General features: G+C 28.5%; 7 protein-coding genes across 11 annotated transcripts; 3 read left to right on the top strand and 4 right to left on the bottom strand.

Annotated features, from left to right (window-relative positions):
- The first annotated feature begins 7,371 nt into the window (after positions 1-7,371).
- LOC137831408 (uncharacterized) lies at positions 7,372-8,922 on the top strand. Its single transcript, XM_068639077.1, has 2 exons — positions 7,372-8,256; positions 8,447-8,922. Exon 1 carries the CDS (start codon positions 7,501-7,503, stop codon positions 8,200-8,202), a length of 702 nt encoding a protein of 233 aa, XP_068495178.1. The 5' UTR covers positions 7,372-7,500; the 3' UTR covers positions 8,203-8,256; positions 8,447-8,922.
- A 408-nt stretch (positions 8,923-9,330) lies between these two features.
- Positions 9,331-15,025, bottom strand: LOC137831407 (THO complex subunit 3). The gene is made up of 11 exons (XM_068639076.1): positions 14,805-15,025; positions 14,549-14,644; positions 13,629-13,758; positions 13,192-13,283; positions 12,924-12,992; positions 11,567-11,624; positions 11,359-11,458; positions 11,070-11,156; positions 10,884-10,962; positions 9,696-9,828; positions 9,331-9,618 (listed from the first exon to the last, which is right to left on the bottom strand). The coding sequence occupies exons 1-11, from the start codon at positions 14,865-14,867 to the stop codon at positions 9,584-9,586; spliced, it is 942 nt and encodes a 313-aa protein (XP_068495177.1). The 5' UTR covers positions 14,868-15,025; the 3' UTR covers positions 9,331-9,583.
- Positions 15,026-18,869: 3,844 nt separating this feature from the next.
- Positions 18,870-21,081, top strand: LOC137833078 (uncharacterized). 4 transcript variants are annotated; one of them, XR_011084671.1, is made up of 4 exons: positions 18,870-19,144; positions 20,020-20,142; positions 20,546-20,665; positions 20,799-21,081. XR_011084671.1 is itself a non-coding variant. In XM_068641457.1 (2 exons), exons 1-2 carry the CDS (start codon positions 18,940-18,942, stop codon positions 20,915-20,917), a joined length of 324 nt encoding a protein of 107 aa, XP_068497558.1. In that variant the 5' UTR covers positions 18,870-18,939; the 3' UTR covers positions 20,918-21,081. The 4 variants fall into 4 exon arrangements, 1 of the variants encoding a protein (XP_068497558.1); XR_011084672.1 differs by lacking the exon at positions 20,546-20,665; XR_011084670.1 differs by lacking the exon at positions 20,020-20,142.
- A 1,447-nt stretch (positions 21,082-22,528) lies between these two features.
- On the bottom strand, positions 22,529-23,440 carry LOC137831409 (uncharacterized). The gene is made up of 2 exons (XM_068639078.1): positions 23,076-23,440; positions 22,529-22,885 (listed from the first exon to the last, which is right to left on the bottom strand). The coding sequence occupies exons 1-2, from the start codon at positions 23,359-23,361 to the stop codon at positions 22,725-22,727; spliced, it is 447 nt and encodes a 148-aa protein (XP_068495179.1). The 5' UTR covers positions 23,362-23,440; the 3' UTR covers positions 22,529-22,724.
- Positions 23,441-31,061: 7,621 nt separating this feature from the next.
- LOC137831411 (translocation protein sec62) lies at positions 31,062-35,888 on the top strand. Its single transcript, XM_068639079.1, has 5 exons — positions 31,062-31,235; positions 31,829-32,143; positions 33,447-33,651; positions 35,100-35,328; positions 35,537-35,888. Exons 1-5 carry the CDS (start codon positions 31,149-31,151, stop codon positions 35,772-35,774), a joined length of 1,074 nt encoding a protein of 357 aa, XP_068495180.1. The 5' UTR covers positions 31,062-31,148; the 3' UTR covers positions 35,775-35,888.
- A 1,208-nt stretch (positions 35,889-37,096) lies between these two features.
- Positions 37,097-41,374, bottom strand: LOC137831412 (nuclear transcription factor Y subunit A-1). 2 transcript variants are annotated; one of them, XM_068639080.1, is made up of 6 exons: positions 41,051-41,374; positions 39,967-40,255; positions 39,700-39,812; positions 39,444-39,515; positions 39,031-39,195; positions 37,097-37,914 (listed from the first exon to the last, which is right to left on the bottom strand). In XM_068639080.1, exons 2-6 carry the CDS (start codon positions 40,241-40,243, stop codon positions 37,525-37,527), a joined length of 1,017 nt encoding a protein of 338 aa, XP_068495181.1. In that variant the 5' UTR covers positions 40,244-40,255; positions 41,051-41,374; the 3' UTR covers positions 37,097-37,524. The 2 variants fall into 2 exon arrangements, with proteins under 2 accessions (XP_068495181.1, XP_068495182.1); XM_068639081.1 differs by having other exon boundaries at positions 41,047-41,193.
- Positions 41,375-48,529: 7,155 nt separating this feature from the next.
- Positions 48,530-51,995, bottom strand: LOC137831413 (uncharacterized protein ycf20). Its single transcript, XM_068639082.1, has 2 exons — positions 51,878-51,995; positions 48,530-49,443 (listed from the first exon to the last, which is right to left on the bottom strand). Exon 2 carries the CDS (start codon positions 49,383-49,385, stop codon positions 48,930-48,932), a length of 456 nt encoding a protein of 151 aa, XP_068495183.1. The 5' UTR covers positions 49,386-49,443; positions 51,878-51,995; the 3' UTR covers positions 48,530-48,929.
- Between the last annotated feature and the right edge of the window lie 20,094 nt (positions 51,996-72,089).

A 72,089-nucleotide genomic window follows, 5' to 3' on the forward strand; every position in this document is an offset into this window, starting at 1 on the left:
TTTAAGTTGTTTATTGTATTGATTGAATTTGATTAAAATGTGTAGGATGATATATTGCTACTAAAATTCATTGCCATCATTTGATGTATTAGTTGCATCTAGTTAAACTGTGTGATAAACTATGTTGTTGATAAAATTCTCCTCTATCATTTGATGTATTAGTTGTATTCTATTATAGTGTGAATGATTTTTTATGGGGTTGATATGATTTGATTTCATTATTGTTGTTATTCGTTATATTTTATTGAATAATGTTTAATGATACATATTAACAGGATTTACTTGTGTTTGATGTATTCCTTGTATTTGCATTGGTTGCATGTCATAAGATTATGAAATTGCAAGATTTGTATTAAAAGAAGTTGAATTCCTCATATTAATATCAGGATGAGTTGTGTCATGAATGTTTTTCCTTTTCTTTTGTTCTTGTGTTTTACTTCTACGCATAAAATATTTTTGTGCATGACTCGCCATTTGAGTTGCATCTCTTGTTTAATTGTACTTTAAAAAAAAATTGAGTTGCTTATTTTGTTTGAATGTCCTTTTACTTGTTTTTCTAATATTCTTTGGTATTTGTCAAGTCCTTCCAAAATAGTTAATATGGTATCTATATGACTAAAGTTACTCTTTCAAAATAATTACTACTAGTTTCAAATGTACATAATTTAAATATTGCAATGTTTGTAAATTTTAAAATATTCAATATGTTTATCATTCTTGCTAATTTTGGACAAAATTCAATTTAGAAGAGCTAGTTGCACTATAGAGAAACTTTAAGTAAAGAATATTAGATAAAACATATTGAATAAGACAATATTTTGGAAAGAATCCCTATAATAAAAAATAGAGGCTTCTCCTTGAGAAGGCTCTTGATGATGTTGATGGAGTTGCAACTATCATTAGTACTTTTTTGTCATCACTAAATTTCATTTACTTAATACACTCCAACTCATACAATAAATCAAGTGCAATAGTGTTGAATATTCATTGTCACCCCTACTTTTATAATCAAAACAAAATTTATCATAAATACCTTACTATGTAACATGTTGATATTTATCCTTGAACATCCAAAGTTTAGTCCTAAGAGATTCAAATGTAATTTTTATTAGAAGGATGGAGAAGATGTTGGAATGAGTTTAATGCTTTGACTTTGGATGTGTTCCCTATCTTCCAAACTCAGTGTACGATGTCGACAACATCAATGTTTCTTTAGTTATGTCGTAAAAACTTTTCTCTTTGGTCTTCCTCTTCAACATGTCGTGAACACTCCTCCAATGTTGTCATTGTCTCAAACACCCAAATGTAGCCACATCCAGGTCCAATCCAATAAACAAAAAATGATTACTTCGACCATGAAAGAGCACATGTACTTTTATAATATTTTGTATGCTTTCATTTTTACAATGACATTATTTTAATATTTTTTATACATTATTTATTGTGTTGGTTGCATTTGATTAAAATGTGTAGGATGCATTATATTGTTAATAGAATTTATCTCCATCTCATGTATTGGTTGCATCTAGTTAAACTATGTAGAATGAACTATGTTGTTGATGAAATTCCCTCCATCATTTGATGTATTGGTTGTATTTCATTAGTGCAGATGATTATTTATGGCGTTGATATGATTTGGCTACATCATTTGTATTTTGTTGAATAATATTTAATGAGACATATTATCCGAATTTAGTTGTGATGGATGTATCATCTTCAGTATTTTTCAAGTCCTTCTAAAGTTAAAAGATCCTAGTTACACTATAGAGAAGGTTTAAGTACATAATATTAGATAAAGCATATTGAATAGGACAATATTTTCACTCCCTATAATAAAAAAAAGGCTTTTCCATGAGAAGGTCTTAATGGTGTTGATGGACTTACAACTATCATTATTAGTTTTCTTTCATGACTAAATTTAATTTACTTAATACACATCAACCCATATAGTAAACCAATGTTACATATTGATTGCCACCTATGGTCTTATTGTCAAAACAAAATATGTCCAAAACATCCAAATTTATTCATTTGGTTAACTAAGGTCCAACAAAGGAGATAATCGTTGTTATACAAGAGATAAACAATTCTAACTCTTTACTCATACAATCAAGTACATACTTACACTAATATCTTCTAAACATAGTCTCAATATCTTTATAGTTATGGATTTTGAAATTACATAGTCTCAGTGCCTTTTTTGTATCTTGACATCTTTTATTATCAGTTTCATGTAGTATCACTATGTGTTGATTATAAAATGCACTATGCGTGAAGTATTAATAATCTGGAAGAAGATTAATGGTTCTTTTATTTCAAATCAGCTAGCACATTAATGGAGGATATGTAAAACATGTTAAAGAGCAACAAGATTTAAAGATATTAACAAACTAGGGTCTCTATTTCAACAAACTCTACAAAGTATATACAAAAATATCAACATTACCTCCATTATTCTTTGCTCCATCTCTTTCCTTTTTGTTGCAACCGACTCCACCTATATGTTCCCGAATACAATATACCTCTCATCAGAAAGGTGAGGAAATTATAAGGGGAAATTATAAGGCAAAACATATAACCTTATCTCCTGTAAGAACAATTTTCCCAAAAACAAAAATAAGCAAGACTATTTTAGGTTGTTTCATATGGTAGATTAGACATGAAAAAATATCATATGAAGCAACCTAAAATAGTCTTGCTTATTTTTGTTTCTGAAAAAATTGTTCTTAAAGGAGATAAGGTGATGTGTTTTGTCTTATAATTTCTCCTTATAATTTCCTCCCTTTTTTTTTGTACTCGATTTTAGCGGTTTTCATTACAATTTTTAGGTGAGACATGAAACTTATACTGCCTCTGAAAATATATATATTGTACTTACTGAGTTCAGGAAAAATCAACAATGATACGAATTTGTCTTCATATATTTAACTTTTTCAAAGTGAGACTCTTGTCTATTCTCAACAACTACCCTCTCTCTTTATAAGGTTCTTTTAGGTTAATTCCCTCTTCCAGCCCATTGATTTTCAACATTTCTTATTCATTTAATACAAAAGAATTTGTCCTTCATAATTCAACCCTCTTACATTTTTTACAAAATACTTTATTAATTGGTTACCTAACACATTTAAAGAAAACAAAATCACAAAGGAAGAAACTTTGAACAAAACAGAGATGAAAAATGTAGCCAAAGGTATAATAATTAAGTTAGCAAAAAATTTCCTTGCATAAACATGAATGTTTCTCCTTTTGTTTTGCATTTACACATAAATATTTTTGTACGGCTACTTCACTTTTGAAAAGTCTTTATGATCTCCTTTTCAATATTCTCAAATTCTTCCAGAAACCACCTATGGTGAAAAAATAAATATGATATTCTGAAACAAATTAAAAATTAATAAAGCATTAATATAATTTCATTTAAAAAATGAAAGTATAAACAAAAATATTAAATCTACAAAAACATGTGTTCTTCTATGGTCCAAACAATCCTTATTTATTTATTGGACTGAACCTGAATGCGACGACATTGGGATGTTTGAGACGGTAGCGACAACATTGGAGAAGCTTCCATGGCGACTTGAAGAGGATGACTAAAGAGGGAGGTTGTTTCTGACATTGTTGGAAAAACATTGACGTTGTTAGTGGTTGCAAACTTAGAAGATGTAAATTTGGGATTATGTTCTAGTACACTGCTAGAAAATGAGAAGATACAAAAAAAATGAAAACTTTACTACGATAGGATAAAAAAAAGAAAGAAATCACTGTTATGTAATGTTTGTAACACAAACTTTGAAATAGAAAATGAATAAGTGGATTTGTTTGATTTTAACAAATTTTAAAATAAGTATTAGCCATCAATAAATTTTATATAAATTGGATAACATAAGGCAAGTTTTCTCTCCAAAGTCAGTTTTAATCTTTTAAAAAAATTTAAATAATCATACATGAAGTATAATTTCACATCTTTAAATAACCTCAATTTTACCCTCGTATTTCATACTTTTCTTTCACCCGCAACACTTTCATTTTTTTTTCATATTGCAGTTCCATCATTTGAGTGTGTCAGAGGGTTAACAAGAAGAAGATTCATTGTATTGACGTTGCACAGTGCAAAGATAACTTTTTTTTTTAGTTTTATACTCCATCTTTGCATCCCGTTGGTATTATTTTTCTAGATTTTGTGACTTTTAAAAAAAATAAAGAAAAAAAACACAACCACCACCAATAAAAATACTACAAAATTTACATCAATTACCAACAATAAAAACATCACAAAATTTATCTTAATCAATAACATTCACCACTATTCACTACTTCGCTACTTAAAAAATGAAGAAGACACCAGATTATTCAATATACTTAAAAAAAAATTTGTTATAATAAGAAAATATGAAAGTAAAAGGAAAGGTAAGGTGTAGGAAAATCTGTCATAAGATAACTATTGAAATAACAAACTTTGAAAGAGAATTAAAATTTTAGAGACAAAAAGAGGAGCATGGACCCATGAAACTAGCAATCATTTGTTGGCATTAGCTACTTAACCACCTGGCTAGGGTTCTAGTCCCAATTCTGTGGTCCACATCATGAGCCACATTAAGATGGAGAACACAACAACAAAAATCAGTGTTGGTCCATTTTTTTCATCTTTAATATTTTATTGATATATGTTTTTTAAATATTAGTGCTTTTAAATATGGACAATATAAAAATAACAATTTAAATATAAATCTTTAAAAGGTATTGTCTCATCTTATTATGTTTACTACCTAAACAATTATATGAGAATTGTGGTTTGTTATATCATAAAACCTAATAAAATAACTTGCATAATAAAATCATTAAATAAAAATTAATTTTAATAATAATAAATTAATAATTATTATATTAATTAAATTTAAATATTTTTTGAGAGATTAATTTATAAAATTTATTAATATATAAATTTGACCCAGGTACAAAGTAAACACTACTCTATCATCAGAATATATGAAATGTGTTCTGTAAAACTCTTTTTGAAATACCTGAAATATGTTTTGAAAAATTCATTTCAAATAAACATATTCCAAAAAATATTATACACGTTTTTTAAAGTATATTTTTAAAAAAATTAAAAAAATTATTTTTCACAATGTATTTTATGAATTTCAAAAGTTTGTTCTTTAAAAATTTCTAAAATAGGTAATTTGTTAGTCACTTTAAAACAAAGGATAAAATAGTATTTTTGAAAGGTGTAGGGGTGCAGATTCAAATTGAAGGGGTTCAGGAAAGAATTTCCAAATTTGCTTAGTAAAACTCATAATCCATAACCAACAAAACCATTTTACCTTTCCCTTGAGTGAAATAGGCAATTGCTTTTTGTACCTCTATAATATTTTTTCGCACCTCCATTACAATGGAATAACAACAATGACATTTTAAAATCTTTATAGATTTTTGAAAAATATAATCTAAAATATACTAAACATCTTTTGGATGGTACATTTTTAAAAAATTATAAATAAATATATTTCAAAATAAAGATTATGAAATACATTTTAAAATGTATAATCTAAAATTAATTTATAACTATTTAGAATAATTATTTAAAAAAATATGTTTATAAAACTACCTTTCAAAACACTTCAAAATATATTCTAAAATGTTTATTTTAAAAGGTGTTACAATAAAAGTATGATAAGAGTCAATAATAAGTATTTTTCTGGATGGAGCTTTTCTGATAAATCCCATAACTCAGTGAAGAAATATTATTAAAAAGTTTTATAAATAAAGGGTACAGAGATATTTTAAATTGTTTTAAAAATTTATTCTATAATGTTAAATTTTATTATAAAATATTCTTAAAATATTAATCAAAATAGTTAAAAATCACTTTACATATTTATTTTGAAATAAATTTTCTTAAAATGCAATTGAAGTGAAATATTGACAATGAAGCCTCTTTTCTTAGGGTTGGACCAAAGCTGTTCCTTTTTCCTGTGTTAGTGTGGACATAGGGATGGGTAATAAAAACGAAGAAAAATGTGGCAAAAGTATAATTAAGTATATAATAAATAAGTAGAGGCTATAAAAAATAAATAACTAAATATGTTATAAATTAAAATTAGTTTATATTTAAGTTAACAAAATAGAAAAAATTGTATAATAGAATTTTTTCTAATTAAATTATAAAATACTAATTTTGATTTTTTTTTTTAAATTCTTATGAAAAATCTTGTTTGAATATACATATAATATATATCTATAAATAAAGGAATTCCGCACTACTGCTTTAAATTGTTTTTCTATTTTATCCTTGTTTAATATTTTATTTTATTAATTTATTTTGGTTATTTGGACATTTTATAATTTTAGAAGTTAATAAAACAGTGTTTTAATTTTATTTTTTTGTTCTCACTTAAATGACAGGAGAGTAGAAAGATTGGTACGTTAATTTTATTTTTATTTTTTAGTCTCAACAGAAGAGTGGAAAAATTTGTTACTTTTCTGTTAGATTGATATTTTTCTTTATTAAATAAGCAGTTTATTTTATTTTTGTCACTTGAGTAACAGGAGAACAGGAGAGTAAAGAGATTGATTCTCCTACATAAAAATGAAAACTAAAAAATGCAGATGCTAGGAGGTCTGTTCCTAGTAGTAATGATAAAATAAATAAATGTTTTATTGAAAAGTAGTTAAACTAAATTTTAATGGTTTTTTTCTTTTTTTTTTCTTCTTCTAAATTTTCTCCAATTCTCTGACTCTGATATTAATTCCTTTATAAGAGAATTGAGAATTTATTATATAAGTTTGAGTATATTTTGACTCTAATTTTCTACCTAAAAACCCTTCTTTAATTTCTTAACTTTCATTTATTATTACTAACTAGGGGAAAACATGGGCATGTGTACATTTTTTTATGACCATAACAAATAAAATAAAAAATTAGTTATTATAATAAAATTAATTAAAAACTGTTACTTTTTTATAATAAGGTTATAATTATATAATAGAAACATTTCTAAATTTCTATCAAAATAAAAAATAATAATAAAATATGTATACAAAAATAGTTATAAAACATTGTTTTCTTTTAAATCACGATCATATTTATAAAATAAAACACTTCATGTGCTGTTTTTCTAGATAACGAAAACTTGATTAATAAATATGAGAATAATATATATATATATATATATATATATATAAAATAGTTACAAAATTCTATTTCCATTATTAGTGGTTATAAATATAAAACTAAGTGAACAGAAGTATCCGTTGAGATCAACAGTACTAAACTAAAAAAAAAATCAGAGAAAGATCATAAAGAGAAATGTTACCGTTGAAACCTTAATTGTAACGGTTGGTAACCAAAATCATATATAACGTTACAGATATCTTCTCACAATCCACTTCACTTTCATCTCTCTCTCTTTCTCTATCTCTATCTCTCTCTCAAGCAACAATCCACCATCTTTGTTTTATCACATTCTTTTCTTAGTTCAATCTATTATCATAGCAACAATGGGTGAAGCAAAAGATGCCCACATAGTAGAAATCCCCGTTGAGCAAGAACACCATCTTCATCACAAGAATGTCTTGTGTTCCATGACAAGCAACATGATTGAGGCAATAGAGGATCACCCTTTGACTGAAATCTCCGAAAGCCCTGGTCACCTTTTGCTTCTGAAGCTATGGCAAAGAGAGGAAGAACTCTTTGCTAAACGCATTGCTCACAAGGAGACAAGAATGGACTCTATCAAAGCTGAACTCTTTCAACTATCTTCTTTCTTCTTCATCTTTCATGGCTTCTTCCTAACCCTCTTGTTCACTTCCTGGACCAAGTCTCACCAAGAGGACCAGCAGGACCAACACAGTGTTTGTTATAAGTGGTGGCTTCCCTCCATGTTGTCCCTTTGCACTTCCCTTGTGTTTGTGGTTCTTGTTCAGGTGAAGGTGCACAGGTATTGGAAGGTGTGGGCACAGTTGCAAAGGGAGAGGAGTGATGGTAGGGCTGTCACAAGGTGCATTCAGGAGTTGAGGATGAAAGGGGCTAGTTTTGATCTGTCTAAGGAGCCTAATTGTGGGAAGAGGATGAAGAGCTCCAGTGTTGAGATCAAGTGGGGACCACTCACTTGGTGTTCTAAGAACTTACTCACCATTTCCCTTGTTTGCTTTACAGGTTTGCTGTTTCCTGCTTCCAAGTTGGTCCTCTGTGGCTTGTGATCATGGATCTGCCTCTCCTTGGAGCATGAATTTTTTGCTGAGGGACTTGTTGTGGTACAAATTTCCCCCCTCTTTGTCTAATAAATTTACATACAAAATCAGATCTTTAAAAGAGTAAAGTCTAAATATAGCAACTGTAGTCTTCCAATCTTCTTTAATTGGTAAAATTTGTTCCTTAGCAGTAAATTAAATTTTGAGGAAAATACTGTTGTTTTTATATGGTTTGTCTCTTGCACTTGTTTAGCCTTTGATGGGGGAATGAAGCAGATTTGGTCCGATAGATTAGACAACCCTTTTGAAGATAAGAGAAGCCTCATTTGAATGCAAAGTTCAAATTTTGCAAGGAGAGGGGCTTGAGCATGTGATATGTCATGCATACATGCACAAACAGGACCAACTATAGGAGACAGGAGACACATTCAAGTCCCTACTGAGAAGGTTTCACTTGATGGTTGTGTTGCTGATTGCTGGATGCAACACCTCTTGTGTGCTCTTGAGATCTACAATGTTGGGAACTCTATCTACAATGCAGTGCTTGCTGCTCCAATTTTGACTCATTCTATACTACCAAGATGCGAATTCATTTTTTAGAACAATCTAGCCAAGTTGACATTTTTCATTTTTTAGAAAATTCTTTAACATTTCATTTCAATTTAACATTGTATTATTCTTATTTCCCATAAAATTATGAACAAATTCTTTCATTCTTTTTTTGGGCCATGTTCGCTTGTGAGTGTCCCTTGTTCCCAAATATAAAGCTTTTTGGAGGTTGGGAGATAAAAATTCACTGAATAACCTATAAAAGATAAAATAAAACTAGCAATCAAGTGCCACTAGAGACAAATTGACTCTGATCCATAATTACAAATACTTGGAAGCAGATTTACCAAATTGAAACCAATTTAGTGCTGTTTTTATTCACATTATTACAATCAACCAAGCAGATTTAGGGTTTTCTCCAATAAAAAAACATTTTTGTCTGCAATTGACAATTTGCAGCATTTTTACTATTGACAGTTTTGGTCCAACTTGGAAGCAGATTATTATTTGTGTTGCAGTCGTTTAATGCACGCTAATTTGTTAAGTAGTACCAGAGTGATGATATCTCCAATTCTAATAGTAGTAGAATTGTATCAACAATATCTTTAACTATAACATTAATAAGCCTTATCCTGTGGGAAAATTTGGTCACATCACGGGTTTTATAACATAAGTTAAAGCAATGTTAAAAAAATAATGAAAACAAAAAAATCCTTTATCCTATGTGAATGTCCCTTGTTCCAAAAATCCAATAATCCATTCATAATACAAATCAACCTCTATTAGGCACTCAAGTCTTCCATGCATACTCAAATGCTAGTAAAAAGATGCCTGACAGATACTAAGCATTTTCAAAACCAAAAATGCGAAAAACACCTGCAACCAAAATGCACAAAAGTTAGCAGTGTCATTGTGTTTCAATTAAAACTTAACTGGTACACCAAAAATGATACCTTCATCAGCCTGATACTTGTTTTTGTCATCACCAGCATAAGCAAGTAAATTGTATTTAGGATTCCACTCAACACTGTTCATAGCGGCTCTACAAGGAATTTGATGCACTGTTCTTCCAGTTTCAACGTTTGACTGTTGCATAAAGTAGCAATCAAAAAAGAAAGCAAGAAAGAAAAGCAAGCAAGGCAAGAAAGAAAGAAAACAACAAATAAAGCAACACATCAAGCAAGAAAACAACAAATAAAACAAGACATCAAGCAAGAAAGCAACAAATAAAGCAAGAAAGAAAGCAATAAATAAAGCAAGACATCAAGCAAGAAAGTAAGAAAGCAACCAAGAAAGATTAAAAAAGAAAGAAACCAAGGAAGCAACCGAAGGAATAAAGAAAGGAAGAAAGCTAGCAAGCAAGAAAGTAAGAAAGAAAATACTTAAGAAAAAAAAGAAAGCAAGAAGGTAAGAAAACAACAAAAAAACAGAAAAAAGAAGAAAGAAAGGAAGCAAGGAGAAAGAAAGCAAACAAAAGGTTTCACACACAAGTTGACAATCTCAACGTGAAGGAGTGTGTTGGAGATCCCACATCGGCTAGAGATAAGAATATTTTATGATATAAGTGAGTGCAAACCTCATCTTATAAGTCATTTTTATAGAGTTACCTTAGGTTTAAAGTCCACTTATTAATATGGTATCAAAGTCATTTAGAATCTATCCTAGTAAGAAGAGTTTGTTGGACTTATCAGACCACCCGTTATCGGAACACTCATAAATATATAGTCTCACGCACGAGTTGATAGGTCTTAGCGTGAGTGGGGTGTTGTAGATCACACATTGACTAGAGATAATGACATTTCATAATATATAACTAGGTGTAAACCTCACCTTATAAGCCGATTTTATAAAGTTAGTTAAATTTAAAATTCACTTCTTAATATGGAAATAAGAAAGGAAGCAAGCTAGCAAGCAAAAAAGGAAGCTAACAAGCAAGCGAGAAAGAAAGCAAAAAACAAGAAAGCAACGAAGCAATAAAGAAAGCAAGTAAGCACAATAAAGAAAGCAAGTAAGCACAATAAAGAAAGCAAGTAAGCACAATAAAGAAAGCAAGTAAGCGCAATAAAGAAAGAAAGGGAGAAAAACGAAGAAAGAAAGGAAGCAAGGAACAAGAAAGAAAGAAAGAAAGTCATGTAACTTACTATATCAATGAACAAGTCTTCACTTGCAGAAGCAATTAAATCCCCAGTATAATTGAAGCCAATCGTTCGGACGGGCCACCTAAGAAACAAAGCATTTCATATTTGTCACAGAAACAAGAAAAACAATCAACATAGCCCAAACAATGAAAGCTGAATACACAAACATGAAAACCAATGAAAACTCACTCTAGCTTTGTGAAGGTACGCACACAGAGCATCTCTGAGATGTTCCACAGGCTGACAAGGGAATCAGCACTTCCAACAGCAAAATATCTGCCAGAATAACATGGCATTATTTATTTGTTATGTCCTTTTATAGATACTTTTTCTATGGAAACTAAGGTTACTCAATTGAAGGAAATGAAGACAACAAATTAAAATTTTAGAACCAGATATATGGTTGTACATTTGTATCTAACTTTCTAACAGAAATGCTATCAGTGAGACCAGAAATAGCGAACTCTTGGAAACATACCTTCCTACTGGATCAATTGCAATGCAATAACAACCAGCTGTATGAGCCATGAGAGTGTCAAGAGGTCGAAGAGATGGGTAAGACAGTACTTCCACAGTCCCTAAGAGGGCAAGATGAAATGATAAAAATATAAGAAAGTCCTCTACTTTATAAAAGCCCAAGTTGAGATTTATATTTTAGAAAGTACCAAGTCAGTCAATGATCTTACCATTTCCTGTTGTTAGAAAGAACATCTCGCCGGTCATGTTCCAAGCAATCTCATTTACCTGGAAAAAAAAAGAGAATCATCGTGTTCAATGAATCAATTCTTCTTGATAGAGTTATGTTTTCCTTTGTGGATTTACACTTTTTAAGTATTGTAAGAGTGTAAATCATAGATGGACACGTATGAACTCCCAAAAGAGCAGGTATAAGTTGGGTGCAACTGAGCAAAACAACGATAATGAATGATATTGAAGGAGTTAGAACTTCAGGTGAGATGAATGCAAAAAGAGAAGAAAACAAAGCTAGGAACCAGAAAACACAGGTAGTTCAGAAAGTGAGGGTATGTGATGGGAAGCAGAAGCATACGGTACTCATTCAGATAGTAATCCACACTATTTTCCATATAGGGTGAATCCTTGAAACTTACACTGGTGTGGATATAGTGAAAAAACAACATTATGTATATTTTTAAAAGACTCAACAGGTTTCAAAGCAAGGAATTGAAAGTCTCTCGTGTTCAACCAATATAGAAGTCAAACAACAAAAATATGATAATTATTGGTTAATTTTGATGGTTTAATACTAGCCCGCTTAGTTCTGCCAATTGACTGTAAATTTATATCAACTTACAAAACAATATGTAATTTACCTCCGACTAACAAGCCCTTTATTGGACTGTAAATTTCAATTTCTATTCCTCAACATGGTTGGATGGTTTAAAATAGAAGGTAATCCAAACTAACATGTAAACACTGAATTCTATTCACTTATATGAAAAATAAGAGTACAAGGATATACTTATATACAAAATATACTAATGAGCTTATGGGCCCAATATCAGAGTGCACAACAACAAAGTATCATTCTTTTACCAAATTTCCCTATCCTCCTTCACATCTTCAAGCTTAGTGTAGAGGTGATTCTTCAATCCTTGTCCAATACACCACTTCTCAACAGCCTTGGACCACAAAACATGATTGGATAAGCCCCATACTTCCTCGGTTGCAATGGCTGGAGTGGAAGTGAAGGCAGAGAAAAGGCACTGACTTGGAAGATGATGAACTAGACATCTTTTTAATAATAAAAAAACCTCGCTCTAAAACCATCTAGAAACTTAACTATATTCACTTAAAATAAAGAAAAAGGGGATATATTTATATACAACATATTCTAATGGGAATAGTTCAAGAATATACAAACATAACATATGTATTTTACCAATTAAACTGATAAAGGCTAATGAAAGACAAGTCACTTATAATTTTCAAGTTTCAGCATCATTTCTCATTCTCAAAAATAGGCTTTAACAAATTGACAGAAACGGATGCAACAACAAGAATGAAGTATAAACTAGATTATACCTCATAATTGAACTTGCGCCTATGAATTGGTTTGAACTTCCGAACATCCAGTATTGTTAATTCGTCATCCTATGAAACACAAAACAAGGAATAACTTTACCACACTTAAAAACAGCAAGAGAACCATAGCCATAGTCTATTGAATAACTACAGACCTAATGATTCTAGAGCAAGAAACAATTCAAGCAAAACAGCCTACAGTTGGCACTGATATCCAATCACCACACCTGCACTTCAGAGCTTAAAGCAAATGGATTGTGTCACATACCCTGTTACCAACAGCTACATGAGTCCCATCAGGTTTGTAAGTGATGTTGATATTCTCCCCACTAAGTTCTGCCTGTTGTGAACATTTTCCACCTGCAGAAACCAAACATCATCAACTTTTTCCAAGCCCCCTCCCGTTCCTTAATCAAAATAATAATCTATTTATATCATTTTAGACTTCTGTTGAGCTAATTCAATTAGCATTTTTTCCAACTATTCATTAAAAAACACGTATCTTACCTATAGAAATATTTTCAAGTAAATAAACCAATTATTTGTGCATTCCAAATTGCATATATGGTATAGGTTTGTATTGGATGAAGAAAATATAACCATACAACGCATTACATGTCTCCCAAATTATAAAAAGCCATAATATATCTCCTGCCTTCTGATATGACATACTAAAATAAATTGTGTATCTAAATAATCACTTACTTCGAGCATCCCACAAGCGAACAGTCTTGTCACCCGATGCAGTTGCAATCAGATCAGCATGCTTAGGGTCCCAGCATAGCTGATCAACACTATCACTGTGCCCTTTCAATTCAATATCTTTGACCTTGCCCTACAATAAACGTAATCTTTCATTTATTGAATGAGACTGGAAAATTCATAGTTGACCTACAGCTTCAATAAGGATTTCCTTTCAGATTATGCAGAATTCACAATGTCATTATTGATTAGATCGAACAAGATCTAATTCTAATAGAAACATCCTCTCTGACATTACAGTCGATTTGGATCACTGAAGGTAATCCATAGGTAGTGAACCTTTGGTAACCCTCATCCATTGATCCCAACTGATCCTAGTACTTTCCCTGCTCTAGATGCATCTCAGCATTAAGTTTAACTCTTCCTTCTGCTAAAATATTTCAAGGATTAACCCTTGGTAAAATCACTTTAAAAAAACTAAAATCTTATGTGAAGAAAACATTTACCTAAACCCAAAATCCTTTAGAGGTCATTTATCTCATCCCCAGAAAGTAAAAAGGTTATTTCATAGTGAAAATTATTAACAAGATATCAACACTTGGGTATTCATTTTTTTAACAAACAGCGCACCAACTACATTTCTTTGTAAACACTAACTTATGTTTTCTCCAATCAAATGACACCATCTCTATGTGACTAATGACACTTTTATTCCATAACCCTCAAGCCATAATCAGGTACAACAACCTACAAGTCTGGCCCGGACCGAAGGCTAATACAATTTAATCAACGAAATTAAACAAGATAACATGTTGTCTCATTCTTCAGAGAGCGCTATTATGAGAAAAATATATCAAAACAAAATTAAAAAATTGGTGCCACAAACACAAAACAAAAGGGGGAGCAATTAGGAGTAATCTCACATGCCCATGTGGCTCAATATGCCATATTCGCGCAGTTTGGTCCACAGAGCCAGAAGCAAGTTTTGTGCCAATGCAATTCCACGCCACAGAGTGCACCTAGTGGAGAAAAAAAAAACACCCATTTCAGAATTGAAGCAGAAAAATTGAACAAGGGCTTGTTTTCCACATAAACCGAAGGTTTCAAGCATAAGAGGCACGAAAGTGAAGAGCTTTGAACGCGTTTACCATGAATGAGAAAGAGGGAGCAAAAGGGTACCTTCTTCTTGTGACCCGAATACTCTCGGCTATGGAGATTCTTAAACGGGATTTGTTCCTCCATGGTGGAAGCAACGAATCTGGGAAGCACTTTTCTCAGGCTTCAGTAGAAAGATTCGCAGTAACTGTGATTATTGTGAGAAGTGTGTGATGATTGTAGTGGAAACGCACGCACAGGAGGAAGAGGGAAAATGAAGTGTTCTTTTTTTACCTGAAAAATTCGTAGGAATATTGAGCTTAAATATATTTGTAGTGATTAATATATATTATTTGGTTTAATAGAAAATTAAAATAATTCTCAAAATATAATTGTTCTTTATTTCTAAATATGTGAAATAATTTACGTTTAGTTTTTTATATTTTTCTAAAGAGTTTAAAAATAAACACTAGAAATGAAATAAATGACTGAAATCAACAAAATAAACAAAATATTTGAGATTAAAAAATTCAAAGACTACAGATATTAACAATGACTGAAATAAATGAAAAGATAAAATAAAAATATAATATATTATATAAATGATAATAACATGTTAAATCCTTCTACAATTATTTATCGAAAATATAAACAGAAATCAATTTTGTTATTACCAACAGTGTAATTATGAGAGCTTTGTAACCAGCATAATTGTTTCTTTCATCCAATCAATTAATTTGATCCTCCACCCAATTAACTTTTTCAAGATTGTTTTTCATTTCATAATTAAAAGTCTGGATTAAAAAATACATTTCAGAAAAAGAAAATTAAAAAAAATGTATTCTGAAAATGAAATCTCATATAACTGGAAAACCCAAATTTCATTATCTAAAAATAATTCTAAAATAAATAAAAATACATTTTGAAAAAAAAAAACAGAAAACAAAATGTAAAAATATATTTTAAGAAAATATTTCATAATCTGTGTTCCGGAAATTCAAATATGTAAATATATTAAAAATAGTAAATATATAATACATTTTGAAGTGCATCTCACACATAACATTTTGATCATTTCAATTTCATGCCAATAATAAAGTGCAAATTCAAATTTATTGGATGGAGGAAGATTGCCCTAAAATGTATAAGGTAAAAAATAATAAGAAATGAAGGTTGATAAATGAGTTATGGATAGACATTAAAGAGCCCAAAGATTAGGTCAAATTGTTTTATCAAGTGATTTAATTATATTTTTTTCAGGTCGTGCTTTTAAATGACATGACATTAAATATTGTTTAGAATAGTGTAGTTTTGTTGAGGGAGATTATCTAAATAAAGGTTGCATTCATGAAAGAATATTAAGCGAATGAAAAAATGCTTGCTAAGCAATATTTGGCTAATTTATTTAGTCTTTATGATCATTTAGTGGGGATAATGGTTGCAAACCGATACATAATCCTACTTTTGTGTTATATGTTTATAAAAATAGTTTTGTTATATATATATATATATATATATATATATATATAATGTGGATTTAATGTTTTGTTATTTTGAATTTTGGATGTGAGTGAGAAACAAAAAGAAAATGAGCATAGCATACAAGGACTCATCTTTAATAAGTTAAAATAACTTTTTTTTCTCTTTTATAAATTCCAAATTAAATCACATTTTATTATTTTTATTTAAATATTTAAGCTTAGTATGTTGTACAATGGGATTAAGAAAGAGAAGCTTATTTTCTTAAAAAAATTTCTTTTAAACTTGAAGTAGAAATTGATTCAGAGGAAAATTGGGATCGAAGATGGAAAAGAATGGTTTGTCTTGTTTGTATGTCAACTCTGATAATTGTATTTCATTAATTTATCATTTATGTCTTGTTTCTATTGTCAACTCTAATGATTGTATTGTGTACACGAATAGATATAGGTATATGTGAAAAAACAACGTTAAAAAAAATAGATTTTTTTAGTTTTGACACTTTTTTTTAAAATAATTGTTTATACATGTGTGTTTTGTGTATATTTAATTTTATATTTTTTTTTAATTACTAAAAACTTTGTACAAACCCTTTGATTGGTTTATAGTATAGTAGGTAGTTAATTTTTACCTATGGGTGTTATAATAATTTATAGGTAACTTGAACTTTTGTTCGTGGATTATTTAGAATCGTTGATGTATGATATGATTTGGTAAAACTTAGGTAAACTTTAGAATACTTTATATTTTGCTTATAGATAATAATTAACAACTTGAAATTTTAGAGATGATGTATTGTATGATATAATTTTATTTACATTGGAGAGATAAATAAATATAGACTTAATACGTGGAAATAAATTATGGTATGAAATGTGTTTTTGGTGATTTTGTTACTTGGATTTATGGACTAAATTTTAAATTTTTATAAAAAAATATTATGCAATCCTTGCTTGCATCTTTAGTTGTAGATCTTCTTCTTTTGATTTAATTTTTTTTTACAGTTGATTAATGATAATGCAAAAGAACGAAGAATTGTAAAATTTTTGGAAGAGATTAAAATTATGACTGTGAATCTAAGTGAGGTTAGGTCAACACTTAGTTTCTAGAGTGAGGTTGAACCAACACTAGGAGTCTAAAAAGTTGTCTAGCAAGAATACAACTCTAGAGAACTTTGAACAAGTAAAAGTGTTTCAAATTGGACACCATTTCATTACTCAAATCAAAGTTAAAATCATATACAAGAGGCTCTTATTTATAATCAAATCAAAGTTAAATGAAGATGACACGTGGAGTTTCATGTCTTCATTGCCTACAATTCTATTTACATCCATTTTTTTACTATTTTACACCCTACTTTCTTTTCTATTTACATCATACTCTACTTTGACCCAGAATACAAGTCTCAATAAATCATAACTACTTTACACATTTTTTACAAGACTAAGAAAAAGAAAAAAAAAACTTTACAATCTATTTATAAATGTTTGATATTGGTTTATTTTATTGGCTGAAAGTTTTAAAGTCAGATGGTTTTCATCAAATAATTTTTAGATTGTTAAGAGTTTGGTTTAGATTGTGAATAAATATTTTGATTGTTGTGTATTATTATTGAATCATAGGTGAAATTATATTATTAACTTAATTCTTTCATTATGTTTAACTTTAACTTAAAGATGATAAATGAAAACTTCAAATTTTTTGTTTTCAACTAGTCACTATGTTTCAAAGTCGCCTAATGAATTGGGTAAGGTTTGAAGAAGCTTGTTAAGAAAAAGTACTGGAAAATCATTTTCTTAAGAATAGCTTAATGGATTGGATCTAAACAAAAATTCACTCCACATATTATAATCTTGCTAGTGAATTCTTAAAAAAACTCCAATATTTTATTTATTTTTTATATTATTTAAATGCCTTTTTAATATAGTTATAATTTGGTAAAATAAACATATAAGTATATCTTGACACTACAAGAAAATGATTGAATGGTAACTAATTTAGAAACCAAAAAAAATTAGTTTCTATAGTAACTAATTTAGATACCATTTTATAAACTAAAAATTATTGGTTACTAAAATGGTATCTATTATTAATACAAATTATAAAATAATTAGATACTATATTTTTGGTAGCTAATAATAAAAATAAAAAAAGTATTTTTATAGAAACCATTTTTTTAGTCTCTTGTTAAAATGTAATTGGAAACCATTTTTTTAGTCACTTTTAATCTATTTTAGAAACTAATTTTTGGTGTTTAAAAATAATAAAATTAGAAACTAATTTTATAGTTTCTAATCACCATATAATTAGATACTTACATTTTTAGTCACTATTATTTGAATTTAGATACTAATTTTGAGATAATTAAATTTTATAAAATTAATTATTAATCATTAATTTATAAAATATTTTAAATTAATATGAATGAATTTCCAAATTTATTAGTTTTAGTATAATATTAAAATAATTGATATCAATTTAAAAATTACATTTAAAATAATATTTTAACCTTTTAATTTTATTTAAACATAGAATTAAATTAATAACAAATTCAAAATATTGTTTAAATTAAAAAATTTATGAATTAATTTAAAATAGATATGTATACTTTTTTTTTAAACTAAATAGTGCAGTTTTCAATTTCTAACTTTAACTCTCTTTAATATTTTATCTTTTGTACTTATCTCTCACTAAGCACACACGCACTTGCACTCTGCAACACTCTGCAACGACGACGGAAATGGCTACTCACCCTGGAGCAAGGACGACGGAAACGACAACTCACCTGCAGCAACGACAACGGCAACGCACCTGCAGAAACGACGACGGCAACGGCAACGCACCCTGCAGCAACAGCGACGGCAACACACTCTGCAACGGCAACGGCCTCTGCAATGGCGACGACAACACATCCGAAGGAGGCCAACCTCTTCAACCTTATCATTGTAAGTTTCGATTCGTGATCCATTCTTGCCTTTGCTTATCTTTCCCATCTTAAAACATCTTAAAACCCTAGATCTGTTATTTGTATTCCCTCATTTAATTGCTAGTTGAGTGTTGTTTGGCTTCTCTTTTAATCAATCTGATATATTGAAATTTAATTAAAGAGCATCACACAAAGTATAATCCTCATATGTCATTATTTTTCTACCACTGGTCGTCACTTCAAAGTGAGTTCAAACAAACTGTGCTGAAATATGAGTTTCGGTGCTATAGTTGGTACTTAGAATTATGATAATATAGTCCAGAGTATTCAGTGACTGATTGTAGATGATAGACACACATGCAGACAGGGTCAGTCACAGATTCTATTGTTCAACACTTTGCATTTGCATAGCCATAGATATTAGGCAGAGAAAGAAAAGAGAAAGGAAGAGGGAAGCACATACACAGTGGAAAGATAAACTCACACTATGGATTTCTTTTTAGTCTACATACTAATATTTTTTACTTATTGATGATTAAATCTTTGTTAAAGAACATGGTTGGTCATTTTTAATGATTGTTTCATCTGTACAAAAGTTTGATTCCAAAAGTGTCTTCAAGGAACTTGTGTTCAAATTCAACTTAGCCACTGTCATATATAGTAAACTTTGTTTTAGCAATCAAAGAAATGTTTGAAACTATTGTAGTCAAGAAATATTTTCTAATATGAAATGTTTGTATGATTATGAAAATATATATTTTTTCAAATAGAAAAGTGGTAAGAAAGAGTATCAAGTTGGTTTTTATTTTTGTTTGAGGGGTTAGTGATACTTAGCACTGCTATGTGTTGCTGTTTTTGGGGTTTCACCCAAAGGACTGCCTTTTGCCTTTTCAGACCACCTACAAACAGATACTACCTAACAAAAGGGTGAGCATCAGCCTCTTTAAAGTGAAGCCAGATTCCAGTTGAATCACACTTGGGAGAGTCTACCTCTGAACCCAGTATAGCTGTTGAAGGGTAGGTATGAGTTGAGTCTTGAAGCTACCTTTGGGTTTAAAGAGATGTGAATGGATTCTGTGCCTCAATTATTTAATCTAAATTGTGGAGTATTAATTTTGTTGTACAAACAAGCCCAAGGGTGCTAGAAGAGTTTGTTTAATTCATTTTTTTACTCACATTTTCCCTTTTACTTGCTTTTCTAGATAGATAACTTAGAATCTAGTACTCACAATAGTTTATCGTGGGTTCCAATCAGCTTAAGCGATTTGGACAAGTATAACTTCCAAATTCAAAGAACGTGGATTATACTACCGTACTGATAAAATTTTATAAGAATGGTCACTTATATTTTCATTTTAAAGGTTTAATTTGAGTCTGACTGTCTACTAGCTGCTTCAAGACATGTAATTATTTTTTTCAGCTGTTAAGGCATCTCATGAAGACGGTTTCTCAGCTGGACACTGGAAATAAGCCTGTTGGTACTATAGCTTATATGGCTTGAATGGAACAACTGATGTAATACCACTATGATGTTAAAAAGGTTATAGTGAAATTGGAGATTATGCCTAGTCTAACCAAATCAGTTTCATGATATCCAAATCAAATATGGCTTTATTTAATATTTCTATTACTAATTATGAGTTGTAATATTATGCTTGTTTTATTCCCTGCAGCTGAGGATTGGTTGAAGCCTAATGTTGTGTTGGAAGCATTTGAAGCCAGGGCTGCTAGGATATGTGTTGCTTGTGCTCAAAATCTTAGCAAGTTCTCTAACCCAGAAGAGAGTAAATGATTTAATCATCTTTTAAGTCAGAAGCCTAGTGTTTGTATTATTATATTCTTAATATTATCTATAAACTAATTTATTGTATGTAATATAAGAATCATTTTTTGAGTAACAATGCATCCTTTGTATATGTTTCAAGGTATCATATATATTTGTTTATCATAGCTTAATTTATTTCTAATGATTTATCTATAAAAGAGGAGCTAAAACATATTGGAATCTGAATTCATCATCTTGCATGAGAGTAAATAAAGTGTTTGAGTTACTTTTAAGTAAAATCTATCACATTTGTTGTGACAGACAGCTTCGAAAACTTTTACTGGCTAATTTTTCTAGTTTTTATTTTTTTTCTTAAACCTAATAAGCAGTTCCAAAGTTAGTTGTCTGTTTATAAATTTGCATGAGAAACATAAAATTAATATTTATATTTACTAAAATAGAAAGATAAAGTACAAATATAGATCGGTGAAAATTCCTCTTGAAATAAAATGCATCTAACAAATGGCAAAAAGAATATGTGATGTTATTTATGGATTACTAATGTATATATTTCTTTATCTTATAATGTTTAAAAAAACTATGAAAATAAAATAATTTTAACTTGGGTTTATTTGATTATCTTTTGTTTCTATCACAATCTTAGTTCACATTCACAATTTATAAAAAAAAAATTGTAAAATTTGAAAAAAATTACTCACTTCTTACCATATCTCGATTATGAACATAATTGTTTTGAGTTGACAAACTCTATAAATTTATTTTAAAATTAGTAAACTTAAATTTACAAATAAATATAAAATAGGAAAGAGTAAGTAGGTAAATAAAATAATATTTTATAATAAATTATATTATTTAGAAACCAATATAGTGACCATTTTTTGGTATTTATATATTTGGTCACTAAATAAGTTTCTATATATTTTGGTCACTAAATTGATTTCAATGAAATTGGTTGTTAATTTGGTTTCTATATAATTGGTCACTAAATTAGTTTCTATATATTTGGTCACTAAATTAGTTTCTATATATTTGGTTACTAAATTGGTTTTTATTTAATGGTAACTAAATTGGTTTCTAAATTAGAATCTAAATTGGTATATAAAATTAGCGACCATGATTTTAGCCACTTAAGACTATTAGTTTCTAAATTGGTCTCTAATGAAGTTAGTGACTAATTTTATCATTTTAGAAACCAAAAAATTAGTTTCTAAAAACACTTTTTCTTGTAGTGTGAATCCACCTTACCTATAAAATTAAAACATTGATAAAATATGATTTCATCTTAAAAAAAAATTAAACTTAATTTAATCTTATCAAACTTTTTGTAAGATAAAATTTCTATCTATAAACTTTACTATATATATTCTAATTTAATTTACTTCTTAACTCAATCTACACGGATTCTTTTTATGTTCTAAAAATGCTAAAGAAAGAAACAACTAAAATTTATTCTTGAAGGGCAAAACTCCTAAAATTACATTGAATTACTTTCTGAAACATGTTTCTATTCCAACCTACTTGACAACTACAAATAAATGTGTAGATAAATATTTTTGAGGCTTTGAAACATGTTGAAAAATGCTGTAGAAAACTTGAAGGTGTGAGATGAAATAGTAATTTCTTCAAAAGTGGCATCAAAATTATGAATCTCTAGTCTTCAGAAGATTGATACAATCTAACTCTCAACTTCATTTCATATGCATATATAAAAAGAAATGAGGTTCTTCTTATGCTATTAAAAGTTTATGCTTTTCTCTTATTCTTTTTCTATGTATACACACACCAGCACCAGCACCAGCCATGCATGGACATGTTATGAACCATCAATGGCTGGCTTAATTACAGTATGAAATAGTACATTATAAAATATAGTGAAGAGAACCAGACCACCAGCTACACTTCCAAGAAATGAATCTGAAATTTCTAATTGGTCTTTGACATTGCCCTGCTCTGTCAGAAGCTTCACTTCAGGAACTGCAAAAGGTTAAGAACAATAGGAAAATTATAGGGTAAACTTTGTAAAATAACTTAAATTTCAAATCTTTCTCTAATGGGGGCACTGGAAATCATAATATATATATCATCAATCACTGAAAAATTCAAAGCAGAAAAAGAACTAGAAATTTTAGCTATGGATTGAGGATGAAAAAGAAAAGAATAGTACCCTTGAGTTTTGGAGCATTGGAGGGTCGTTTTCTGCTAGAGAGGGATTGCATTTGTTCATCAAGCCTTTTGAGTTCTTCTCTGGCTTTTTCTGGCTCTACCTCATATTGCTGTGACTGTGAATCTTCCTTCACTGATGCATGAACAATCCCAAAACAAGAAGAAGATGAAGAAGAAGAAGGGTTTGTGATGAACCTCTTGTCCTTGAAAATGCCTCCATTAGTGTGCACAACAAACAGTGATGGTGGCTGCTGGTAGAAGCAAAGAAGTTGCATGGATGAGAGCATTTGAAATTGAATATGGGAAATGGAAATTGGAACTGCTCCTTCACTCACCCCAAATATCTAACACACAACACAACAACCATTGGAATTGAAGATAATGTTGTGTCTTTTATCTTCATGTTCATGACAGTGACCTTTCACTTTTATGTTTTTTAATATCAGTATTGGTTGTAGCAAAGTGTTTTTTAGGTGTAATCTAATTAACTCACATTTTACAAATTTGATCACATATTAAATTATTTAATTATTTAAGTAATATAATTTCTGAAAAAAAAGTATAATTTATAATTCTTTAAGGTTATAAATTTTTTAAAAAAAAATAGAGAAATCCTACTCAATTAGATAACTTTTTGAATGGATAAGGAATTTATTCAAACCAAATCCAATCCAACCGTCCATATACCCTAAAAATATATAGATATATTGATCGCGCCTTTGATATATTGTCAGTATAATTTTTATATTATTAATTAATTAATTTAAATTTATTTACATGTAAATTGTAAATAATAAGTAAAATTAAAATATTATATTTAATAGATAGCGTCTCACCATAAAAAACACAATGAATGTATTGTGTGATAAATAAATGAGTTTTTTACACTAATTTTTGTTGAATTATCAAAATAATCTTCAGTTTTTATTTTAACGTTTTTTACAACCATAATTTGTATTACTCCATAAATATATTTAATTATTATAATACAAATTTTACATGTTTATATACAAACTTACATGTTTATATAAATACAAATCCAACATTTTTATGATTACACTATGAATCAACAATAAAAGAACAATAAAAAATTAAAAAGCTTAATGGATTGACATTGTTATGCTGAGATATGATATTATGAAATTTCATTTAACTTTATTGTTAAGGGGACAAACTAATGTGAGTGGTTGGTTAATTTTTCGAATATTTTAATTCAATTTAACATCTAAAAAATATAAGTCAATTATTCAAAATTATAAAAGAAATATCCATGGAATATAATAGAATAAATAATATAAAAAAAGCGTTGTAAAATTATTACTGACATCATTCATTCAAAATATAGCAATCATACAAAACGTATATCTAATTGAAATATTTTTAAGTAAATAGAAAAACAATTGGTGTTTAGGGATACAAAACGCATCTAATTTGAATTTTTCTTTATTTTGACACAATTAAGTATAATATAAATATGAATAATATTTTATTTTTGTAATTGATATAATTAAGAATAAGAATATGTATGATTTTGATAAAAATATTGTATTTATTACGAGTAGGAGGAGTATGAATAATCTTAATTTTTTAAAATTATATATATATATATATATATATATATATTTTTATTTTATTTTTCCGTCATGTCCCCATATTTATTCTACTATTTATTCTTATTTATATACTCGTTTCTGTTATAAATTGTTAAATTTTTTAATTTATTAATAATATAAAAATTATGTCAACTTTTATTTTATTCTTAATTTCATAACTCATTTTAGGTCATGGTTATTTTTTACTTTTTCTGTGATTATGTCATATTTATTTAATTTTTATTTAATATTTATATAATTATAATTTTTTATATGAGATATAAAAAATTAAAACATATATTCAGTACTTTATAATATCATAATTTATTGGATGTAATTTTTTTTTAAAAAATATTTAATTGATATTTGAAATAATAAAGAGATTCATACAGTTATACTCATTCACCGGATAAGAATGATAAAAAATACAAAAAATAATATTTATTAAATATAAAAATAAGACGAATATGAAATTTTTATTTAAAAATGTAGTTAAGAACTCTCAACTACTTCATCTCTTGGTGATATTTGATTAACAAATTTAGAGAAAATATTAATTTTTGTAAAACTCTCCCTGGTCAGGCATGTCCATTATTAAATTGGTATCTGAATATATATATATATATATATATATATATATATATATATATATATATAACACTTTTGATAGCTAATAATTTAGCAACTCTTTGTTTTTGTCGGTGCAATAATGGATCAGATCTTTTATGCTAATTTTGTATGTAGCGACATTTGTAAAATGCTAATTATAGAATAATATATTAAAAAGTTACAAGATAATGCATTATGGAAAATGTCTACTTTAATATTCTTAACATTTTCTAAAACGATACTAACATGTAAGACATAAATAGCATTCAGCATTCTCTTATGCATGTGATCATAATTTTTTTTTCCTTTTTATTAGTATCACCTTAGAGACATCTCATATTAGTACAAGCATATATCATTCTTATAGAAAAAACAACCACAAGACAATGTAATCATAATATATAAAAAACTGAATATTGTTAGGTATATCAAAACAAATGATTATGTACGGTAAGGGTCGTATTAAACTTACTTTGATTTTTTCTTTTGGATTCGTTGATAATCTTGAGATCATGTTAGTTTTTTTTGGGCTTACTTAATATGGGTCTTCAGAAAAATGTTAGTTATTATTATGTTTGTTAAATATCTTGAATGTGTAAATTCATGTGAGATTTATTTGATCGTTTTATGTTAGATTTTGAATAAGATTGAATAATTGAGAAATTAATTGTTTTTCTCTTTTGATTGAATTGTGTATATTATAAAAAAATTTCACTAGCTTACCTTTCACTATGTGTGGGTTGTAACCCCCCCCCCCTAAATAAAAAAGCGAACGCCCGTGTGTCCCATCATTTTCCTCTTTCCTTTTTTCATGCTTTCTCTCTTTATCAACTTCTCTCCTCTCCCTTCTCTATTCCAAAATCTAATCATGCCATATTGTAGATGAGGAGTCATACTACATTTATACCCGATCAGATTTTCAAACAGAATAGGTTCATTTTTACTCTAAATATCCTTTGTTCCCTGTTTTTCCTTGAGATTTAGTCATCAATATTGGTAGGGTAAGTTGAGAAGTTTAATCCTCTCAACTTATTCTAATATATACTGAATTTTTGTTCTGCTTGGATAACTTGCATTAGGCACGTAAATCTTAAAGTTTATCGAGGCTGTGGGAAATAAAATTTTAGAAGTTGCTTGGAAAGCAAACAATTAAGGTAAGGGAAACTAAATTTAATTTTTAATAACACCCTAGGATAGAATATCTGAATGCGGAAGGGACATGGTCCCAATATTCAATTTCTCTTGCAGGAATGTTATTTGTTTATATATTATTTAAATTTGTAAAAATATTAGATTTTGATGGTTTAATATTTAAGGTGTTGTTTTATTATGTTAATTACGCTTTTGAATGTTGTGGATCGTGTTTGGAATGACATTGTATGATGAAATGATGTGGAATTGAATTCATACATTTGGGATAATGTATGGGTTGATGTTTGTTGTGTATTACGTATTGATGTTGGGATAATGTATGAACTGATGTTTGCTGTGTATTAAGTATTAATGCCTATGTTGTAACAGAGATCTTCGAGCTTCACTGGTGATCTAAGTCACATAGACTAAGATATCAGGTGGTGAGAAGCTGATAGGGAGTTCATGCACACCGTAACATATGAGATGCACGGCTTGAGTTGTATTGAACTTACCCTGATCCTTTCTGTTGGATTCGCTGGTAATCTTTGGATCAGGTGTTAGTCTCTGGTAGGACTTACTTAATACGGGTCTTCCGGAAGACGTTGTTTGTTGAATATTTTGGATGTGTAGATCCATGTAAGATCTATGTGATTGTTTTATTGTTGAGATTTGAAGAAAATTGAATAATTTGAGAAATTGGTCATGTAATTTGGTTTTCTCTTTGGAGTTAAATGTGTATATTATAAAATTCTATTTTCACTAGCTTACCCTTGCTTTTCTTGCTGTGTTTGAACTGCCATGACTGTACTATGTACAGGAGCAGATGACTATACAGGTGCAGGAGAGCCTTAGAGGTTTCAGAGTTTTATTTTGAGCTATGGGTATGTAAATATTTGTATTTCTATAAATCCTAATCATGTATTAGGAATGTTTTGAAAAACTCCAAGTTTATATAGAAATTGGTAGAACTTTTATTGTAATAGTTATATGTAAATTATGGAGTGTTACACGGGTGATCATACAGTTGTCAGAGATTTTTAAAAGGCTTTAAAAAAAAATTTAACCTTATATTATAAATGTTTGTATTTTGTATTTATGTATGTGATGATATTGTAATAGAAATATTTTGAAAAGTTTGTATAAAAATCATAAAACTTAAATTGTAATAGTCAGATGTTTATTTTCTAAAGTGTTAGATATATAATCTATAATTTGTATATTATTTTTCCTAATATATATACATATATTTTTCTTATTATCAGGATAGAAAGTATGAATTTTATTTATCTACAACTCATTTATTTCTTTACATCACGGTTGATTCTTTCAAAATAATCCGGAATTCTATATTGAAAATAAATGTTAAAATTAATAATCTTATTTATCTACAAATAATTGAATTATTAATGACCTTTGTATTTTAGTTTATTTTTTAAAAAGTTGTTATGATCAGTTTCAAAATTTTGGTGTCTATATTTATTTAAATTGATATTTTCATTTTTATTATAGAAAAAAATAAGGAAGTGAAAATATATATTATGTAAAATAATATAATATTAAAAACAAAATAATACTGTCATTTACAATTTCATTAATAAATTTTATTTTATATTATATTAGAAAAAAATGTTTTAATTTTGTAATAATTAATTGGGATAATTTGTCATAATTAATAACACAAAATCATTTAATCTTGAATAATATGTATACTCGTTTCAATCTTAAAGGTCAAACATTACAGTTCCACCAAATCTTTATTTTATTAATATTATTATTATTTTGTATATGACATTACTATTTACTATTTGTACATGAGTAAAGTTAAACAAAAATTACAATCGAGGAAAATAAAAAATATTAACATTAAGAAATAGAAGATACATATTAAATAGTAACAAAGATGGAGTAAAAAAAAGGAAAAACTTAAATACTATATGTTGAAAAACTGTGAAATAAAAATAAAGTTAAACAACAAAATAAACATGGAATTGGAGTCTTCTACATCATCTTATATCAAATAAAATAACATATACAATTAAAAGGTTCACATATAAAATAACAATTACGTCACACGGTTAACAAAATAATAAACACTTAATTAAAAAATACTAATTTTTTAGTACTCAATAAACTAAAAAAATAGTGGACTCAATTGAAAATATTAATATTTATCAAATACTTAAAACTTAATTAAAATTTATAAAATAAATGGATAATTAAAATAATAAATGTTTTTTCCCTTCCCTTATTATCTTGACGATAGAAATTTGATGTATTAAAATTATAATATTAATTCATTCATCCATATATTAAAATTATAATATAATTATCTTACCTCTTTCTCTTTCTCTCTCTTCTCTCTTGCATCACTCTTATCTCACTATAAAATTCCTTTTAAGATCTCTTTATTTTATTTTGTATATATAAGTAATTTTTTTTAATGCATTAAATATCTGATCATATAATATTTTAAGAAATAATAAAATATTTAAATAATTTTAAAATAATATAATATATTATATTTGAAAATATTAAATTATAAATTTTATGACTTTAATCGAGAAGCAATAATAATTATATTATCACTGAATATCAAATTACTGCTGATATAATTTTTAAAATAATTAATAACAAATCAATGTACTTTTCTCACATATCTTGCAATTAAAGGAAGTTGTGAATATATATTCAATTTTTTCTAAACTTATATAAAAACACTTCATTTCACCCATTTTAAATACTATCAATTATTTTCTCTCTCTTTTATAGATATCCAAGAATTAAAAAAATTAATTTTAAAGAACAAATTTAATTATCACCCTCATCTCCCTGTTTTCAAACTTCAACTACCTTTTTTTTAAATAATAATTTTTTTATAATAATCAAATTCTCACGTATTTATATTTCCTGAAAACTACACTTGTAAACTACCTTTTTTCACTCATACCAATTATATTTAAATCTAAAATTAATTAATGTGGGAACTATTCTAAATAGAAGTTTATAAAAAAAAAATAAACATTCACTTTTAATTTAAAGTTTTTAAGTAGGAAATAAGAAATTATTATTTTTTAGAATCGTATTGAATTTTTATATCAAATAATCTACGTGTGAAAATTCATCAATCTGATTAAAATTAATCTAAAGAAGTTGTTAAACAAATATTGTTCTTTATATATTGATAAATAAAGAGTTATTTTAAAGTAATATATTGATAAAATTAATCTTACTAATTAAATCAACTAATTTTTCTGAAATTAAATTAATTATGATAATGTGATTAAATTAACTCACCTTGTTAAACAATAATGAATCAATATTAAAAATTTCAATAAACAGAGTCTTAATTAAATATATTTTTTATTTTTAAAATACAAATTCATATTTATTATTTTTCAATAAAAATAAGATTTATATTTTATTATGGTGGAGTTGAATTATATTTTTATGTTTTTTGTTGAACTCAATTCAACCAAACTCAATCCAGCACAACTTAATCTTAAACGGCTTGGATTATGTTATCTCAGTTGAATCAAAATTTTAAATTCTTTTATTATAATTTTGAAGTATCAATTTAATTAAAAAATAATATAATTTTTTGTTAAAATTTATTCAAGATTTTCAAGTAGATCAATAAACCAATTCATAACAAGTTTATTCAAACCAATTCAAGACATGAAATGAGAAATATAATACAATCCGGTGATACAAAAGTGAGTTTAGAGTATTTCTTAAGTGAGTCATGCTAAACTTATTACATATATAGCACATAGAAACACAAATACAAAAATACGTATAATTTATAAAATATAAGATACATGATACAAATCTATACATTTTATAATTGACAATAAATATTTATATGTATTAAGTATGTTTCAGTTTTTTTTAGCAGAAAAATGTTTTTTCATGACTGATTCAAAAAATTTGTTCTATTATTTTTATAATCACAATAAAATTTTATACTATAAGTTTGAGGTTTCAGAAAATTAATATATTTATCATTTTTAAAATTGTGTTAAATTCGTACTAAAATTATAAAAAATTTAACAAATATTTTTTAAATTAGACACTTCACCAATACATGTCTTACAAATGTAATACAAGTATCCGTATCTGAAACATGTATCTGACACAAACACATCGTTTAAGAGAAGTGTTTGAACTTCATAACTCATTACCAAAATCGTACTTCAGTAAATTAGTTTGAATTTGATCAACCATAAATAAGATTCAATTCAATTGAGTTGGATCAGATTATCAACCATAAATAAGATCCAATTCAATTGAGTTGGATCAGATTAAATAGGCATAAAATAACGAGTAAACACTCCTATTTTGTTTATTTGATCTAAATTATTGTTTTGATAAAAATTAAAATAAATAATATATAATGTTATAAAACATTTATAAAAAAAACATGCATTTTTTTCTTCAACATTAAACACACTAATGAAAATTCAAAATAATGTATCCCATCCCTAATTTAAAATGTTAGGTATTAGTTACATCAATATCCAACTAATTAAAATATGTTGTTATCAGCATCCATGTAAATAAATAAATAAATAAATAGAAGTTTATTTGTTAACAAATTTAATTAAATTAAACTTGAATTTTAAGATTTTCTTTTTGGACATATATAACTTGAATCTAAAGATTCACAAGAGTTGTGAATAAAATGTTAGAAAAATAGGAGAGAGAGAGAGAGAAGAGAGTAGGGTAACAGAGACAACGAAATGAAGAAGTCTTCGGGAGGCGCAGGTGACAAGAAGAGGCTCCGACGCTCCTCCGCACCAGATCCCACCTCCGACGTCCCTCCTAGGGTTAGGGTTTCCATTTCCCCTCTTCAATTTTCCGCTTCCAATTTCCTCTATCTGCTATATTTCTCTCATTGTTAATCTCACTCTACGCCTTTTCTTCTCATTTTCGTTGCTACCAAAACGCATCGGATCAAATTTTGGGTTTCAATTTTTTTGGGGTTTGGGTTTCGGTAATGTACTGATTGGAACCGCGGAACAACGATAAGCACTGGACTGTTTGTCGTGAGTGTATGTGATAGTGCCATGTTTTCAGCTCAATTTTTTGCGTTTCTCCAAATAGGGTTTTTGCTGTGATTGTAACATTTTTTTTTTCATTTTCAATTTCACTAGTGTGTTTAATGGAAAAAGAGAATTTGGGAAGCGAGGTGGAGTTTTTATTGACATTTGATCTGGTGTGTGTAGATTTTTTTGTTGATTTAAGCTTGATATATGCTGAAATGTATTTTTTTTTTCTGTTCCCTTTTGTAGTTTGTCATTATGCGGGTCATGTTCAATTGAACCTTGTTTTTTGGTTATGTTATTTCGCCTGTTTTATTTAGCATGAAAACAGCTGTTTCTGTTATTTCGTGACTGAACTGGGGTTTCTTTGTTTTCAGAAGCAAGCTGTCAAGAAAGATGTGTTCCAGGTGTTTGCTGAGAAGGTTAGAGACCACAAGGAATTGGTTTCGAGATGGGCTGTTCTACAGGAGACTCGTGTTGAGTATTTTAGAGGGAAGGATTTTGTGAGCTTCTTGAAAAACAATCCAGAGGTCAAGGATATTCTAGAATCAGATAGGAATTTAGAGACAGAGGAGATTGCCAACATTCTACTTGGGAAAAATCTTTTAGTGCGCTGTGATCGTGTTGTAAAAACTGTTCGTCCTGGGAAGAAAAAGTTGTCTACCTGGCCTGCACATTTGGAAATTTTCCCTGTAAGTGTTTTTTAACTCTTGGTTTGAGCCTTCTTTTTGCAATTATTGAGTTGCAATAATTATATCAGAAAGCTCAACATGTATGTGCTTGAATGTAGTCTGTCAATTTCTCAGAAATTTCTCGCTCGGCATTATTGTCCTGTTTGACGTTTCTTTTTTACCCCCGCAAGCTGTTAACCGAACCCTTTTTTTTATTGCTATCCGGGCAGGTGGGTGGGTTAAGTTTTTCAAGTCTTGATGTTAAAATTCTCAGATCACTTCTACAGGATGAGGGGTGGAACTGAGAACGGTTTATGGGAAGAGTCTAAGATAAATTGATTGAAAGCTTTTAAGAGAACTACATGTGGTAAGAATTCGAATGTAAAAAGGGAAAGTCAATGGGAAAACTTTCCAAGTTGGAAAGTGTTGGTCACTCTAAATGGACCTTTGGTTTGCCTATGTCTGATATGATTATTTCGGCTATTTTGAGAAATGGATAGCTTGATAAATTCATAGTTATCAATATTGGTGCTGTAGGGCTGTTGTGGAGTGGCTCATCCTTAGGCTTCTACTAAAAAAACAGAGTAGAATGTTTTGCCTCTTTCCAGTGCCATTTTTGGGTTTTTAGGTGGTCAAATAATATTTTACTCCTTTTTCCAACCTTAAATGAAAGATAGGTCTTTTATGGTTTCCCAATCTCAGTTTTGGAGCACGCACACTGAGCTTAGAAGGATGCCCACCCACTGTTATTAGGGGCCTCTTCTCTGACAGTTTTCGGTTGACTGTCATCCTTTCCCGGTGGCTGCAACATTTTCTTCTGTTGCTGGCTGAATTCCATTTGTTTTGTGCCACATTCCACTATGCGCTACACTGCTACAATATTTTTGTGGTCAGCTGCTATGTGCTTTGTCCTAGATTGATAACTATGTTGCTTATTGAATCATTCAATTTTTTGTGGTGTTGATATATTCATTTTGGTTTTATCTAATATAGGTATGTTTGCATTAGTGGGTGTTTGTTTTTTCAATTTCTATGTAATAAGTTGGTGGTGCATTCATAGATAAGTATATTCTATTGCTACCTATATGTGTATGAAGCAATTGTATTTTATCTTAAATATTGCAATTCAGTATATTTTTAATCTTGGAAACAAATAAAGAAAACAACTTCAGGGAAGAAATATATGACATTGTAAGGTATTCATGTAGTTTAAGTTAATTTCCTATGTTAAAATTATCATAATGTATGGTTTTTTCTCTGCCGCAGTTTATGTGATTAGGTTTATTTTTGTGCTTGAATTTAACAAAATTTTATTTGTCTTCAGCAAGAACAAGAATTTTCTGAAAATGATGCTTTCTTTGCATGGACGTTTGCAAAACGCCATCCACTTTGGCAGACACTCCTCTCATTTTTCTGGCCTGTGTTAACGTTGGCTATTTGCTTATTCCCCGTGTACCCTCATCGCTGCAAACTATTGATACTTTACTCATGCGCTGGGATCCTGTTCCTCATCCTCTCTCTACTTTTGAGTATGTTTTCCTTTCCTTTAATATTTGATTGTTTTTGGCTAGTTTCTTCATGAAGTAAGTTACTTTAGTGTCTGTGTTGAATGAACTAGCTATAGTACTATAACAGTGCTAAATAGCACAATTTAAAAAAAAAATAAAGATGTTCAAGATTCACAACTAGAGATGGGACCAAATTATAGTATATAAGTGTTAGCAACCTCATTTTATAAGCCAGTTTTGTGATGTTCAATTGGGTTTAAAGTCTACTTTCTAAGATTGTATAAGTCTATCCTAGTGATATTTGTTGTTGGGCCTATCGTATCACTCAGTATCGGGTTACCCATAAATATTTAGTCACACACTTGATATGTCTAATTGTCAGTGTGAGGGATATTCTGAAGATCTCACATCTATTATAGACATGACCAAATTATAGTATAAGACTGAGAACAAATCTCATATAATAAGTCGGTTTTATGAGCTTGAGATAAAGTTCATTTTCTAAGAGAAGATATGAACATGTTAATATAATTTTTTTAAATAATAGGAGTGAAAAAGCTTTCATTAGGAAATTAGAACATGTTAATAACTATATGATTATGATAAGCGAAAAGAAGCCTTTCACGCTAGGCGATTGGAAATTGATCTATCATGACTACAATTCTAGAGGTTTAGTCCTCGAATGAGGAAGAGGAATCTCAATACTTAGTTTGAAATTTGAATTGTCTAAAGAATACAATAATAAAAGACTCTATTATTCTTGAGTATCAATATTGTAATATCTCACAAGTCTCATGAAAAGGAGAGTTTGTGATACGTTAGTAAAATCTGGGAAATGTTTGTACAGAGTACATTTTTATAATAGGTTTCTGTTCCTTTGAACTTCGAGTGGGTTTTTATGAGTTTTGGGAGAGGTGGGATGTTTGTGAAAATAAGGGCAAATAAGGGAGGTTGATGTTTTTTAATGCTAAACTGATACAAGGGTCATTTTTCAATAATAATGGAGATATGTATGTAAAAAATACATCTGCTGCAGTGAATTTTTATTATTGAATAATTATTGCCCTACACAGAAAAATATATGCCCCCCCCTCTATGAATTAGATGGCTTGAAATCCTGATGCTTTTAGACGTGTGAAATTTGAGAATTCCATCATCGTTTATTTTGCTTGGCTTTGGGTTTTGACAAGCCTTTTCAAATTTACTTTTAAGTTGTTTTTTTCAACTATTTTTCGCCATTTGGTTGCTATGCACATCGTAACTTGTTGACTTCTGGAATGCATATATTGTAATAGTTGTTAGATTCTCAAGGAATACGATATATTTCCTTTAACTTCTTGTGCTCTCGGCAGCTGTAACTTTTTTATTAGAACTGGATTTTGATTATTGTCTGAAATATGCTTTATTAAGTGCGCCACATTCTGGTTCAGTGCTTCCACGGGCCTCATGAATTCTTTTTAATGTTATAGTAAGAGGTGCAATATTTGGCGTGTTATATATCACTCTTGGAAAGCGAATCTGGTTTTTCCCTAACATCCTTGCCGAGGAAGCAACACTTCGGGAGTTGTTTAGATTTTGGCCTCAGAAAGATGAAGAGGAGAAGCCCAAGTGGACAACGAGGCTTTTCTATGCTGGGGTAGCTGTGCTGTTCATATTATTGCTGAGGCATCATGCACCTGATGAAGCTGCCAGAGCAAGGTAAGCCCTAAACACAAACACAATGGATGAAATTATATATATATATATATATCCTTTCACATTCTGGCAGAAAAATAATCATAAACTCAAACTCAGCTTAAATTCCTTTTCAGTTGCATCTATAAACAAATCCATGAAATGGAAAGACAAACTATTTGTTGTTGGTCTTTTCTTAACTGCTACAACATGTTGCCTTGGTTTTATGCAGGTACCACAAGAGGGTATCTAACATCATTGACGATGTTCTTGAATGGTCTCCAACTTTAGCCTTGTCTGGGATGATGGATAAGCAGCAAAATGTGGCTAATGCCACAGGGTCTGCTGATGCTGGCAAAACTGGAGCAGAGCGTGCAGCTGATAGTGATGATGAAAATAGTTTCATGGAACAATATAATAATACCGAAGAAGTGATAGAGGATGTGGATGAAGATAAACAGCATGATTAAAGGTTAATCATATATACCTAAATGAAATATATTTAGTGACTAGTTCACAATTTTCCTTTTGAGTGTAAAAGTACCATGTATGAAATAATAACATAAAAGTGGTTCTCTTTCAAATCGATGCTCTTAAAGGATTATTTTTCTTCCTCGACGTGCTTCTCATGCGCACGCCCAAGTAAATGGCAGATGTTATTTTCTGTCTGATGGGTAAGAAATATTTTAAATGTACTAATTTAAAATCAAGATTAAATTTTATAGGGAGAGAGTATAATATTTATTTTATTTTATAGAGCAAACTATAATGAGGACTCAGTTATTATTCAACGGAAAACACCTGTTTATAAATAATGGAAAATGTGATTATTAATAAATTGTTTATAAATTAACACTTTAATGTTAATTTTGTCCTTGAATAGTCTGATTTGAATCCTAAAAGTACGTGTATGTACTTCAGTTTCTGAAACTGTTAATTTCCTTGTAAACTAGTCCTTTGGATTTAACTAGTTTTTGTTAACCAATTTGTCATGAAGATTAGAAATGAGGATGAAAATAGGTTTGATAATTTCAATATTAACCAATTAGATGATTTCCATATTTTAGCGAAAGGAATATATGACCGAACTTTTAAGAACTTGTCTTTTGAGAAGTTATTCATGCTATGAACATTCAGAACTTATCTGTTCATAAATAATTTTATTCGAATAACATTAATATTTATTGTATGGTAAAAATCATTATTTGTGTTATTGTAGTTTTAATAATTTCAAGTGTCGAGGAATGTGGATCCATTTTTTAGTTTTTTCTTCACTAATCTATTACATGCGTTTATACCAACCAAATTACCCCCAAAATGACTATGCAAAGCTGCAAGTGGAGAAATCACACGCACCACCACCAGAATGAGCACCACATTGACCTTTTCTTCATTGAAAAGCATTATTAAAGAGGACTACTTCACTTTAGTTGTAAAACAAGGGAATCATACTTTTCATGACTTTTAAACTCAATTAATGGATAACATTTTAACTCAAGGATCTTATTTTAATATTTAAATGGAAAAATAAATGAATAAATTTGTCCCACAGGCTGTGACCACAAGGAATCAAATGTAGTGCTTAAAGTTTAGATAAAATCATCTTTTTTCTCCCTTCGAACATACTCCCCACTTATATTATAATACAAGAATAATTAGATGAGTATCTCTTGCTCACTTCTACAAGACCAAACTTACGTTTGAATAGCCAGAAATATTACTTTTTCATTCATGAAAATTCAATTTTCAATAGAACAATGACAAGCGAAAAAATAAAACAAAGGCGAACAAATGGTGTAATAACTAACAGCATGTTCATTATCCTATGACGTCTTATCATGTTAACATTAACAACCAGTTGAACTACAGAATAAACCAGTCAAACAGAGTGTTGTACATCAAGAGTTTGTTTCTTCTAACCTGATCATCATCCATCCAAGTTGGTTGAAGTTGGAGTTGACTAACCACTATAAAACTGTACAAAATTAAAATGAGAAAAGAATGAAGGATTGATTGACCGACTTCAACAGAAATCACAAATATCAATAATCAATCATTCTTTTCGCTCCCCCATAATATCATTCACACCACAAACACAAGAACAAAGCCAAGAATGATTTGCCGCTTGGCACATATATTGCCAAGGATGTTTACAGATAACCAAGGTATTCCACCAATATGTCTCTAGGATACAAACCAACCTCGGCCTCTAACCCCCCATCAATTGTGGTTTAGTTGCTGACCTGAACAGTCCCCTTCCTCCACTCTTTCACCTGAGGATGAATGATACACTGAAGATTGCAAACCGTGATGATTATGGTAAGCGCCACTGCCATTTTGGTAACCAGGTGCTTCGAACCGGTTGTGTACTTTTGCTGCTCTTGCATCTTGTTGCATGTTAGGAGAATTCCAGGTTTCCGCAGAGTCAGAATGCAAAGGTTCAGAACCAGATGAACTAATTGACTGTGATGATAGGACAGAATCAGTACCATTATCCTTTTCCTTGCCTGAGTTGTTTGAGCCCTCAGCATCAGATTTCTTTGCAAATCGTCCTCCGGTACCCCTTGCCCTTCTCAGAGCATGCTGGTGCCGAGACTCATGAAGATATGGCTGTGATACATAGATGTTAGCACAGGCCCCCAATAGTGATCCAGAAAAGATCAAACAAGACAGTGGCACAAGTAGAACCAAATCCCATGTCTCATCCAAACCATTATTTTCAACAAGTAAAAAGAATAAGCTACTTCATTCCTGATTTGATTTTCAGTTTCAAACATATTACTGTTTATATCAAGTTAACTGCATATAATGTTTACCACTGATAACGTGTAAAAATAAATGTAACGGCAAAATTAGAGAGGAGTCCACAGAAGTTAATATTGCAAAATCATTATAGGAGATACTAGATTCTTACGAGAGAAATCAGATAGATTGGAATGAAAATCGTGAAGTGAGTTTATATAGAGTCATTCAATACATTCATTATGCATCAACAGAGAATATTTTATTTCCTCTACTAAAGATTACATACATGTCTATAATAAATACAGAATATTTCCAACATAAATTATAACAAGTTTGTTAACGTTTATGCACAATGTTTTCCGCTGCCTGCATTGGAATGCTTATTTTTTTTACCAGACTCCTGACTTCCTTAAGACTGCAACAATAACAGATCCTAGCAAACAATATATTGGAAGTTGTTCCTTATTTACATTTATTATGATTCAGACTATTAGGCAATAGACGTTCACAAATATTTTCACAGTTCCAACTTCCAATTTGGAATTTATCACAACATCATTAATTCAGCATAGTCATGGACATTACTGCAATTGATATTGATGCACAAGGATCCTGGCCTACACATAATGAAATATGGTCATGTGGTACAACATCACAACAGGAATCTCACATACCAAATTTTTTTCATCTAAACATGTTCAGTGTTCATGAGCATATTAACCCTTCGGCATACAGAATTACATTCATGAGGTACGCTTCTTTTTTACTTTCATTGCATCTTTGGTAGAAAACCTTCACATATAGATTAGTTAAAATTAATTCATATCCAAATGATTTTACTTTTTAGATCAGCAGGTAGTAATAAGGTTTAGTACACAAGTAATAAAAGGAAACATGGCTGAAAAAAATCTCACGTAAAATGTGGTTAGATATCACTTGTTCAAATGGTAGGTAAAATAACAAAGGCAAACTAGATCCTACCTTTCTAGATTTTATTAGCTTCCTTTCAAGTTCTGCTTTAGCACGGGCTTGTCTTCGCCTCAGAATTCCTTGGTACTGTTTGGCATTCACATATACAGGCTCTTGAGCCATCTCAAGGGGCAAAGGCATTCTGGCATGAGGCATTCCTATAAAAGGAGGATATCCCTAATGGTAAAAAATATCATTTTGTTAGTTATCTGTTATCCAAATATCACCAATGCTTTAAACAAGAGAATAGACCAAACAGAATGAAACAAATTTACCGTTATTACAAGAACATCTTCAAGATTATATACTAACCCTATTTCTTATTAGACCAATTTGAGGAAATTGCAAATCAGTAACTATTATACTATGACCTATATGTGTAATAATAACCTTAATAACGTATTAGCACAAGATTAATTACATACCAACTGCTGGTGACCATAAACTGCCATCATGCTCCCATAATACGGATCTTGATAAGGATTTGTAGCACATGCCTGTATCAAAGAATTTAAAGAGTCTAATCCATTCCAAAAAAACATGCAACTATAAATTCTACCACAGATTTTCTATAAAATGATATGCATGAGTCAGTAACAATTTATGCTATTGAACTAAGTCGTCAATATTTGAACCATGTCTAAATGTTAAAATGGTGATGAGACCAAGGAAAAGACTAACAATTGAATGACCAACAAGTTCCAGCTGCGGTGTCTGAGTAAGGCATTCTTCACGCATGGATGGAGCAGATGATGCAGTATGCTGGATCCCTTGCTGTTCTTGCCCATAATTTCCTGCAAGGAAGAAAAATAAAATACAACGTATTAATACTTAGAAGAATGGAAAAGTTAAAATATATAAAATCAAAAGTGCCAATTCATTTGATTATGCTCCCCAATTCCATTTCCATAATTTGTATTCAAATGGTTAAATGATACTCTAAAGCACCTGGTTCGTTAGGAGCAGCAGGCTGCGAATCTTTAGTGGCATCATCATCTTCCTCATTCATCCCGCTATTGGACAAAGACTGCCCTTCTTCGTTGGATTCAGAATCACCATTAGGGCATTCAAGAGATGACGAATTGGATGCATTTGCCCCAGCCATTGTTTGGGCCAAGGGATTATAACCAATACCGCGCCACCAAGGCTCGGAATAAACACTTCCAGGTTGAAAGGAATGAGGATCTGACCTCAGTCGATTTGCAGTTTCAGACTTGGACTGCATGATTACAGATCCCTACAAAAGCAACATACATAGTGATACACAAAATCATATTCCTTACACTAAAACAAAGCCAACTAATAATAAAACAAAACTGATAACCTTTAATAGAATAAATTCAATCTCAGAGGGGGAAATGATAAAAACCACAAAGCAACCCCCACCGAAATTGATCATGATTCATCATAAAAACAAACCAGCCTTCTTAACCAACTAACAGTTACAAAGATGGATCATTCATTTTGTGTACACTAGACAATTGTTTAGAGTTGCCAAATTCTTGAAAGACAACGTTTGTCAAATGATATAAAGCAGGGGAACAAAAACTCAAACACTATCCCAAATTTTTTTAAAGCCGTATTTAGTCAAACAGACAACCAAACAGAAGCACAGGAAAACCATAGCATACATCAACAACATATGCTATCCAACTGTCGATCAGTGCCAGACAGCCAATCACACACTACCTACGAAGCTCAGCTTCAGGAAATTTCAACAAATTTCCCACTTTACACCACCCCAAAACCCCCAATTCTCCCCACATTCACAAACAACCCTACCTCTGCTAAAATCCCCTTCCCGCCACGAAAAAATAAACCTTTCGTGACTCCATTCAAGAATTCCCACATCACAACTCAATCAGTCACCAAATTCTCCAACCCATCTTCAAAAAATTCACCCAGGAAGAACGAAGCCAAAAACCCTAATCCCCAAAAAGACTCAGCCCGAAACAAATCACGCAATCAAAGGAAACCCCCAAATCAATCGAGAGAAAAATCGAGTGACAAGAATACCAGAGTACTCACTTACCAAGAGAAAGAACAGAAAACCCTAGATTTTGGGTCCTCAGATTCTGATAGAAAATTCAAAAGGAGCTGTCTTGATTCCTCTCTCTCTCTCTCTCTCTATCTCTCTCTGTCTCTCACACACACAGTTCTCTCAAATTAGCACCAGAAATTAATTAATAGCAGCAACACCAATTATAACAGGGAAAGTTAAAATAAATAAATAAATAAAACTAAACAAACATTTAATAATAAAAAAAGAAAAATGGTAAAATAGCAAACACAACACTCTCAAAGTCTTCGGGTCTTGGTCTTTTAAGTCTTGAGTCCTCAAAGTTCATTTTCCTTTATTTAAATATTTTCCTTTTTGCTTCAAGAAAGGAGGGTAATGATGACGTCACCTACCTGTGGGGTCAGCAAGGACACGTGGAGGAGGGAAACTGGCAGCACCGGTGGCGGGAGAGGGTGCGTTGTGAGAAACGGAGGTGAGGGATGCGGGTGAGGTTATCAAGGCCCTTGAGAGGAACCCAACAAAAGAAAAATGTGGCCCACGTGACACGCACTTGAGCAGCACAAATCCACGAAACGCGTGGCCTCTGTGTGGGGACCACATCGTTCCAGCGCTGACAGCAACCTCGGACACGTGTCTCCAAATGCATCACGCTTTTCAACCTTTTTTTATCATTTAATTTTGAGAGTCCTATAAGATAAAAATACCTTTAATATTAATAGAGAAAGTTAATCTTCTTTTTACACAAAGCAAAAAGTTAATTATATTAAACCATGCTAACATTTTTTACTTCCCTTTATTAATCATCCATCATAATCATAAATACTATTTATTACTCACTTTTGTCATCCTAATCCATATATGTTCATGAATAATTTATCTATCTCTTTATGAATGTTGAGTACTAAAATCTAACTCATGAATTTTTCAGAAAAAAAAAATACAAATCCATGTAAAAGCTATTATATTTAGTTCTATCTGAACTTAAGTGGATATAGAACAAATAGTTTGAAATTCTTGGAGTTTCACTTGGATTTGTGTTGATTTTACTAAACTTAGAGAGTGTTCTTGTGAGCATAATTATTAAATGAATTTCTATAATATGGATGATGGTGAACTAATGTCTCACCAAGATATTAATTTTATAATTTAATTTATAATATTAATTATTTTATAATTTAATTTATAATTATTAATTATTTTATAATTTAATTTATAATTATTAATTATTTTATAATTGAAGTTTGAACACACGTAACTTTAAATCGGTTAAGATAATATTACTATGGTCAATCACAACATACGAGGTATTGATTAATTTTAGTAATATCATATAAATGGACTTGATGTTGTTTATGGAGATGGAAAAGTGGTTTTAAAGACAAAACATTGTTCTCTTAGTCCTCAACTAGGGATCTTGTTACTCTATGTGTAATAGTCTCATATAGTTTAGAAGTCGAAATCAACAACAATTTAAATACATCTTTCTCCCTTAATCCTTCAATGTGTAAAATCGAGTTATAACTATATCTCGAACGTAGAAATTGACTTTATTTCAATGGATTAAAAAATATTATTATTAAAATTCACTTAAAGTTGTTGTGGTCTTATTAGTATTGTGATATTTAATTTTTTTAATATTTTGAAAATTTATTTTATGATGACTACATAAAAAATATAACAAATAAAATCTTTAAATATATAATGAATAGTTTAAGAATTTTAAACCTTAACTCACAAAATAATTATTGAGTTTAAAGGAATGAGTAATCTCTATAAAATAAAGTTAATTCTTTTAGTAAATGAAATAGATGTAAATGGGTCGCACCCCACATGTGAATTGTATAATAAGCCAGATTATATTTTCATGAATTGGATTATTGGGTTATATTGATTTTTTAGTCAATTCGAAAATTAAGTTAATAACAAATTTATAAGTTTCAAAATAAATATTTGACTAAATTTAATTATATAATAAAATATTAATCGTGTAATAGTTTTATTGTAAAATTATATTTTATTACATAAATAATATATTTAAAAATGCATTATAAGTATTACTGTTATTTTATGAAAATTAAAAAAATGTTTAAAATATTTTATTTTAGGTATTTTTGTGTTAGTAAAAATATTTTTTAATTAATTACTCAATCTAATTATGATCGAATTAGGTTGTTAAATGGAAAAAATGTCCATCCAGCATAATTAAGTTTAATTGGATTGGATAAAAATATTTCACCCAACTTTAACTACTTACACCTTTATTTTTTATTTTTATAATAAAAATATTGTAACTTTTATATATATACACATATAAAGTTATCCAAAATATAATGAATTTTACAAAACCTGATAATTTTATTTATTTGTTTTTTCTCTAGACGAATTTTAGGATATTTAATATAAGTTTCCGATTTTCAATTTTTTTTTATAAGTATGTCAATGTGGATTGGCTCGTCTGGTATAGGTGTGCTCTGACTTGTAAAATGTGAATCGGGTTGGCCCGTCCCGCATAAAATATACACTGATTTTACTAATCTTATCTGCATAAGGGTTGACCCGCGAGATTACCTACATAAAAAAATACTTTTTTTTAAATTAATGAAAAATAAAATGTTTAATAGAAATTTTGAATAAAATTAATTTTTTTATTTAGATAAATTAGGTAAATAACCTCACAATATTATTCTCACAAAACATGTGTAACAAGATATGCGGTTCGAACCTAAACGAGCCATCGTCCATCCTGTGCCGTACTTGGCCCGCGCGAATTATGCGTTACAAACCTAAGCGGACTAGCGGATTGAAATAGACAGCCCACCCTACAGTTTTCTCAGCAGGCCACAGACCTACCCGCACGACCTATCCCACTTTATCATCCTATTTTCAAGTAATCCCTAAAATTTCCTCCACTTCTATAATCATCAACCAAACTATTTTTTTATTTATCACAGATTATAACCATATAGTTACACACTAATGATTCACTTATCATATAATTTTCATATACTCCATTCATTTCAATTAATTGCCATCTTGTATAATAGTGTTATTACCTCTTTTTAGTTGAATTAAAACATGTTTTTATCCTAAAAATATGTTTTTAGCTTCGCAATCAATATTGTATAGAAAACATCTCTTGTTAGCTATTTCCTCCAGAATAAAAGAAGAAAAATATTTAAAACATTCATAAGGTTGAATAAATTGATCAAAAACTAAATTCCAATTGGTTCAATGCTATTCTCACTCCACCAACTCCTTTTGGATCATGATCCGACAAAGATTTGACCTCATGATATCTTTAAAGTTAAAGATAATGTCGAGAAAATGAAGTTTTAGAAAATTGAAGATTTTAGAATAAATTAAAAAATATACATCTAACTTGTATTTATAAACTTTATTTTTTATTCAATTTAATATTCATAATTTCCTATTCACTTTAATATTTATCATTCAAATATTATAAATTTTATATTAAATATTATAGGTTTTATCAAGATAGGTTCTTTCATTAATGGATTATAATATTTTTATTTTGCACACTTAAATGTCATTTTTAAAAATAGAAAGGTGTTGTTTGAGTGATACATCCTCACTCGATTGACTTTCTTCTAAAGGAAAGAGAATTAACACTAAGTCTTTATTGATCTAGTTGTGAGATGATGTTTGGACGGTTGAATATATCCTTGAAGTAGAGACAATTAGCATTAACGCTTGAACTATCATACTCTCTAAGAACATGATTCATGATGACTTTTTATTGTTTGAGTATGTAATAAGCTTTTGAGCACCTAAAATCCTAGATAAAAGATAATCAATTTAACTTATTCCTTACTCAAACTATGGAACATGGTTTGAATGGATAACTCTATCATACAAGTGATCAAATGGACATTTAAATAATATCACTATGTCATAACAATAAATATCATCATGTGTGAATCATTTAAAGAACATTCCATAAGTTTAAAAGTTAAACATATTTTGATTGTTAATGAAATTAAAACAAGTTCTTTTTATTGTATAAAACATATATTTCTACTACCAATTAAAATATACATGCATATTTATTGAGAGATGTTTTTTTCATTATGAAAATAAAATATGAATACACATGTAAAGGAAATAAAAATTATAAAAATGTATAGTAGAAAAATCAAAGTGATGTCATTACATTCAAGTTATGCATTTTAGTTTATAGCATATAACATGAATATTTTGTATTTAATATTATTTGTTGATGAACATATTTTTACTTACACTTAGAACATTTAATCTTAACTTTCTTGGACTGTTATTGAGAACAAATTCACTATTCTAATTGGAATTTACCCAATTAGGTTTAATTAGACCTTAAATGAGATTATTGAGTAAGTTTATATTTTTAAACCATTAATCTACTTATTTTACTTTGATGATATTTTGAACTATATTGATTGAGTGATTCAAATGCTTTTTGAAAGCTAGGATTACGAGCTTTATAAAGATTGGTTATTTATGACTCGTTTGACTTGTTGGACTGTCTGCTTTGGATTAATCAAAGTGAGTTTGATTAATCAAAGTCCAATTCGCTTATCTAATATAGAATTGGAAACAAATTATCTAAATGATAAATGAAAAAAGTATGAGAAAAATAATTGGAGAATAAAATCTACAAAAATCTCATAAAAAAATCTATAAATATGAGAAAAAGAATATTGGAAACAAAAATCTGAAACAAAATCAGAATCCAAAATTTGAAGGAAAGAGAAAACCTATAATAATACACAACACACTTTGCACTAGGAGACGTTCTAACCTAGTTGTTGCGTCATTTTCATTAGTCTTCTATTTTATTTTTTTGTAATTCTTTCCGTTCTACCTCTGGATGGAATGATAAACCTTTTTGGATTGATTATCTGGATATTTAACATTTAGCTTTGAGGTTATGCGCAATTTAGTTCTCTTCTTCAATTTTTGTAACAAATTGCACTAGATGAGATGATCTTTCTTAATTTTGATTTCTACTTAGAAATTATTTTTGAACACTTATTAATAATTAATTATGTTCTTTAATTAAAATTATTTTTCTAGTTTTCTTAATTCTGTACCAGCTCTGGTTTGTTTAATTCAAGAGGTAAAAGACTAAAGTTCTCATACATATATGCTTGGATGCGGGTGAATAACTTAATGAATTGATTTATCCTTGTTTGATTAATTCGTTATTGTTTGAAAATTAGATGAATGATACATATAACAATTGTTAAAGGATTCAACGTTGAATAAACTTGAGAATTAATATGTTTTCTAATTCATTTTATTCTTATTTCTTTTTTATTATCGTTCCTAAACATGAACAAATCCCCCTTAATTTTTCAAACATTATACGAACTATTTTATTCCATTTGTAATTGAATTCGTGTAAGACAACTTGAGATTTACTAACCCTACCTCTGCTTTATTTTTGTTGACTTTTGATGCAGTGTGTTGAACACCATATGATCCAAGGTACTGCATTAAACGGTCATACTCTTTTATTTAATTGATTGAAAATGACAATGATCATAAAATTTCAATATTTATTTAATATTCTTAAGACTCATTATTTAATTATTTAACATTTATTTAAAATTAATGTTATTATTAATGGTTGAAAAATTGTTTCATACTATTCCAGAAGAATTATTAAATAGTTTTTACATTAATATCTAATTAAATACTAATGTTTTAACTATTAACTTTATAATCTACCTAATTAGTAGTTAAAACTTGTGTCTAAAATTGATTTCTATTTAATGATTTTATAGGTGTGTACACCATTAAAAAATAAAAATATGATTATGGTAAGAATGACGTATAATATTTATATCGATTATCAAATTTTGTTAAGAAAAAAATCTATGGTAAAAGAGAAAGAAAATAAGTAAAAGAGAAGGTATATAAGAAATATAAACATATAAAACATGTTCAGAACTAACTTGAATGAAGTTGAGTTAGTTTGACTTGGACATTGGTGGTGTTGGTATTTCTTAAAGTTTCATACTTGGGTAGGATTTAAGAATAGTTTAACAATGTTGTAGTTTGAATATTTTATATTTTATTGAACAAAGTTGGAGAAATAAGGTTAATATATAAGGATGACATCATTCTTGTTTCTGAAAAAAAAATATTCAGCTGGTTGGATAAGGACAATTTAACAATGTTGTAATTCACATCTTTAATATTTTATATTTTTTTTAAGAAAGTTGGAGAAATAAGGTTAATAAACAATGATGACATCATCCTTTAAAAAAATTCAACTGGGTTGGGTAAGAACAATTTTAACAATATTTTAATTCACATATGTAATACTTTATATTTTATTTAACAAAGTTGGAGAAATAAGGTTCTTAAATATGGAAGCCACCAATTATATGATGCCGGTATATACATATAAATGAAAAGAATCAACACCAGTACCTATAAAAATAATTATAATAAAAATAAATAATCGTTTATTTAAAGATGGTTACGAGATGAATATTTATCTATAACTTTTAAGAGGAATAAATGTAAATAAAGATACAATAGTACTTAAGTTGTCTCACACCTCTTTCTTTATAATTTAAATTTAAGAATAGTTACGTTAAAAAGTAATTACAATATTATTTAATTATAATATATGTTTGATTGAGTTAAAATTGTAATTTATGTTTAATATTGTGGTTAAACACTTTTGATGTTATGTTATAATATTTTTAATGTTATGTTTGAATGGTTTCATAATAAAATTTAAATTTGTTTACAATTCCCTCTAGATTAAGGTAAAAAAGTCAATGATTACAAATAATGATAACTTTATATTTACATACAACACAATATTTTATTTTATTTGTAATTACTTTAAAATTAATATCTTTTATTGATTTGCTAAATTTAAGTAGTAAAGTAAGGATAGCAAGTAGAAGTACATAAATATCCCCCAAATAGGACTAATACCCTACTAGTTTACCTTCCCTATATACATATTCTACTAAATTTTTTAGCTTCTTTTCCCAAAGCAATGAAGATAGTCAACTCAATTTGTTTTGGGACCCTGAGTTTAGAAGATTCATAGGAAGACATTGATAAGGACTAAAAATCCAGAGCTTTAATACCCTCACCTAACATTCATAAAGATGATATCAACAAACCAGAAACATCAGTGACTTTGATGGGTTTGATGACCAAACATCTCCACCATCTATGTTTATCGATTAGTATTGTCACAATTTTGTTTTTCTTTGAAATTGCTTTAAGTGCCTCAATAACTGCTAGTTTGCAACTATTTGAGCAACATAATAGAGCCAGGAATGTAATTTTTCCATAGAATGGTAGGGTGTTAAATTGTAAAGCAGAAAAAAAACTTCTAAGAAATAGTTTTTGACTATTGACTACATATAAAGAAACCCTAATAACTCCATATTTTATCCATCACATGGAGGGTTATCTTCCCTAGGAAGAAGGTCCACACTAAAATGTAATCAGAATGTGTCATAGGCTCAAAATCCAACATTGTGAGGCAAAAATATACAGAGGTACGAATATTTAGAACATTACAGGAACAGAATAGTGAAAAGACCAGAATAGCCACACATATTACAAAGGAATTGGAAGAAATATAAGGGAAGAATAATTGGTATCTGAGTTGATTTACAGGGGAATGTAAGGATGATTCAAGGGTCAATTCTAACATTTACAAGCGTTTGACATTTAACACAAGCAAACAAACTTTGGAGTGTGACCAGGTACAATGTATCATGACTTGTTGCATTTCATATGCTGACCAGTTCTGACACGTACAAGCTTGGTGGTTAAACAGAACCAACCCAATTTTGGAGAGTAACCTGCTAAGTATGCAGGTTTTAATCTGGATTAGTTGTATTGATGTTAAAGATCAACTGGCAAGTTTAAAGGCATCAATGAATAGTCCATAGGTGAAACCCATTTTAAAGTTGTTGAGAAGAGCAACTGGGAAAGTAACTTTTGGTCGGCTGTAATAGAATTTAGTCACATATTCTGTAAGAAGAACACATAAGACAGCAGCAATAACATCATTGACTCCTAGAGCTCCAAAAGACAATGAGATTGTTTGTGCAACATAGAATCCACCCAGCAAGGAGATTCCACCAAACAGAGCCCTGCGAGAAGGACTTCTGAAGTAATTTCTTGAGAACTCAGGCACAAGTCTGATGATGTCCACCAGTCTTCGTGGTCCACCATTTTCTTGCACCGCCCGAACGCGAAGTCCTGCTGAAGATCTGAGGACAAGCCTTCCAGAAACACTGACTTTGGTTTTAGGAAGTGGACCAAAACTGAGGCCCATAGAGATCAAGCTTGATGAATGTGCCATTAGTCTTTCTTATATCAATGACTAGTAAAGTCACACTCACAAAGAAAAAAACGCCTCCCTAGGAAAGTTGATAAATGTAAAATATTATTTTTCAGGCTATCACAAAATCATTATATCAAGAACTGAAAAGATACAGAAAATATATACAAGAATTATCAATTGAGTAGAATAATGTAACATCATGAATTTAATATGATTTACATTGTCATGTGATAATTATGAAACAAGAAAATGGGATTTAGTCTTTCATTACAGGTAATTTGCATTATATTAACACTTAGGTTACAGAAATAGACATCCAACCTGCTCAGTTTCATCATCCTGTCCTGTCTGCTGTTTTTGAAATAAATCATATAATAAAATAAACACAATCTAACTCAAATGCTACATTAGATAGAGATTGAGAAGGTTAAGTCACAGTGTCAGTCCAAACATTAAGTTCTCAATGAAGTAGAGCCATCTTTAACGTGTTTGGTTTTCAGTTGGTAAACTGCAGACCATGGTTTGGGCAAAGGTTAGAAGAGACAAGGGTTTGCAACTTTCCAAACTACAAACCAATCACTGTCGTTTTCTCAATCTAAAGCAAGATTGGACTGGACTTGACTGATTCTAATATCATATATGATTTGGAAATATTGTGCAATAGGAAATATCATGAACAGAATCAAGTAGTGAAACATAAACTAATTGTTGGTGGTGTAGCATCTTAATAATATAAATATGACAGAAAAAGTTGATGAAAATGAAAATAACTAATAAACTTCAATTAACATATGAAACTACTCAATAGATTCTCTGAAGAAAAATCTACCATCTGGAAAGCACACATCTAAAACAGATACAAAGCTTGCTAGTAATTTCTATCATGCTGGGAGCACTTTGAGTAAGGAAATTTTGTTCAAGCAGCAGTTCTATTTCTATGATCACATAATCAGATTAACGGTAATAATTTTTTTCCCAGAGCTAGAAATGCAGAAGACAGAGCAAAAGTTATTTTTTAATCAATCTAAGGTAAATTACTAAATTAGCTCCTAAATAGTATGTCTTAAATGGGTTCTCGCTAATAAAAAATCACTAGCTATCCTTGACATGTTTTCCTTCACAATCACAATCCTTTACATTTCCACCATTACACCGAAAGTCCAAGATGCAACATGGTCAGTTTTCTCTAGCTTCAACTTCAATGCCAGCAAAGAACAATAGAAAATTAAACAACTACGTTATAGTTATAGAACAGCAAATAAGTCATCAAACACTGATATTGAAGACATTCATTTGTTTGGTTAAATCAATAATCACTAGATATCCTTGACATAATCACTAGTACATTTCCACCATTGTACTGAAAGTCCAGGATTCAATATGGTCAGAATCATCTAGCTTCAATTTCAATACCAGCAAAGAACATTTAAAAATTAAACAACTAAGATATAGAAATAGAACAGCTAATAACTTTAAAGTCATTAAACACCAGCGCATGCAGACATTCATTTTATTCAAAACGTCAAAGCTGCAATTGAGCATGCAGAACTACATGGGAATGTGTCAGAAAGACTAAAATTTAAATTTGAAAAAAAATCACATTTTTAAGTGACTTTAAGGCCAGACCAAAATTATAGTATCTGGGCACTAACAGGTGGGTTTCAGATCCAAAACTAGAAGCATTATACAGAACAAAATATAAACTTAGTTTAGACTGAGAATCAGCTGTAGGAACTGCTGAAGACAATGCCCAGAAGATGAGAAACAAATCAGGCAGTACCAGGGATACTGCATGTTTTGCATACTTATTTTTATCAATTTTCTTTTTATTCTTTCCGAAACCTATCCCACAGATTAGAGCAGCTGCATGTGTTGGGCAGAGACCTGATACAATCCAGTACTCAAGCGCCCAGGTATCTTTCAGCAACAGTATACAACATTTTCAGAGGTATGGCCAAACAATTTGAAAGGCACCCCATGGGATCACTGTCTCACATCCATATTGTTCATAAAGAAAATATACACATATTTGGTGCAACTCTTTCAGACATTATGTCAAACAACTTGTTGGCCTCTTCAACCACGTGGCTCTTAAGACCGCCAACAAGGTCTCCTTGGACTGATTATATATGCCGTAATAATTCCTGAGCATCACTATCCTAAAAAAACCCTTCCATTTCATAAAAATGGAATTGTCTGTGACAAGTTGTGTGTGTGTGTGGATTATTACAGCGTCCTCTTCAACTTCTTTTTTCACTATGAATAAGATTTACATACATCTTATTCACAAACTCATGCACTATTAAGCTTCATCCATGAACAAAGCACAGAAAATCATTTCCAAAGGTGTATATATATGAATTTTAGAGATAAATAAAACATTATCCTATCTCCAGAAAACAAATTCAGTATGATATTATATGCAGAAAAAATAGCAATTAAAGGCTAAAAAAAATCCAAAGATAAAGCAATATATTTATTAAGAAAAGTTCATTCAAATGTGTTCTCACCTAATTGCCCAGAATCCAAGAGCCTCTTGTTAAGAGCGAAATAGGTGAACCACACTACAGAGAGGAAATGGAATCAAACCAATTCTTGGTTTGGGCTTTTTATTTTCCTCTTGCATTGGTATTTCATAAGTGTTTTCTTATTCTCACACCCGTTTTGCTAATTTCACCCCTAGCCTTTACAAAAAGTATTATTAGTTTTGACAAAAAAAAAAAAAAACTCTTCACGAAACATGTTTTTGTTGTATAACCAAGATCTCTGCAATTAGAGATTACAACTACAAATATTTACATGTGTTGTTTAATAAAAGATTATGTGACTGGTTTTATTGATGTTGCTTCTAATTCCATTAGCTCTTACTGCACTATGAAAATGATGGCTAGTAGGTTAAATCCTTTACATTGCTGCCCCATGAGAAATTTGTTCTTCGTTTGTTCCCGTTTTTCTATTTCTCACTTTATTACCTATATATATTGAAGAGTTGATTATATGACTTTTACTTTTAACATTACATAATTTCTTTCTATTTTGGGACATGTACTGGCATGGACCGACCGATTACTATCATGATTCGGTCTCCTTAACCAAGCTGACCGAGACCTCCATGGACGGTCAGGCCGAACGACACACTTAATTCATTAACGCTCAAACTAAGGTCATTGAAGCTAAACTACCATTAAGAATTAGGTAATACGACCGTAAGTGTGATCTTTTCCACTAATCAGATCCAATAAGATAAGTCCATTAAAATAATATAAATAGCACATTCCAAGAAGAAAGGTACGTTATTATCACGGTACACTCCCGAGTGCCGAATACCTTCTTTACTGACTTGAGCGTCGGAGTGCCTTCTGTAGGTACCTCCCCCATTTGGCATTCACCTGAGATTGAGAGATCGAGAGCCGAAGAAATAACACGAAGGCCAGAAGGATCGTAGTGAAGCTTTAGCAACATGTCCGAAGAAAGGAAGAAGATGAAACCTTCAATAGTTCTTTCGGTCTCATATCCCTAGCAGGAACACGAGACATGCAACATTTTTCTCACAACATATCACTTATATGTTGACAAATTCATAGGTTCATGTCAACGTCTCTCATTTGGGCCAATAATAGCTATATTGGTGGTAATAATAAAATTTTGTAGATTAATTCTCCCTACACCAGATCAAAATTTTGATCTGCACACATAATTTATTTTTAAACTCCAAATTGCCTTGGTCATCTTTTCTAAATTTTCACATTCGGAATGAAAAAAAAGCTTCCAGATTTTAGTATCTAGAAGACATTATTATGCTGCGGATTTTTATATCCGAAAGACACATTTCAGTTCTAAATTTGTATATCCAGATGTGTCTTATTTGTGTTATGAATATAAATATCCAGAAAAATAAAGGTAAAATAGACATTCGTTTTTTGCAGTGTTGGGTGCAGGTCATAATTGGTGTGCAGGGAGAATTAGCCAAATTTGGGCAATTGCTTCCTGCACCATATCACTGCATCCAATTAAAGAAAAAAGACAAAAATACCCTTAAAAAAATGGGGTTCATATAAAATTACATTCCAGATCTCTTTTTTCGGAACACAATAATCTCTTCCAGATAAATTTTTTCAAAATGAATTTTTTTCAATTTTGAATTTTTTTATCTGGAATGTGATTTTGATTTTTTGTTTTCGGATTTTTATATTCGGAACACAATAATCTCTTTTGGATCTATTTTTCTGGAATGCATTATTTTCAATTCTAGATTTTCATTTCCGGAATAAAGGATACTTTTAGAATTTTTACAATTGTGTTGGGTGCAAGTTCAAAAGTGTTGGGTGCAGGAAGCAATTGCCCCAAATTTGTAACAATGGTCCATAATAAACAAAGGAACCATACATGTAGGCTTTTTTTTCATGTATCCCATTAGGCAATTACTTTTTGCACCATGTCACCGCACCCAATTTCAATATAAAATGACGAAAATAACCTTAAATAAAATGGGTTACCTATAAAATTACATTTCAAATCTCCTTTTCTGGAATATGTTTCTGAATTTTTTTTTTCATAACGAATTTTTTTGTAAAGGAGTCTATAGAGTTTGACCAAAGGAAGAAAAATGTTAAAGAAAAAAGGGTTCTTTATCTTTATTTATTTATTTATTTATATATTTTTTTGTATCAAGTTGGTGTTTTAAGATTTTTAAAATGTTAAGTTTCAGTTATAGTTATCAATTTGCATTAATCTAACTAACAAATACAAGAATGTGGTATAGTTGGCTGATTTAGCTATGACAAAGCGTGTTTTTTTTTTATATAACTCAAATATAAAGTATTAATCGATTTTTGTGATAATTTATAGTCAAATTAATTCCATTTTTTCTATTCACAAGTTCCAGATCATATTTAAGAAAATCTAATTCAACACCAATCGAACCAACAATTTGTTAATGGTTAAATGTGTCTCAGGTTTTCATCCTTTTCATTTTTAGATAGTATGTTTTTACCTAGTTGGAAAATGATTATCTTGTTTTTTTTCCGAGGGATTTGCAAAGGAAAGAAAATTCAAGGTTTCGTTATTATAGCCATCTCATTTGATAATGATCTACATAAAAAAAACAAAGGAAAAATATTGTGATACTTTATAATATAAATGAAAATATGTTGACAAAAAATAAAGAAATAAAAATAAAGCAAAGTCCGATGCAGTCAAATTATCAACATCTTGATGACAACGTGGGGTGGTGCTTTATGTTTCGACAGAAATTATCAACATCTTTCCGCAGCAAATAATCATGTTTGAATTACATATAATCACAGTAATATTTTTTTTAATATTAATACAATTGCATATTTGTAATTTAATTTTTTTATATTGAAACATTTCTTCTCAAATAAGAGTGGTGATCCATTTAGTTTCCTATCCGTTTGATGAGATTTTGTAAAGAAAAATACATTAGAGATTTAACACCACAAATAATGAAAAAATCACACACCACATTTAATTCACAAGATAAATAGTATATATATTTTTTTATATATTATTTGTTTTGCTCATTTATATTCAACTTGAGAATAAATTCACATTTAAAATCCTAGAATAGTAGCTTATTTTATCATGATTCCTTGTGTTGGTTTACATTAGAAAAAAAGTGTGAATTGTTAAGATATTTTGTTAGGAAAATTGAATTTAATGGTTTAAAATTGTTGTTTTCATTTTACATTATTAATCGAAAGAAGATTTTTTTTTAAAAAAATTTAATAAAACCGAAAATTAAACTTTCTATATATGTATAAAAACTTGAGAAAATGTTTATGTGCAACTATATAATTTATATCATCGTATATGCAGCAAATTAAAAAACTTGGATTGAATGATTGTGTGCTTTTCACTTTGATCTTTGTGGTCTTAGCAGAAGAAAATGGCATTATGAAATAAATGCTCTAGAAATCGAAACAATGAAGAAGAATGAGAAAAGATGAAGGTCCTTGAATGGATGTAAAAGGTGAATTGATATGTGTGAGAGAATCTTGATACATTGGTTGAGTATGATGCCCTTGTCTAAAGTGTTAAAGCCTTCTTTTCTAAATGAGTAGGGAATGGGAATCTACTGACCAATTTTGCTTTGCTTTGCTTTAGAAATACACACAGACACACACCCATTTGGCTTAAACATGGTTTAATATTATACATTATTGAGAACACCAACATGGTGGCACTCATTTCTACAACCATTGATCTCTTTAGACACATGTGACTTCGTGCATGCATTTGCCTTTATTTGCCAATCATAAAAGCACAAAAGATAATTGTTGGCATTTACATGTAAACCTCTGTCCCTCATCATTGAACGATGCTTCCTACATCAAAAGGAGTCATTGCTCGATCAGTACTAAGTTACTACCTAATTTATGTCAAGTTCTTCATCACTCTGTTTTATCTTAACTTTTTCAATCAAGGACTAATAATATGCTTACAATTTCCATTGTTACAAGTTAGGTTGATTAGATATAATATTAGCATGGATTCATTTGGTATGAAAACTAAGAATTTTATAACTGAATTGCATTATTTGAGATTGAGAATAAGTTTATGAATTTGACATTCATCTCAACTTGTGTGATACTATATAATGAATTGTCTGATAGTGATTCGATAGCGGGTGACTTGATCAACTTAACAAAATTTTGTTATGATAGAATTTCAATCCAAATTAGAAAATGCAGAGTTAAAGAACAAAGTATAAGACAATAGAGTGAAACAAGACAGCTGCAACAACGAATATTTGTTGTAGCTACAACTGTTCGCCATTTAAGAACATCTTATGACAACAGTTGATGTATGTTATACAGTTCCAAAAAGGGATCTTAACCAAATTACATTTATGTTTGGTTTATATGTTTCTGAAATGGCATAAGAGAAGTGTACATCTACTCTTGTTAAGATTAACTATTTTTTTATCCTTGTGTCTTGGTGTCATTAAGAAGTTTCCTCTTTTATCTTTTGTAAGGATTTTTTAGATATAGGTGACTTGTTTTGGATGAACTATTTTGGTTGGACGTTGAGCTTGTTTTTAGACTTCTTGAGAGGTAGCTTGTGTAATAGGGTTGAAGTATCCTTTAGATACTCCAATTTATTATATATTTTTATTGTCAATAAAAAAACTCTAAATAATTTTAATATTATATTAAAAAATAACTTTACATCCAATTTAATCTTATAAAACTGATTTATAATATAAAATTGGTATGAATTATATATTATGATATGTGTTTATCACTAATATAACATTTCAATACTTTAAAAAACATGATGACATTAACTTAGGATTGATGAATGAAATAGTGAGATTGTTGTGAGAATTGAGGGTAGCTATTAGAGTCAACTAAAGTTGAGCTCTAAATTTAATGCTGCTCCAGTCTAAAGTCTCCATTGTTATCAGTACTTTGTTGATAGATAAGTGGTTTTCCTATGCACACACCTTTGCCTTTATGTAACATATTATACGTGAAGAAAAGTTTAGATAAAAGTTGGCACAATCTTTCGAGTCATCCTTTAGCTTGGTCTAAAATAAACCATATATGTACACGATGGATTCTTCTTGTCTTTTTTTTTTTCTTATAACTCCCTTTTATTTTCATTATTTTTTCTTTTTATTTAAATGCAAAGGGACATTTATCTAGATCCCATCTTTCCCACTATATATTAGGTCAAGGAACCCTAAGAATATGCATACAAATCCATGTCTCCATCCACGTGCAATGATCAACATGGTATATATTCTCTTCATCAAATATTATATACATCAATATTTGATTCGGGGAACATATAATTATCATGCATTCTTATTAGTTGCTTTGTTTAATTAAGGACCATAAAATGTAGAATATTTTGCATTTTCCATTTGGTTTTGTTATCACCAATATCTATGAACAAAATGTTGTATACTAATGATTTAACATCACGTTAACTTCTATATAACTTTCATCCAACAAAAAATTATGTTAACATTGTGTGATGAAAATGTTGGATCGAGATATGTCGTGAATGAGAGTAGTTTATGAAAAATAATGTAATTTTGATATTTTATTAATTAATTTCACTTAATTACCTCAATTATAGATATGATTAGAAAGCTTTTCCTTTATTTTTTCATTTACACCGAAGGCTAGGTCTTCTTTCTTAACCTTGCACCATATTAGCCCTTTAATTAAAACCAAGATTCGATATTGGCCTTTACACCTCATAAATATTCAACTTTTATCACCTTAATACTTTATGCGAGACATTGTTCAATTACAATTAAGATATACCTTTGAATTGTAATATATATATATATATATATATATATATATATATATATATATATATATATAACGAATTATTCTTAATATATATTTTTTATTTAATTTTAAATTATTAGGTTAGATTAATAATAATTAGGTGTATTATGTTTCTCTCTAGTCTAAGGAATAACAATTTAGTGGAAATGTATGTCGTATGAATCACATATATTGCAATTCAATTATTTCTCTTCTCCTCGTTAATAAATAATAAATATATATGATGCATGTTCGAAATAATAAAAATTGAAGACAATAAAACATAAAAAGAGTTAGAAATGTACAATTATCACTCATTCTCAGTAACACATATAACATTTTTAAAAACAAAAAGTAGAGGCAATAAAAGAGTAGAAGGCTGAAAAAACATATAAAACAATTTTCTCTCCTCTATTTTTTCACTTCTTGCCTTGTATTCATTCACATTTTACAATTTTTTATAATATATTTGTTACTATTTTTAATAAATAATTAAATTCAATTTAGTATTGAGTTTACAATTTTGTAATAAACCATTCCTAGAAATTGAATTTATTTGTGATATAAATTGAATTCAGAAATTCAAATTAAAATGAACAATTCAAATAAACCACATATATATATATATTTCATGAACTAAAAAAACAAATCTTAGGTAAAAATATAAGTATAATAATAAAATTATAAAAAAAGGAAACTAGATTATTCTCTTTCTTTCTATAAATCTACCATTTTTTTTTTATTTTTTTTGTCAGCAATCTACCAGTTTAATATATGTTAATTTCCAATCGAATGTGTTCTTCACTTCCAATATGAAATGTTGATACCTTTTATCAACAACATCAAAATTTGGTTGTATCTCCGTTGTGGACTAATGAGTTTTGGAAAATTGTAAGATAATAAATTTATATATTTCCTTTGATTTATCAACCAAATAAAATATACTAATATATTTGCTTATTATTATTCTAACATGCAATAATATATATATTAATGACAATAAGAGAGAAACAATTGAATGGGAAGCATACATTCCCACAAAATGGCATTCATTTTCACGAGAGAAAAATTAAGTACACCTAATTATTGTTAATTAACATAGACTAGTAATTTAAAATTAAATAAATAATTTAAAGAATAGTTTTTTATACTTACTCTTAAAGTACGTTGGGATAGATTAATGTTATCTAATACAATATTCCTATAGTGTCAAAAAATTTAAGAGTACTTATAAATATGAAAAAAAATTACTTAAATTTTCTGCATGTAATGTGTTCTAATTAAATTATAGTATAAAACTATTTTATATTATTAATTTATTGTTTTTATATATATAACTAATTAAAATTTCCAATTTCATTTGTTGGATAAATAACTCAATAACCATCAAATTTAGAGATAAAAAAATAATTACTCATTATATTAACTAAATTAGATATTATTTTAGATAAAAAAAAATTATTTATATTTAAAGTGATCGTGATTTCTATTATTAATAAAAATTTATAAAATAGTTTCTATTGATATATAAATTAGCTACCAAGATTTTAATTACTAATATTTTAAATTCTAAAATTTTGATAGCTAATGATTATATACTAATTTAGAAACTATTTTATAAATTTTTGTTAATAATAGAAACTACTTTAAATAATAATATTTTTTGTTTATAAAACAGTCTCTAATTTAGTTAATATAGTAACTAATATTTCTATTTAATAATTTTCTTATAGGGATTAAACAAAATTTTCTTTATATAAACTATATATATAGGATATATATTAATTAAAATTACATTTCACATTTATATACATCAAAATTCGCATAATATAATCTTCTAAAACACATATAAATCAATTATGAATCATTTGATTTTTTGTTTATTATATTTGACTGAAAAATCAAGATAATATACTACAGTAATAAGTTTTGGGTAAAATTATTTCAAATAAAAGTTATTCAATATTTTAGTTACACTCTATGTATGATTTTTTTTTATATATTTTCTCAATTCTCTCTTTGTAAAAAAAAGTTCCTCTTTATCTTGTCTGTAATATCTTTCCTCCAAATGTTTTAGAATCTTAACACATCTTGTAGTAGTTGGATAGTTAAGGATCATTTTCACCTGATTATATCTTCAAACAGATAATATTCTTGTTTACTTTGAAGATGATTTATTTTCTTTCTTTTCCTTTGGATTTATCACCAATCTTGGTGGGATTAGTTGAGAAAAGTAAATCATCTCAACTTGATTAAACTTACATTGAAATTTGGTCATATTTGAATACTTTGTTTTAGGTCGATATTTTGAGTGATTATCTTATTTGAGCTAAAATTTCCTTCAAAAAGTAAAGAATTATAGATAAAGGAAGCTATTTATATTTTTTATAGAACTTTAAGATAAATTATCTACTACTAGAAAATCTTTAAATAGAAACAAATTTTAAAGATAAAAAATAATTAGTTATTATATTGACTAAATTATATAGTATTTTAAAAACTAAAAAATATTAATTATTAATAAGTAGACTTTAAGCCTAACTCAACCCCATAAAACCAGCTCATAGGGTTGAGGTTTGCACCCACTTATATACAATGAAATGTTATAATCTCTAGTCGATGTGAGATCTCCAACATTAATATATAAATTGTTTTCTATTATAGATAAATAATTTCTAAATATATACTAATAAATTTTTAATTTGTAAAATAATATATAATTTAGTCAATATAATAACTAATTTTTTTTTATTTCTAAAATTAATTTTTATTTAATTATTTGTCTTGTTGTAAAATGTTTGAATTGTTATGTAGTTAAATTTAAAGTTTGTTCACAAATATTATCTCATTCACGGTACTCAAACAATGATTTAGTTTATAAAAAAATCAAACCATAACCCTTTTGTTAGACGTAACGCAACTAACTAACTCTATTGAATAATTTATTTATGATATTTTTCTTATTAACTCTAACAAATAATCAGATTGTAATTCTTACGTCAAATAGATTATAATGCGAATTAATCTATTAAAAAAACATATTTTAATAAAATATATAATTTTAAAAATATTTTTCAATAAATTAAGTCAATAATATTTTAATATAAATATCTAATATCTCAAACAAATGATGCAGTAGTAGATGAGAATATATTAGGTGAAGAAAAAAATTAAAAAAGTACGAAAATTTTCAAAATTTTACAAATAAAATTAATAATTATAAATTTTTTGAATTTCGATACATTATAAAACTTTATACTCAAATAATATATTTTTTTATAAAACATTTCATTTTTTTTATAAAAAAATAATTTATGAAAATTTCTCGTTAAAAATAAAATATAAACCCTGCAGTGCACGTTAGTCTTTTCTCGTGGTCTATCTTAATCATAACCCCTACCACCAACAACCATAAACGACAAGGCATGAAATACTAAGACATGTGATCCATATCTGGGAATACAATAAATTTCAAAAGGTTTTGATTTTGGAAATGATACTTTAATAGTCTAAAAAAAACACTCACTTAATAATTATTTTTTTATTAATAATAAATAAATAAAATAAAACAAGACATTTTGAAGGTGTCTAGATCTTTATATAAAACATTCGAGATCAAACTTCTTAACAACTAACTGAAAATTCAACATACTCTACAAAATATCAACCAAATATAGACATGATAAGACATAAGGATGGCAAAGCGGACCGTCCCGTCCCATCCCGTGTAATGAATGCAAGTTGGATTCTTTGTCTCGTCTCGCATAAGGGTCAGTTCACATTCGTTTTTTTTTGTTTTTTTTTTAAGAAATTCAATAAAAATGTTTTTTACTTTTTGTTTTTGAAAAATTGTCAAATTGAACCTATATTTGCTACTATCAAAATCAATATTTTTTTTTTCTATTTCAAACATAGTCAAACATCAATAATTCAATTAAGATAAAAATCAAATATCAATATTCTTCCATTTCAAAAACATTAAAAATAACTATTTCAAAAACTTTAAACATAAGGACCACTACAATTAACCTAGTTAATTCAAAAACAATAATATTCTTTCATTTCAATAACATTGGATGTAACCTTAGAAGAACTTTCATCCAATTTTTCATAATTATAATTTTTCCCGTTATCTGTATACATTAAAACAATGACAATTAATTAATTATTTTTTCATAAAAATAATACAATAAAAATAAGATCAATTAAAATGAAACCTAAAGTGTGTAGCATTGGAATGAATGAATATAAATGGAAAAGGAAAACCTATTTTGTTTTAGTCAAACTTGTCACTACCAAATCAACACACAAACTGCGGGCCAGCCTGTCCCGTTGGTCCGCGCGAGCTGTGGGTTATGCGGGATGGGTTAAAGTGGGTTAGTAGGTTGAAAAACTGAGTTCGTGTTCCGCATTTTTTACTAGTGGACCGTAGATCGTCCCGTATGACTCGCCCTGCTTTGTCATCCCTAACAAGACTAATATAGACATAATCACATCAAAATATAATTATCTCAACCCTTCAAGAGAGACATGTACTCATAAAATAAAACAAAATAAATATCACCCTACATCCTTCTCCAACAATTAAATAAGATTTTTGTCAGAAGTAGAAGTAAATCAAACATCCAAAAGTCATAAATATCAAACCAAACCTGCAAAAAAAAATTTAAAAGCCAAAAAATTTAAAAGCCAAAAACTTTTACTAAATCACACAAAAACTTCCAAACTAGATCACATAAAAAAAAACACTCACTTAATAATTCACTTTTAATAATATACTGATAACAATTAACATTTTAAGTTAAAAAAAATATTAATATTTTATATTATCAAAAAAATATTTTTTATTTGTATAAAAGGATAGTATATTTTTTCTCTCTCAGTCTTGCTTCTAAAACTTCAAAAACGAAGATGGTATCTACATTGTTCCCTTTTTCGTTTTAAACGTGAGAGAATTCTCATTGAAATCTTTTACCTAATACAAAAATACCTATTTAAGGATGTTAAATTAGTTAAACTTCACTAATCATTTTGATGGAAGTTGGATTCTTTAAAATAAGATTAAAAAAATTAGATAAAGTTAGTTCGACTCAATAGACTAGGTGAAACTCAAGAATTATAGGCTCAAACATAATTAAAATATATTTCCCTTTTATATTGTTTCAATTTGTTTACTTTAAAATTTATATAAATATAGATAAAAGTAAAACAAAAAGGCCAATTTGATTCATTATAACAAATCATCATTAGACCAGACAATAAAAATGCAACCCATTAAAAAAGATTGTATTACTGTTGACGCCAACACTAAAACAAATATAAAGGTATTCTTTTAATTATATATATATATATAATATAAAAAAATGTAAGATATAATTAATAAATATTTTGGATAAATAAAAAAATAACTTATACACACCATAAATTTTAGAAAATCGGAATAAAAAATTATATTCAAATTAATTTTAACATATAGAAAAGGTCATATATTTTGTAGCTTCTATTAAAAATACTTATGAATAAGTTTATCTAAGTAAAATAAAATCTAAATATATAGTTAACTAGGTCACCTCTTATGGATAAAGTGCAAAATATTTTTTTTACTAGCAAATTATAAAATGCAAATAAAAATATTTAAAAAATACCTTAATCTTTATAAAAAAACTTATCCACATAATAATTTTTAAAATAAATGACTGTTACACGATATTTTTAAAACCAAATCCATAACATCATACACATTCTCACAATCTATATAAAAAAAACTATACGTTGTATTAATTAGAACATCCAAAATATTTATAAGATAAGATAAAGTGCAACAACATAATGCAAGAGTTTAGACAACATGAAGGAAGACATGAACATTCATCCATGACTAATTTAAAAGTTTTAATGTTTTCATAGTGTTGAATCAAAAAGAAAACAACGTCGTATGAAAAGAGCAAAAAATTCTTTAGAAAATGTTAGTCTCAAGATTATTCTTAAGTATGACCTATAATGTCTGGAAAGCACCCACAAGCCATGCACATTAGGTAGTGGAAAATAAAGAAAAGAAAGAGAAAAAAAACACACAAAAGCAGTCTCCATGGCTGTTCTTGATTTAGTGAATTGACCCTTCGGTATGATTCAACACACGAAAACCTTTTTTCTAACCCTTTCTTTGTGTGAGTGTGCACGAAGAAAAAAAGGTTAACACAAATGCTAATAACCAAACACTACTTTTTTTGTCTCACTAATCACAAACACAAGTTGGTTATACATCGTTTCACATTATCAAATCAAGTTGAAGAACACCCACATTGGATTCTCCTTTTATTCCGTTTTCTATGCCTTCCACTGCTCAATCTTCCCAAATCAATTTCCACTTGCTTTTTCAAGTAATTCATATTTTTTATTCAGTCAACAATTTTAACATTTTTCAGACTTAGGGTCAATTAACCCTGTCTCATATACACGATTGCCCCATGTTAGTAGCTAGATTTATACTACTTATAGTGAAAGATATCTTTTTATAAGGAAATAAAGTATATAAAGAAATCCTTTTGTGTCTAGAAACATAATACAAGTTTATACATAAGCATATACATATAATTGAAGATACACGCATACTAGACATTTTTTATACGAATTATGTTGCTCAAACTGTGTACTTCATTTACATAATAATGATTATTTTTTATTAATAAAAGTAATAATTAGTGAACAAAGTCTCTAAGAAGAAATTAAAACAATAATTTTGTGGAATTTACAAGTAATTAGGAATATCTCAAAATCGTACCATATTTAATATGAGTAACTTATTATAAATGAATTTAGAAAGAAATTTGAAAATGACATGTATTGTTTTTATGATCGGAAAAAGCTTTGAAGAAAGAAGACAATCTAATAATAAAGTAAAATATAAAAAAACAAAGTTAGGTAAATTCCATGGAAAGCAATTATGAGCAATCAAACTAGATAGGGTTTGATAATTAAAAGTGCATTTGTCTGTACTTTTAAATAAAAAATTAAAAAGAAACATTTTAGTTTCTAATAAGCTAAAATAAAAACTTATATTTAAAAAAAAAGAGTTAATACATAATTACTTGCTTGGCAAGTTCTAATTTCATAATATAACAGTTAAACTTTTGATGCAGTGAAATAAAATTATAATTAATTAATAATTGAATTTAATAAAAAAATTAAATAATTATATATACATTAAATTAAAAATGCCTTTAATCTCATAAAAAACTATATTTTATTATAAAAATAAATAAATAAAATAATTTACATCATATAAGTATACACACAATAAATTAAATAGTACATGGGAACGTCTAATAAAAGGAATAAATTTTGATCATAAAACAATAATAAATGATCAAAATTAAATTTATAAATTTTCACTATATCTTCTCCCCTCTCTATTATATATATATATATGATTTTTTTAAACTTAATTCATCTATCACCGTTATAACATTTTTTAATCCCCATTAATGGTTAGAGTAGAATAACTTCTATGTCTTTTGATTTTTCTCGTATAGTTTTTTTTAAAAGGTTTTTTTACTTTTATTAGTTTACTTAATAAATATTTAATTTCTTTAATTCACATTACAATAATGTCAATAAAAATTGGGTCTAACTTCAAATCTATTATAACATGATAAATAAAAGTACAAATATTTTTTGAAAGAGGCATTTGCATATTTAATAGTTAACGATTAGTGTCTCTACAAAACGCATGTGAAGATAAAAAAAGCCTATGTAATAATGACCAAATAATCAACATTAGAGTTAGTAGAGGGTGAGCAGTAAAAAACATTATTCTATCAATTCTGCTAACTTTTGAAAAAAATAAATATAAGATAATGTTTCAAATGTATATACTTTTGTATTTTAGTATTAATAGAATACATTTTAATCGATTAAATCATGTTATCTTTAAGTAATTTTTAATTTATATTAAATAATATTGATGTAACATATCAGAAAATAACATCTTACTATTACAATACAAGTTTTACATATTTCTATTTTCAAAACATTCATAATACATGATTAGGACATATAAAAATACAAATATTTATAACATAAATTTCAAAATCAACACCCTAAACCTCTTCGGATCTTCCAAAACATTTGTTCGTGTACGTAGTACAGTCATTGCAGTTCAACACAACAAGAAAAACAAGGATAAACTAGTGAAAATAGAATTTTATAATATACACCATTAAATCAAAAGAGAAAACCAAATTGCATGATCAATTTATCAAATTATTCAATCTTTTTCAAATCCCAACAATATATCTCACATGAATCTCCACATCTAGGATATTCAACAAACAAAGTAACATCCGACGCCTTCCGGAAGACCTGTATTAAGTAAGTCCTATCATAAACTAACACCTGATCCAAATATTACTAGTGAATCCAACCGATAACCGAAAGGATCAGGGTAAGTTCAATACAACTCAAGTCGTGCATCTCATATGTCACGGTGTGCATGAACTCCCACATGAGCTTATCACCACCTAACATCTTAGTCTATATGTAACTTAGATCTCTATTACCATATAGACATAAATACTTAATACACATACAAACATCAATTCATACATTATCCAAAATGTATGAATTCAATTTCATTTCATTATAGGGCAGTTTCTATGCACCTTTATTTTTATTTTTTAACGTTCTTACAATTGACACAACACTAAAGTATTTACTAAACCCTAAACTCTAGTATTGAAACTTGACCCGATATAATGATATTTTCTTATAAAAATCATATAAATTATGGACCTTATATTATTAATAGTGACAATGTATAAGGGAATCCTAGAGTTTGAGAAAAAGAAATAAAAAAGTCAAGTTAACTATTTTAATTTAGTTATATATATATTAAATAGAAACTAAATTTTAAAAATAAAAATAAATAATTATTATATTAACTAAATAAGATATTATTTTATAAAAAAAATTATTGATATTAAAGTAATTATTATTATTAAAAATTTATAAATTAATTTATAAATTGATATATAATTAATTATTAATTAATTTAGATTCTAAAATTAATAACTAAAATATTATATATGTTAATTTATAAATTACTTTATAAATTTATATTAATAATAGAAAATATTTTAGATGTTAATAATTTTTTAATGTATAAAATAATATTTAATTTAGTGTATATAATAATAATTTTTTATTTATTTCTAAAACTAATTTTTATTTAATAATTTTGTTATAGCGTGAAAAAACAGAAAAAAGAAAGAATTTAAAACATGTTTATTTAGTTTTTTTAGTCTTTAGTTTTTGAAAGTAGTTTTATTATTGATTTTGAAAAGCTAGTTTAGAGAATAAACTGAAACAAACAAACAAACAAACTCTTATTTGATTTGATGGGTTGTGACTGTTTTGTTTTGCAAGTTGTTCCTTGTACTCAAAAGATGTGATTAAACAAAGAAACTAGTTAATAAAAATTTTCTTTGGTAAAAAGTTACATTGAGCAACCACCATTGTAAAAGAGGTTGTGATTTAAAGAATATAATAATATAGTAGTGTTGAACCTGGGGTCTCATAATACAAAATCTTCATTCACTCCACTTTAAACCTAAATCAAAGTGCAAGTGGACATTTTTTTATTCTTTCATGTAAAAGTATGAACAATCAAAGCCTTCACTTAGGTTTTTTTATCTTTCCCTCATTCCAAGGTTGTCTGTGACACATTATTAATATGTACACACGGCACTACGATTAATGATGATCATAAACTATAGTATGCAGTACATAAAAGAAAAATAATGGATACACCAAATGTCAAATGATCCCTTCAGAGATCAATAAAAAAATATAAATAATCCTTTTAGAATCGATTTGAAAAAAACTATTGTTAATGTAAACTCTTTTTGTATTATATTTTTAACCTATTTAAAAAGAGCTTGCCTTTGATATTTTGATACTTTTTACTTCTATATATTTCTGAAACAAATGTACATTACATTCCAATTCTTAAGAAAAAACTGATTTATGATTGTTTGTGTGATGGACCGATATTTAAAAAGTAACTAAACTATTTGTTATGATTTTTACATGATTATAATAAACATATAACTAAATGGCATTTATATCAAAATGCAGGAAATATAAAAAGAGTAAAATGTAAATACTCTTTTTAAGCATATCTTGTAAGAGTGAAGGTTGATTAGTGTTAAACATCATTCTTAAATTTTGTTTAGTGTTGGAACTTATGAGTTGATTGTTTGTACAAGTATAGTGTTGGAACTTAAAATGTCTTGGACGAAAACAATTTTTTTTTATGTTGCTTCTTGAGTTACCTCGAAAGGAACAATATTTTAGTACTCAAGGGTATATATGTCGAGATTCCGAAAATTTATTTTAGTTATGTATCGTAATTACAATTCAGTTAATTACTATATTTGTAACTATTGAAAGCATGTATGTCTAGCAATTATTATAGAATTACTTAGTAGAGGTGAGGGTCAACATGACCTCTTTTAACTTACCTATCATTGCTCAATAAAAAATGAAGTAGGGCAAGCTGAATTTTTTTACTCATTTGCTAGTTTTTTTATTTATTTTAATATATATATATATATATAATATACTAAAAGCACATTTAATTATATAAATATTTTTTTTTTTAAATTTTTAATTAATTGGATAAATTTAAAAAATTATTATTTCTACATGTTCTAATATTTTATTATAATTAATAATTTTCACCTTAATTTTTAATTATTTAAGTTTATGGTTAATAATTTTATATACTCCAAAACATAACAAAAATTATTTTTAATTAAAAATTAGACCAAAAACCTAATTCGCCTCACCACATCCCGAACTCATCTAACAGATTAAAAATATCAACATACCAATTTGTCACCCAAAAATAGTTATATCAACTCCAATATGCTACTTTAGTATTTGTTATTTCAAATACATGTATATTTCTCAAATATTTACAACAAATTTATCCTCAATCCAACCAATAATACATTTCATATGTATAATTCAATATCAAACTTTATTAAGTTTGTAACCTAGCATGCACTATATATGTTAGAGGTTGGTGTCTTTGTTCCATAGGTTAGACGTTGGTATCTTTGTTAGATGCTTGTTTCTATTAGACTATGTTATATATATATATAGGTGTGAGTTAACTTTTCAAAATAATCACTACAAGAAAATCATCAAATAGAAACCAATTTTTAGAAACCAAAATAATTAGTTACTATAGTGATTAAATTAGAGACCATTATAGGGACTAAATAAATTTTTGGTTTCTAAATTAGTTTATATTATTGTTAAATGGTTTCTAAATTGGTATCTAATTAACTACCAAAGTTTTAACTACCAATTATTTAGTTTCTAAATTTGGTAGCAAAAATCTTGGTTGCTAATTAGATACCAATTTAGAAACCATCTAATAATAATAGAAACTAATTTATAAACTAAAAATTTATTTAGTCCCTAAAATGGTCTCTAATTTAGTCACTATAACAACTAATTATTTTTTGTTTCTAAAATTAGTTTCTATTTCATGATTTTCTTGTAGTGAATATTTTCCTTTTTTTTTCTTGCATGGCAACTATTAAAACCCACGTTGATATCTTCACATGGTATCACAAGCCATAATTTTTTCTTCCTCTCTCTGCTTTCTTTTCTGTCTTGTGTTTTCTTTCCTTTACTCTTTCTTCTTTGTCATGTATGTTACATCTTCTTTTGCTGCTTCTTCCGAAACATCCATGCCTTCATCTTCCACACAATTACATACGTTTTCCATTCCTATTTCTTTAAAACTCGACCACGACAACTACCTAATTTGGCAACAATAAATTCTTGCTCAGTGGTCTTCGACTTCTTCATTTTCTCGAAGGCTCTATTGTACCTTCGCACTTTCTGGCTGCAAATGATGCTATTATTCACAAAGTTAATCCGAATTTTCTATTTCATCAATAACTATATCATCTTCTTATTGCCCGACTTCTTATGATTTTTCATGTTATGATTATGTCTATTTACTATTTACTGCAAGAGAAATATCAAGCAGTGTTGAAAATTTATATAAATGAAGTGGAAAAGAAAAGAAAAGAAATTATATAGAAAGGTGAAAATTGATTGGTCAAATAGAAGTGATGAATATTATGGAAAGTATGACGCAAGTGGACAACACCCTGGTCCATTTGCTAAGTTCCTTGAGAAACGAATACACAATGTCAGGTACACCACAACAAAATGGTGTGTCAAAAATGCGTAATCAGACCTTAATGTATATGGTTAGAAGCATGTTAAGTAATTCATATTTGCATATACCATTGTGGATGTATGCTTTAAAAACTGTCATGTGTTTGTTGATCTGGATTCTTAGTAAGGAAGTTCAAAAGACATCTTTTGAATTGTGGACAGGTAGGGAATCCAGTTTGAGATACTTGTATGTTTGGGCTTTTCAATCAGAAATTAGAATATACAATTCTCAAGAAAAGAAACTAGATGCAAGAAGAATCAATGGATATTTTATTGGTTATTCAGTAAAGTAAAAAAATGTATATGTTTTATTGTGCTACCCATAGTACAAGAATTGTTGAAACTTGAAATGTACGGTTCATTGAGAATGATGAAATCCGTGGGAGTGAAGTTTCGTAAAATGTTGACATTATGGAAGTTAGAGTACATGTTCCTTTAACTAGTACCTCTACTTCAAGAATTGTTCTTCCTCATTTTGTTGAACCAAACAACGATGAAGAAGAAGAATAAATTAATGATCCTAATATTAACAATGAACCTGTAATAGAACAACCACAATAAATAAAATTAAGAAGATCTCAAAGAGAAAGGAAATAATATTCAAATTATTATGTGGTTTATCTACAAGAGTAAAAAAATTACTTAATCATTGATAATGATCCAGTTTCATTTTCAGAAGCCATCAATGATGATAATTCTGATAAATGGCTAGATGTAATGAAGGATGAACTTAAATCAATGACACAAAATGATGTATGAGACCTTATAAAATTTCCAGAAGAATGCAAGAGAGTTGAGTGCAAATGGGTCTTTAAGACTAAACGTGACTCTTATGGCAATATCGAACATTACAAGACTCGACTTGTTGCCAAATGTTTTACTCAAAAGGTGACATTGACTATAAAAAAATATTATCTTCTCCTTTTCTAAGAACGATTCCTTCAGAATTATCATGACATTAGTATATTTTTATGATATTGAGTTGCATCAGATGAATGTTAAAATCGTCTTTTTGAACGGAATTTAGAAGATGATATTTATATGAACCAACCGGTGAGGTTCATTGAAGAAGGAAAAGAACACATGGTGTGTAAACTTCAGAAATCAATATATGCACTTCAACAAACTTTCAGGAAATGGTATCGTAAGTTCAATGATAGTTGATCGATGTATATATCTGAAGATCAATGAGAACAAGATTATATTTCTGATTCTTTATGTTGATGATATCTTGCTTGCAACTAATCATCTTGGTCTATTATGTGAGACTAAAATGTTTTTTTTCTAACAGGTTTGAAATGGAAAATATGGGTGAGACATACTATGTAATAAGAATAAAAATATTTCGTGATAAATCATAAGAACGATTATATATATCTTATGAAATATAATGAAAACATATATAATATAATATAGATTGAAAAATATTAAAAAAATATGATTTTGTGAGAATGTTGTATAAATAAGATAAATATTTATTTTTATTATAATTGAATATATGGAATGAGAGAATGATGGATTATAAAATTTTACATTATAGTCTAAATGAAAATTGAGATAACTTATATCTTAAAGTAAACTACATGCATGCATGCACGTTTTTCAGTAAAATAATTTTGCATGGGGATGTAAAAGTGGATGAGCAATACATCAGAAGATGTAATGTATATGATGATGCATGCATGCCCAACAAAAAAGGGACCACAGCCGTGTGAAAAAAAAGAAAGAGTAGCCACTAAGAAAAGTGGAAGAAGACCAATATCGAACAAGGGCTTCTAATGAGTGCAAAATTCCCTTCACATATTCCCTCCACAATATATATTCCAAATTTCATATGCAAAAGATTGCAATATTCAAAGGTATAGCTATGAAGATGCTTTAGCCACTGATTCATATCCTTTCCTTTATGGCATCCACCTCTCATGCATCATCCTCATTTATGTGTACTGTATCAGTTCTCTGATACCTTCTTCCACCTTCTATATGAGACTGAGACAGATGGGTCACCTTTAGAACTGCTACAATTACTTTATCATGAAAAGCTTTTGTTTGGCACTGCCCTTTCTACTTAGTTAGCTTCATATATATCTTCACATCTCATGTTCATATGTCTTCACTTTTTATTGCACCAAGGGATATACTAATTTATAGG

The sequence above is a fragment of the Phaseolus vulgaris genome, chromosome 6, assembly GCF_000499845.2.
Source record: "Phaseolus vulgaris cultivar G19833 chromosome 6, P. vulgaris v2.0, whole genome shotgun sequence".
In the NCBI taxonomy this organism is placed as follows: Eukaryota; Viridiplantae; Streptophyta; class Magnoliopsida; order Fabales; family Fabaceae; genus Phaseolus; species Phaseolus vulgaris.

Bases quoted from the DNA above. Each gene is read 5' to 3' on its own strand.
- LOC137831408 (XM_068639077.1), top strand. From the start codon at position 7,501: ATGGGTGAAGCAAAAGATGCCCACATAGTAGAAATCCCCGTTGAGCAA.
- LOC137831407 (XM_068639076.1), bottom strand. From the start codon at position 14,867: ATGGAGGAACAAATCCCGTTTAAGAATCTCCATAGCCGAGAGTATTCG. The intron at 14,645-14,804 runs GTACCCTTTTGC...TTTCTCCACTAG, and splicing joins ATTCGGGTCACAAGAAGAAG to GTGCACTCTGTGGCGTGGAA. The intron at 12,993-13,191 runs GTATGTGACACA...TGTGTTTCATAG, and splicing joins ATGTAGCTGTTGGTAACAGG to GATGACGAATTAACAATACT.
- LOC137833078 (XM_068641457.1), top strand. From the start codon at position 18,940: ATGGCTACTCACCCTGGAGCAAGGACGACGGAAACGACAACTCACCTG. The intron at 19,145-20,798 runs GTAAGTTTCGAT...TATTCCCTGCAG, and splicing joins ACCTCTTCAACCTTATCATT to CTGAGGATTGGTTGAAGCCT.
- LOC137831409 (XM_068639078.1), bottom strand. From the start codon at position 23,361: ATGCTCTCATCCATGCAACTTCTTTGCTTCTACCAGCAGCCACCATCA. The intron at 22,886-23,075 runs GTACTATTCTTT...AACCTTTTGCAG, and splicing joins CAATGCTCCAAAACTCAAGG to TTCCTGAAGTGAAGCTTCTG.
- LOC137831411 (XM_068639079.1), top strand. From the start codon at position 31,149: ATGAAGAAGTCTTCGGGAGGCGCAGGTGACAAGAAGAGGCTCCGACGC. The intron at 33,652-35,099 runs GTATGTTTTCCT...TTAATGTTATAG, and splicing joins CATCCTCTCTCTACTTTTGA to TAAGAGGTGCAATATTTGGC. The intron at 35,329-35,536 runs GTAAGCCCTAAA...GGTTTTATGCAG, and splicing joins GATGAAGCTGCCAGAGCAAG to GTACCACAAGAGGGTATCTA.
- LOC137831412 (XM_068639080.1), bottom strand. From the start codon at position 40,243: ATGCAGTCCAAGTCTGAAACTGCAAATCGACTGAGGTCAGATCCTCAT. The intron at 39,813-39,966 runs GTGCTTTAGAGT...TCTTCCTTGCAG, and splicing joins TGCTGCTCCTAACGAACCAG to GAAATTATGGGCAAGAACAG. The intron at 39,516-39,699 runs GTTAGTCTTTTC...TCTTTGATACAG, and splicing joins AACTTGTTGGTCATTCAATT to GCATGTGCTACAAATCCTTA.
- LOC137831413 (XM_068639082.1), bottom strand. From the start codon at position 49,385: ATGGCACATTCATCAAGCTTGATCTCTATGGGCCTCAGTTTTGGTCCA.